Source organism: Rattus norvegicus, chromosome 12 (assembly GCF_036323735.1).
Source record: "Rattus norvegicus strain BN/NHsdMcwi chromosome 12, GRCr8, whole genome shotgun sequence".
NCBI lineage: Eukaryota > Metazoa > Chordata > Mammalia > Rodentia > Muridae > Rattus > Rattus norvegicus.
Genome location: NC_086030.1, coordinates 22,618,966 through 22,691,054, shown reverse-complemented (window position 1 = coordinate 22,691,054; position 72,089 = coordinate 22,618,966). Strand labels below are relative to the sequence as shown.

The following is a 72,089-nucleotide window of genomic DNA, read 5'->3' as shown; positions in this document are numbered from 1 at the left end:
CTAATAAATCAGTAGCCTTCCTCTACACAAAAGAGAAACAAGCCAAGAAAAAAATTAGGTAAACAACACCCTTCATAATAGTCCCAAATAATGTAAAATACCTCAGTGTGACTGTAACCAAGCAAATAAAAATCTGTATGATAAGAGCTTCAAGCCTCTGAAGAAAGAAATTGAAGAAGATCTCAAAAGATGGAAAGATCTCCCATGCTCATGGATTGGCAGGATTAATATAGTGAAAATGGCCATTTTACCAAAATCGATCCACAGTTTCAAAGCAATCTCCATCAAAATACCAATCAAATTCCTCAGACAGTTAGACAGAACAATTTTCAAATTCATCTGGAATAACAAACTCCATTACAAGATGGCACCGGCATCCGGCAGAACGCACCTAGTAAAAAGGGCAATACGCAGGCGCCTGGTAACGTCCCTACTCAAAGGGACACGTACGTTTTGGTACGTCATCTGGCATAATTGGCAGCGACCAGTCAGAGAGTGACACGTCCTAGGCGAGGATAGTTTCCTATATAAGGGACGGTTATTCCTCACTCTCCGTCTCCGCATTGTAAGCTTATGCTCTCCCTCTCAAGACGCATTAAAGCTTTTCTGTAGTAGGATCCTGTGTGTTCCGCGTCGTTCCTGCTGGCGAGACGAAGCGCGGGACATCTGGTGCCAAAAACCCGGGAAAGACCTCACCATCGTCAGCACCTTCGGAGATCCCTTGGCGACAAGGAGGATTCAGAACTGCAGGTAGATACGTTCGGAGAGGCAGCCCTCTCTTGGACTTTGGTCTGGGGTTGTCACCGCCTTGGGAAGGATTTGTTGAGGCTATAGTATTTGTCCTGGGAGCCACACTATTCTTTATGTTCTGTTTTCACCGTTTTCGCTGTTAAAAGGACGATCACAGCAGCTGAAGGCGCGTCTCAGTCTCTCGTATATAAGTGAGCTTCGCGCAGCTCCCTTTTACCTTCGATTTTGACTGTTGAGGAACAAGGACGCAATAAGGCCGACGTAGATAAGCGGCACCGTCCGGGGAGGCGCGTGTAAGACTCCCGTACATAAGAGAGCAGCGTGTCCGTCTCTACCCTTTCACCTCACGCCTTGTCAGACGGACGTAGATAAGCCGCCGGCGTTCCTGGCCCATCATGGGATCCTCACAGTCTGTGGTCACGGCCTTGGAAACAGTGTTAAAGCAGAGGAACATCAAAATTGGAGGAGGAACACTTAAAAACTTCGTGAAGGAGGTGGAGAGGGTGGCGCCTTGGTTTGCCTGTTCAGGCTCGTTTACGATTGCCTCATGGAACAAACTTGGAAAAGACCTTGACAGAAAATTGGCGGAAGATGATCTGCGCCTAGGGACCAAAGCTATATGGAAGCTGGTTAAGAATTGTTTAAAGGATGAAACGTGTAAGGCAGCAGTAGTAGAAGGACAGGCCACTCTCGAGGTAGTCTGGGAAAGTCTGTCAGAAACCGAACGTAGTGAGAGGTTGGGTGCGCGCAAGAAAAAAGACGTCCTAAGAAAGAAAAGGTGCCCTCCCGGTAAGTCCAAAGACAAGGGAGCGTTGAAATTTTCAGATTCCAGCACTTCCTCCTCTACACATAAACCAGGAGGGGGAGCCAGCCTATACCCTGTGAAAGAGCTAGAAGCGCTGAACCTCGACAGTTCTGAAAGCTCTGAAAATAAAACCTTAGACTCAGAGGAGGAGGCTGAGCTAGTGCTGTTAGTATAGCTGTGGCCCTGGCCTCTCCTTTAGAGGCCGCTAAAGCCTTTCATGGCAATTTCCATGTCACCTCAGAAACTTTACGCCACCGCTTCTCTATAACTAGAAAAGAGGCACGTGATATAGTCACCCAATGCCAACAGTGCTGCATTCAAATGGAAGGATGTATTAACAAATGAATGGAAAGGCCCGGATCCTGTTTTAATAAGATCCAGGGGAGCTGTCTGTGTTTTTCCACAGGACAATGAAAATCCCATATGGATCCCAGGACGACTTACTCAGAGCATCACAGCAAGTGATCAAGAAGGGACTGGGACTCCTGGACCTCCTCACTCTTCTTCCATGGATGCCAGCAACGGTGCAGGGCAAGCTACGATGGGGAATAATGTCAACCTTTCCACTCCCGATGCCGGTGATGTACCACTAACAGGGATTTAGGGTTGGCCTATTTACCTAAGGATCCACAGGTTGAACGACTAAAAGAAAATAGGACTATTCCCCTTAAGGGCAGCCTTTGTTTTGGCATATTCAACAAAACATCCTTTGATCTCCCTTGCATTATGTTATATAATCAATCTTCTGCTTGGTTAAGGGAGGCCACATGGGGAACTGGTGAGGAGGATGCCACAGTTCTCTATGGTGGTGGCCTTACATTGGGTTAATGGTAGCTGCACTGATCTTATGCCCATGGCGATGCTACTTGGAGGAAAGGGCGAAAAGGGACGGTTGTCATTTTCCTGGACGGGGAACATCAAACCTGCTGCCTCTGTCTGGACAGCTACTCATATAAAATATCGCAGTAGTTACCCGCATGCCTCGCTTTATCCCGATCCCTGTTGATGCCCCGGGGACCATGACCTTATTTAGAGGAAAAAGAGATTTTGGTACTTCTGCAATTATTGCTGGCATTATTGCTACGACAGCAGTCGCTCCCTCGGTTACTGCCTCGGCATTGGCCTTGTCAAATTCAGTACAGACAACCCAAACTATCAATGATTTATCAGCCACCATCTCTGTGGCTCGGGACAGACAGGCCTCAGCCAATACTCAGATATAGGGAGGCCTTATGCTTGTCAACCAACGTATAGATCTGGTCCGAGAGCAATTAGACATTCTATGGCAACTGGCCCAGCTTGGCTGTGAGCAAAAACTCCCAGGCCTTTGTGTCACCTCCATATAATATGACAAATTTACCCGAGCTGCTAATCTGTCTAAGAGTCTTTCACAGCATCTGTTACAGAATTGGACCTCGGAGTTTGAACAGACACTTCGGGAGCTGAGAGCGACCATCATTCAAATAAATTCTACCCGACTGGACCTGTCTTTGACGGAGGGATTGTCGTCCTGGATCACCTCAGCAGTCTCTTATTTCAAGGAATGGGTGGGAGTGGGATTTTTGGAGTGATCCTCTGCTGTGGATTAGTGTTACTCCTCTGGTTGCTTTGCAAATTGAGATCTCAAACAAGAAAGGACAAAGTAGTGATCGCCCAGGCGCTTGTAGCCCTTGAACAAGGAGTGTCAGCCGATATCTGGTTGACCATGCTCAAGCAACAGGTCGCCGGCTGGACAGCTCTTGCACTCCTAGAACCTCGGTTCATTGCACAGGATTAGAGTGTCCGGCTTGAGCAGCCCATGAGGGGTGACGAGCTTAGCATCGCACAGGGAAGTTCTACCAAATATGCTCCCTGGAAGGCATGTCATATTACATGAGGGTTTCTGCCCCAGTTTTCCCTCCCTCGAAAAATGGCAGTGCGACGGGTCGGGAGTGCCCTGGGTCCCAACAACAGCCTAAGGGTATCTCTCTTGTACAGGTTCGCCAACTTTGTACGAGGATATGACCTCTGTCTTCACCCTCCTATATCTGGGTGTCCTGTTTGCTTAAAAAAAACAGAAAAGGGGGAGATGTGAGGAGCTGTCCGAGGAGCTGTCCTCACAGAGATGTGAGGAGCTGTCCGAGGAGCTGTCCTCACATATGTGAGGAGCTGTCCTCACAAACTCCATTACAAGATGGCACCGGCATCCGGCAGAACGCACCTAGTAAAAAGGGCAATACGCAGGCGCCTGGTAACGTCCCTACTCAAAGGGACACGTACGTTTTGGTACGTCATCTGGCATAATTGGCAGCGACCAGTCAGAGAGTGACACGTCCTAGGCGAGGATAGTTTCCTATATAAGGGACGGTTATTCCTCACTCTCCGTCTCCGCATTGTAAGCTTATGCTCTCCCTCTCAAGACGCATTAAAGCTTTTCTGTAGTAGGATCCTGTGTGTGCCGCGTCGTTCCTGCTGGCGAGACGAAGCGCGGGACATTAGACAGAACAATTTTCAAATTCATCTGGAATAACAAAAAACCTAGAATAGCTAAAAATATCCTCAACAATAAAAAGAATTCTGGGGGAATCGCTATCCCTAAACTCAAGCAGTATTACAGAGCAATAGTTTAAAAAACTGCATGGTATTGGTATAAAGACAGGCAGATAGACCAGTGGAATAGAATTGCAGATCCAGAAATGAACCCAAACACCTATAGTCACTTGATTTTTGACAAAGGAGTCAAAACGATCCAATGGAAAAAAGATATCATTTTCAGCCAATGGTGCTGGTTCAACTGGAGGTCAGCATGTAGAAGAATACAGATGGATCTATGCTTATCACCCTGTACAAAGCTGAAGTCCAAGTGGATCTAGGACCTCCACATCAAATCAGATAACTCAACCTAACACAAGAAAAAGTTGGGAAGCATCTCAGGAAGATGGGCACTAGAGAATATTTTCTGACCAAAACACCAATGGTTTATGCTCTATGCTCAAGAATCAACAAATGGGATCTCATAAAACTGCGAAATTTCTGTAAGGCAAAGGACAATGTTGTTAGGACAAAACGACAATGGACAGATTAGGAACACATCTTTACGATTCCTACAACTGATAGAGGGCTTATATCCAAAATATACAAAGAACTCAAGAAGTTAAACTGCAGGGAGACATATAACCCTATTAAAAATTGGGGATAGGAGCTAAACAAAGAATTCACAGTGGAGGAATGCAGAACGGGTGAGAAACACCTCAAGAAATGTTCAGCATCTTTAGTCATAAGGAAAATGTGATACATCTACACAATGGAATATTACTCAGCTATCAAATCAATGACTTTATGAAATTCATAGGCAATGGACGGAACTGGAAAATATCATCCTGAGTGAGGTAACCCAATCACAGAAAAACACACATGGTATGCACTCATTGATAAGTGGATATTAGTCCAAATGCTCGAATTACCCTAGATGCACAGAACACATGAAGCTAAGGAAGGATAAACAAAATGTGAATACTTCACTCCTTTTTAAACTGGGAACTTGAATACTCTTGGGAGGGAATAGGAAGGCAAATTTTAGAACAGAGGCAGACAGAAAACCCACTCAGAGCCTGCCCCACATGTGGCCCATACATATACATCCACCCAATTAGACAAGAAGGATGAAGCAAAGAAGTGCAGGCTGGCAGGAACTGGATGTAGATATGTCCTGAGAGACACAGCCAGAATACAGCAAATACATAGGTGAATGCCATCATTAAACCACTGAACTGAGAATGGAACCGCCATTGAAGGAATCAGAAAAAGGACTGAGAGAGCTTGAAGGGGCTTGAGACCCCATATGAACAACAATGCCAACCAACCAGAGCTTTCATGGACAAAGCCACTACCCAAAGACTATACATGGATTGACCCTGGACTCCAACTGCACACGTATCAATGAATAGCTTAGTAAGGGCACCAGTGGAAGGAGAAACCCTTGGTTCTGCCAAATCTGAACCCCTAGTGAATGTAATTTTTTGGGGGGAGGGAGTAATTGGGTGAGGTTGGGGAGGGGAACACCCGTAGAAAATGGGAGGGGGAGGGGCTAGGGGGATGTTGGCCCAGAAACCGGGAAAGGGAATAACAATTGAAATGTAAATAAGAAATATTCAGGTTAATAAAGATGAAAAATGGGGTTCAGAGCTAAACAAAAATTCACAGCTCAGGAATGCCGACAGGCTGAGAAGCACCTAAAGAAATGTTCAACATCTTTAGTCATTAGGGGAATGCAAATCAAAACAACCCTGATATTCCACCTCACACCAGTCAGAATGGCTGAGATCAAAAACTCCGGTGACAGAAAATGCTTGTGAGGATGTGGAGAAAGAGGAACACTCCTCCATTGTTGGTGGGATTGTAGACTGGTACAACCATTCTGGAAATCTGTGTAGAGATTCTTCAGAAGTTTCAATGTAGAACTACATGAGGACCCAGCTATATGAATCATGGGCATATACCTAAGTGACGCTCCAACATACAACAAAGACACATGCTCCACTATGTTCATAGCAGCCTTATTTATAATAGCCAGAAGCTGGTAAGAACCTAGATGCCCTTCAACAGAGAAATGGATACAGAAAATGTGGTACATCTACACAATGGAATGCTATTCTGCTATCAAAAACAATGACTTTATGAAATGCATAGGCAAATGGATGGAACTGGAAAATATCATCCTGAGTGTGGTAACCCAATCACAAAAAAACAGACATTGTATGCACTCATTGATAAGTAGATATTAGACCAAATGCTCAAACTACCCTAGGTGCACAGAACACATGAAACTCAAGATGACCAAAATGGAAATGCTTCACTCCTTCTTTAAAAGGGAAACAAGAATACACTTGGGAGTGAATAGGGAGGCAAAGTTTAGAACAGAGGCTGAAGGAATGCCCATTCAGAGCCTGCCCCACATGTGGCCCATACATATACAGCCACCAAAGTACATAAGATGGATGAAGCAAAGAAGTGCAGGCTGACAGGAACTGGATGTAAATCTCTCCTCAGAGACACAGCTAGAATATGGCAAATTCATAGGCGAATGCCAACAGCAAACCAGTGAACTAAGAATGGGAACCCTGTTGAAGGAATCAGAGAAAGGACTGAAAGAGCTTGAAGGAGCCTGAGACGCCATATGAACAACAATGCCAACCAACCAGAGCTTCCAGGGACTAAGCCACTACCCAAAGACTATACATGGACTGACTCTGGGCTCCAACCTCATAGGTAGCAATGAATAGCCTAGTAAGAGCACCAGTGGAAGGGGAAGCCCTTGGTCCTGCCAAGACTGAACCCCCAGTGAACAGGATTGTTGGGGGGAGGATGGTAATGGTAGGAGCGGGATGTTGTCCTGGAAACCAGGAAAGGTATTAACAATTGAAATGTAAATAAGAAATACCCAATTTAATAAAGATGGAGAAAAAATGGGGTACACAGATAAACAAAGAATTTTCAACTGATGAATATCGAAGGTCTGAGAAGTACTTAAAGAAATTTTCAACATCTTTAGTCATAAGGGAAATGCAAATCAAAACAACCCTGAGATTCCACCTCAAACCAGTCAGAATGGCTAGGATCAAAAGCTCAGGTGACAGCAGATGCTGGCAAGGATATGAAGAAAGAGGAACAGTCCTCCTTTTTGTTGGGATCGCAAACTGTTACAAGCACTCTGGAAATCAGTGTAAAGATTCTTCAGAAGTTTCAATGTAGAACTACATGAGGACACAGCTATATGAATCATGGGCATATACCTAAGTGATGCTCCAACATACAACAAAGACACATGCTCCACTATGTTCATAGCAGGCTTATTTTTAATAGCCAGAAGCTGGAAAGAACCTAGATGCCCTTCAACAGAGGAATAGATACAGAAAGTATAGTACATCTACACAATGGAGTACTGATCATTTAATAAAATCAATTCCTTCTTTTTTCTTCCATTTTCATTAAATTGAATATTTCTTATTTACATTTTAAATATTATTACATTTCCCGGTTTCCAGGCCATCAGCCCCTAAGCCCTCCTCCTACTCTTCTATATGGGTGTCCCCTCCCAATCCACCCCCATTTACTGCCCCCTCACAGCAATCATGTACACTGGGGGTCCAGACTTTGCCAGACCAAGGAATTCCCCTTCCACTGGTTCCCCTACAAGGCAACTCATTGATATAAGAATTTGGAGCCCAGGGTGAGTCCATGTATAGTCTTTGGTTAATGGCTTAGTTCCAGGAACCTCTAGTTGGTTGGCATTGTCATTCTTATGGGGTCTCAAGCCCCTTCAGCTCTTTCAGTCCTTTCTCTGATTTCTCCAATGGGGCTCCTGTTCTTGGGTCAGTAATTTGCAGCTGGCGTTCGCATCTAAATTTGACATATTCTGGCTGTGTCTCTCAAGAGAGATCTGCATCAGTTTCCTGTCAGCCTGCATTTCTTAGCTTCATCCATCTTATTTAGTTTTGATAGCTGTATATGTATGGGCCACATGTGGGGCAGGCTCTGAATGGCCGTTCCTTCAGTTTCTGTTCTACACTTAGTCTGCATATCCCCTCCTATGTGTATTTTTTGATCACCTTTTAAAGAAGGAGTGGTGCATCCACATTTTGGTCATCCTTCTTGAGTTTCATGTAGTCTGTGCATCTTGGGTTATTTGAGCATTTGGACTAATATCCACTTATCAATGAGTGCACACCTTGTGTGTTTTTCTGTGATTGGGTTACCTCACTCAGGATATTTTCTAGCTCCATCCATTTACGTAAAAGTCATTGTTTTTGATAGCTGAGTAGTATTCCATTGTGTAGATGTACTACATTTTCTGTATCCATTCCTCTGTTGAAGGGCATCTAGGTTCTTTCCAGCTTCTGGCTACTATAAATAAGGTTGCTATGAACATAGTGGAGCATGTGTCTTTCTTGTATGTTGAAGCATCTTTTGGGTAAATGCCAAGGAAAGGTATAGCTGCGTCCTCAGGTAGTACAACCTCCCATTGTCAGAGGAACATCCAGATTGAGAAGAAAAATATTCATAGGAGGGGATATGGAGACAAAGTTTGGAGCAGAGATTTAAGGAATGGCCATTCAGAGCCTGTCCCACCTGGCGCAGCTATATATACAGCTACCAAAATTATACAATATGGATGAAGCCAAGAAGTGCATGCTGACAGGAGCTTGATATACCTGTCTCTTGAGAGGCTCAGGTAGAACATGATAAATACAGAGTCAAATGCTAGGAGCAAACCACTGAACTGAAAATGGGGTCCCCACTGGAGAAATTAGAGAAAGGATTAAAAGAGCTGAAAGGACTTGCAACCCCATAAGTACTGTAATGCCACCAAACAGGACCTCCCAGGGATTCAATCACTAGCCAAAGATTATACATGAACAGACACATGGCTTCAGCTTCATATGTAGCAGAGGATGGCCCTTTGGGGCATCAGTGGGAAGGGAAGCCCTTGCTCCTGCCAAGGCTAGACCCCAGTGTAGAAAAAAGTCAGGGCAGAGGGGCAGGAATGGGAGGTGTTTGGGGAGGGGGCACAATCTTATAGAAGAAGGGTAGAGGGATGGGCTAGGGGGCTTATGGACAGGTAACCAGGAAAGGGGATAACATTTGAAATGCAAATCAAAAGTATCCAATAAATCAAAAACCAAAAAACAAAGAAAAAAACCAAGGGGGATTACTCAAGGTGATAAATCATGGTCATAATATTTTCTAAATTTATTTGAAGGGAAGTATTTCAAATTACATATTATTGGAAAAACAATAGTATGTGTCAGTGAGATATCTCAGTGGGAAATGCAGCCTGCTGCCTAGCCCATGACCTGGGTGTAACTCCTGTGAACCCAAATGGATTACAGGGAAAACTGACTCTGGACAATGGTCCTCTGCCTCTCAGGGTCACCCACAGGCTCCTGGTGACACAGATTTGTTTCTTCCCAGCTAACAGACCACCAGGTGCCTGGTTATCTCACCAGGAAAGAGAGTTTATATCAGTGTAATGATTGGTGACCACACATCAGGATCTCAATTTACAAGCTCTGTAGTTCTGGGAATCACAACATGCATGGCTGCAGGATTGTTCTGTGAAACATCCCTGTTCTCTGGCAGGGATAGGAAGATAACGCCTCTTCTGCCATGTGGGCTCTGATGTCCAGTCCTCGGAACCCATGTCTTCCTGTGTGTCTCTGGTCCTGAGAGCCTGACTGTGTTGTTCCCTGTTTGGTCTTGGAGTTAATGATACTTTTTAATAAGTGTGGTAGAAAATGTTGTGCAACTCGGGGAGACATTTCAGGGCAAGGAGAAAACCGAATTATGTCCAAACCCTGAAAATAACATTCTGAGAACAGCAGAGTAGGAATGTTTTTTTTGCTCTGGTCAGCATGCTCAGGAGCAAGGAGACTGTATGACCCCACCACCACTAGCCTTGAAGTAGTCATAGCAAAATGGCCAAATTATGGGTCTAACTTCCTTTCTTCCCATTAGGACATGCCAAGCAAGCACCTAGAATTTCTCTTTATGCCAATGAAGTTTTACCAGAACCTCAGCACCAGCTAATACTGTATAGTCCCCTCTGTAACTAATAATCACTCAGGAAGGGTCATACAGCCCTGTAACACTGCCTCCTAACCCCTAGTGAAAGACAGCTGTTTCACTGAAAACATCTCAGAGAAGCCTATTTCTCCACAGGACTCAATCTAGAAGAGATCCTATGAACTCACCATATTATTCCTTCCATGAGCCATGGGCCCTGGAGTTGTGTCTCCTCTTAACATTCTTGAAGTGTTCACACACAGGATGTCATGATCATGGTCTTTCCAGTCATCTATAGGAGTCCATATTTTAGGTCCATGCCACAGGCATGTGCACACACCAACAAGGTACCTTAAAGAAGTTGCTCAAATGGTTTTATAGATTCCCAGGTTCTTTCCCATTGTTCAAATGGAAAAACACAGAAATACTCACAGTGAAGACTTACACAGAGTCAACATTCTTAAATCACATAGATACTTAAACCCCTGTTGAAGACACTTAAGGAGACTGGATCTGTGATCTGCCACAAGTGAACATTATGGTCTAACTGGGAAAAATCATTGGCTTCTGCACTGGCAAACAGTGTTTACAATGTGTGGTCCCTGGCCTGAGGTAGTCAGTAGAAAAAGGTACCAGAGGAAATTGGGCATCATAACATGCCCGTCATCCCAACTATTGACAAGTAGTGATGGGAAGATTATCAGTTGAGCACTGCTTCTCAACTTGTGTGTCACAACCTCTTACAGGGTAGAAGTGCCCTTTAACAGGAGTGGCATATCAGATATCCTGCATGAAAGATGTTTCTACTATGATCACAAAAGTAGATGGATGACAGTTATGTAATAACAATGAATTAATTTTATGATTGGAGTCAGTCAAATGGGGAAAAGTTGTCACTACATTGGGAAGGCTGAGAAGCACTGAATTGAAGGCTATTCTTAGCACCTCTTTGAGGCCAGCCTGGATTACATGAAACTGCATCATGAAACCAACAGCAAAGTAAACCAAATCTCTAAATCATCAAAAAGGTCATGGAGTATGGTCATCCGTTAGTTCCCTTTTGGTTGGAGGTGGAGACACCGAGGATCCTACCAGTTATCTCTCCAGATTTACAAAAAGAATGTTGGTGATAGTCAATATCTTAATTTTTCTTAGTTTTTTTTTGTTTTTTAATTTGTTTTGTTTTGTTTTGTTTGTGAGAATGGGGTCTCTAATGTGGCCCTGGAATTCAGAGAATCCCCGCTGCTGCATCTGACAGAATGGGATGAAGTCTTGACAGCCATGCCTGGTTATTAATATGCTTTGTTTTTTGTTCATTTCTTTCGTGTTAGTTTGGCTCTTTAAACTGCGTGCATAACAATGAGGAGGGAGGGGGAGTTTCTTTGTTTCTGTGACCACAAACTCAATGATTCATGTAAATGTCCTTGGCAATCAGCAGAAGTTGGGAGACCTCATTCCAGAGGAGACAGAGCTTGAAACATTTGCACTCACTGGGGTTTTAGCACACAGTGTAGAGTCCCTTCTTGGGGACTACCCTGGACAGAGGTACAGACAGGTACTAATGCTGAGGTGGGCAGCTTATGAGGAAGATGAAGATGATGATATCATCCTAGGGGAGAAACATGAAGTCAGATGGCAGCAGGGCAACTATGCAATTGTAAAGCTTCAACTTCATCCTGAGCCTCCTGTCTGCACCACCAGCTACCTCCTTCCACCAGCTTCTCTATCATCTCCACTACTTTCCCCATCCCCCAATCTGGGGGGCTTAATTTAGAGACCCACTTTGTGTCTATGTGTTGTCCCTGAGCAAGTGAGATCATTGATCATGTGGGTATGGAGGTGATGACAAGAATAGAAAATAGTTGGGGTGCTTAATGAGGATATCTGCTGAGTAGGGCCCACAGAGACTGCAGTATGTGGTATTTGAGGGATGTCTCTGGAATGGGAGGGTTCACAGACAAAAAGGAAGTGTTCAGCCACTTCTATCCCACTGCTACCATGGTACAACCAAGTTGGGTATAAAATCAGAGAGTGTGAATGCTGTGGACACTGGAGTCTGAACAATCACTGATCATGGACTGGGTGTGTCCGTAGTTATTCAGGATGGAATCTGGTAGACATTTGGTGGCATAAGAGCTGTGAAAGGGTCCTTGCATGATTCTTCTCAGCATGAAGATGCATGTATGTGCAAGAGTGTGTTCATGTATATGGAGGCCAGAGGGCAACCTCAGGCATTACTACTCAGGACACCATCCAACATGAATAGACATCTTGGTTTTTTGTTAGTAGCTTTTGTTGTTTGGTTGGGTTTTTCTGTCTGCTTGTTTTGATCTTTGATTTTGTGTTGGTGTTTGAGAAAAAGATCTCACTGTATAGCCCTTGCAGACCAAACTATCATCAAACTTACAAGGATCTACTATCCTTTGTCTTTGTCTCCCATATATGACCATTGAAGGCATGCATGAACATGCCTAGACCAATATAGGTTTAACTGTTTACATTTCATTTAATATTTATTCTGTACAGGGCAGGGCACCCATGTGTCTGGGTTCCCACACTCCAATTGGACATACCCCATGGTCACATGGTTCACAAAAACTCCCTGTATGCATGCAAAACCACAGGCTATGCTTCCACAGAAAGTGCCCTGCCCCTGAGAAAGCAACATGGCTACATGGCAGAGTCACTGCTATTGGTAAAACAGGATGGCAGTCCTGGAGACTGATTAAACCACACTGGGCAGAATCATATCCAAGAGCAGGGTCCCAAGAAGATTCTACTGAGTCCAGACACCAGGACAGAGACCATGACTTGGGACTAAGGAGCCAGCAGATAGCAGCAGTGTGGAAGGCCACAAGGGGCAGGTAGGATCCTGGTGAATTCACCAGAGCCTATTGTGTAAAAATGCTTAGATCCAGCATCTGACATATGACAATATTGTCAGTCTCAGCCCCTTCTTAGGTAGGTTAACAAGCAGGTGACCTTTACCTAGAGATGGCAGACAGTAAAGAAAATCTGGAGGAGAGCATCTTCATGGACATCACTGAGGCTAAAGATGTGGTTCCTGTTCTTGAATGCTCACTTGCCTGGCATTCAAAGAACTGAAGGGGATATGTAGGACTTTGAGGTCATTCTTGGATAGAAAATGGACATCCTCAATAGCAAGTGGAGGTGTGGACAAGAAGATGGAGCACAGAGAAGAGGGAGCATTCTTACAGCCTGCTGGGCTTGCCTTGGTACCATCTAGCATGGGATTGGAGCTTGGGTATCTCCTCTGGTTGAACTCGTTGATAGCAGGCCTCCCAGGACGCAGGCTGAGCTATGGCCTGGAGAGTAGAACATAGATCTGAGATTGCAGGTAGAGGTGTTTATTCAAAGATCAAGCCCAGATGGAATCAATGTCACTTTTTCTTTTTTTCATCATTGCCCTATGTTTTGATCAATGTAAGTATCGTTGAATTTATATTTGTGTTTTGGGTCATCCTTCTGGGTGAAAAATCTTTCCTTTACCCTATGTACCATGAGCATACAGTAAAATCTTCAGTGTTCCTACTGAGTCTGTTAGCCTTTCTGTGTCTCTGTGCTCCTACCAAGAAAATGCTGAGGGTCCTGGTATAAGCAAGGACAGTTGGGCCAAAGAGTCAGGCCAGAGCTTGCCAAGAACTCAATCAGTCAAACCCTGCTGGGAATTGGCATGTATGCATGGAAAATGATTCTACAATAGGTCATGTAGACATACGTGGTCTGCAATTCAGCCAAAGGCACATTCATAGGCCATACTGTCCTCCAGACATCAAGGGCCATATTTATGAGAGTTTATGGTGATGTCTGATTACTTACTGCCACGAAGTACCATGTCTGGGCTAAAGGACCTACTGGATCTTTGTTGATGGCCAAGGTGTGAATTCTCACCAGAGGATATTCAGGATCTTCTGGCCTAAGTTGTCACTTAAAGGTTTTCCAAGATATGTAAATCCTGCTGCCACCAGGGGACATACTGAGCAAAGTAGTCTGTGCTGCACCTGAAGCCATGTCTGTGGTTATATTCAAGCCAGTGTTTCCAAGGTCATTTCTTGGTCTATGATGTTATTTCAACCAGGTTGTGTGTTGTTCCCTTATGTCCCATCTTACTACTAATAACTCTGCAGATGTTCCTAAAGTATAATTCTGCCTGAAGATGCACCGAAATCAGTTCTACTACATTGTGCCATATTGATGTGGGCAGACTTCACTGCTATCTAAGACCATATTGATTTCCAGGGTTCTGGGTCTTGTCTGTGTCGGGGATCCTGCTGCAGCAGGTGTCATGGTCATGATCTCTACTCCCATGAGAATCCCTATGGAGATGCATGATTAGAGCTGTTGCTGGTTTTGAGTAACAAGGAGGATACTTTTGAAGTGATATTGATGAGACACAGATGAGTTTAAAGGAAGAAATATGGAAGACATCAGTCACGATCCCTACACCTCAAAGCGTCAGTCCAAGTAGAGAAACTGGGGTGATATCTAGTGACTTTATGAAGGCCTCAGATGGAATAGGATATTGGGAATCTTGTGGATGACTTTATCTTAGATTGTTACCAGCAAGAGATATAGAGACTGAACTGGGCACCTCCTGTAGTTAGGAAGGATTTTTAGAGGAGGGAGAAGAACATCAATCCATCACCCACAATTTATCCAAGGAGGCAGATACAGGAGCCCAAAATGAAAGAACAGGCAGAGTCTGGAGACTCTTTGCTAAGCTTGGGGCCTAGACATCAATACATCAGTGAGGCCAACAAAGTTCACCTAGTCAACTAGCCTGCGGGCATGGGTGCCCACTGTGCCTTGGCCACCTACTGGGAGGCATACAGTACTTGGACCTATACCTTCTATACACTTGTAGCAAATGTGAAGCTTGGCAGTCATGTGGGTCCCATAACAAATAGTGCATAGGCTGTCTCTGTCTCTCTTCTCTGACATTGGATCTCCTTCTCCCAACTTGAACTGCTTAAGTGGGGTTGAGTGTGAGTGAATGTGGCTACTTCTGGTGAGACCATATGGCATAAAATGGAGTGGCACCTCTGAGAACTAGAGAAGGGGAAATTGGGGACATTTGTGTACGTGTGGGACTGAGAAGTGAGGAAGGAAGAGGGGCTGTGATGATGATGTAAAGTGAATTTTAAAGTAAAATACATTAAATAAAACCTGTAAGATAAAGGAGGCAAGAATCTACAGAAGATAATTATTAAAACTGTGATGGTGATGGAACTAATGAGAAGTGGCTCTAATCAACTGATGTCTTCTGGTAGAGTTATGGAAGGGGAAGGACACAGTCCTATTTAAACAGTCAGGTCACTGAGTGTTTGATCATGCTCCAGTGAAGATAAGGATAACATCAGTGGACCTGCTGGTTTTTGGGAGGGTGAGTCACAAGGAAGAGAAAAAAATTGGAAGGACTGAAAAGATATGATGATCATGGAAAACTCAAAGAGAATCTATTAAAATGCTATGTGGGAAAAAATTGAATATTTGATTCTTAGCTCAGAGGACAATTTCAGAGGAAATTTCTATGGGCTATACAGGATCCACAGAAGAATCTTTAAAAATAACTTATTAGTATCAAAGTTAGGTAACATACTATGTCAGTCACTGTTTAGACAATAGCATACATCAGATGGAAAACAAATATTTGGACTACAAAATCCTTCCACAACAATTCCTAACCTAAAACACATTCTCAGGTATCGCAAAGTAATAAACAACTACACTGGTTCTAGCTTGCCTTAGTATTTAATCGAAAATGGTGACACTCTTGATTTTTGACAATGGAGCCAAAACCATCCAATGGAAAAAAGATAGCATTTTTAGCAAATGGTGCTGGTTCAACTGGAGGTCAACATGTAGAAGAATGCAGATCGATCCATGCTTATCATCCTGTACAAAGCTTAAGTCCAAGTGGATCAAGGACCTCCACATCAAACCAGATACACTCAAACTAATAGAAGAAAAACTAGGGAAGCATCTGGAACTCATGGGCACTGGAAAAAATTTCCTGAACAAAACACCAATGGCTTATGCTCTAAGATCAAGAATCAACAAATGGGATCTCATAAAACTGCAAAGCTTCTGTAAGGCAAAGGACACTGTGGTTAGGACAAAACGGCAACCAACAGATTGGGAAAAGATCTTTACCAATCCTACAACAGATAGAGGCCTTATATCCAAAATATACAAAGAACTCAAGAAGTTAGGCCACAGGGAGACAAATAACCCTATTACAAAATGGGATTCAGAGCTAAACAAAGAATTCACAGCTGAGGAATGCTGAATAGCTGAGAAACACCTAAAGAAATGTTCAACAGCTTTAGTCACAAGGGAAATGCAAATTAAAACAACCCTGAGATTTCACCTCACACCAGTGAGAATGGCTAGGATCAAAAACTCAGGTGACAGCAGATGCTGGAGAGGATGTGGAGAAAGAGGAACACTCCTCAATTGTAGGTGGGGTTGCAGACTGATACAACCATTCTGGAAATCAGTCTGGAGGTTCCTCAGAAAATTGGACATTGAACTACCTGAGGATCCAGCTATACCTCTCTTGGGCATATACCCAAAAGATGCCCCAACATATAACAAAGACATGTGCTCCACTATGCTCATAGCAGCCTTATTTATAATAGCCAGAAGCTGGAAAGAACCCAGATGCCCTTCAACAGAGGAATGGATACAGAAAATGTGGTACATCTACACAATGGAATATTACTCAGCTATCAAAAACAATGACTTTAGGAAATTCGTAGGCAAATGGTTGGAACTGGAAAATATCATCCTGAGTGAGCTAACCCAATCACAGAAAGACACACATGGTATGCACTCATTGATAAGTGGCTATTAGCCCAAATGCTTGAATTACCCTAAATGCCTAGAACAAATGAAACTCAAGACGTATGATCAAAATGTGAATGCTTCACTCCTTCTTTAAAAGGGGAACAAGAATACCCTTGGCAGGGAATAGAGAGGCAAAGATTAAAACAGAGACTGAAGGAACACCCATTCAGAGCCTGCCCCACATGTGGCCCATACATATACAGCCACCCAATTAGACAAGATGGATGAAGCAAAGAAGTGCAGGCCGACAGGAGCCGGATGTAGATCTCGCCTGAGAGACACAGCCAGAATACAGCAAATACAGAGGCGAATGCCAGCAGCAAACCACTGAACTGAGAATAGGACACCCATTGAAGGAATCAGAGAAAGAACTGGAAGAGCTTGAAGGGGCTCGAGACCCCATATGTACAACAATACCAAGCAACCAGAGCTTCCAGGGACTAAGCCACTACCTAAAGACTATACATGGACTGACCCTGGACTCTGACCTCATAGGTAGCAATGAATATCCTAGTAAGAGCACCAGTGGAAGGGGAAGCCCTGGGTCCTGCTAAGACTGAACCCCCGGTGAACTAGACTGTTGGGGGGAGGGCGGCAATGAGAGGAGGGTGGGGAGGGGAACACCCATAAGGAAGGGGGGGAAGGGGATGTTTGCCCGGAAACCGGGAAAGGGAATAACACTCAAAATGTATATAAGAAATACTCAAGTTAATAAAAAAAAAGAAAATGACACTATGTAGATGTACACACAAATGTAAATGTATATATAGCATATATGTATATGATGTATATATGCATATTCATCAGGCAATGAGGATCTTCCGATGTGAAATCTGTGTAGATACTGGGAATCCTGGTGAAAGCAGCATATCTCCACTAAACATTTTATACAAGACCCTCTTTCTCTGGAACAAAGAGTGGGGCACTGTTCCCTATTTATGGAGAGAGACCCTTCCCAGATGGATCCTTTCTTCACACATCTAACTTTGAATCTTCAGGTATATACTAATTTCCTTTTATCAAATAGTGTTCATGCCAATAGCTTACCGACAATCTTCCCCATTTGTATTGGATTCTTATTTTATCCTTGTGGTGACTTCTTTTTTATTTTTGGACTTGGATGGCATAAGAATACTACAGAATATTACCAGGGCATGAGATGAGTCTCAGCTACGTTTCTTCAACATGTGTTTGTCACTTTTCTAAATAATTTTTCAATTTTATTCCCTATCTTTATTAAATTGGGTATTTCTTATTTACATTTCAAATGTTATTAACTTTCCTGGTTTCCAGGCAAACATCACCCTAACCCATCCACCTCCCCTTCTATATTGGTGTTCCCCTCCCCATCCTTCCCCCATTACAGCCCTCCCCACAACAATCCAGCTCACTGGTGGATCAGTCTTGAGAGGAACAAGTGCTTCCCCTTCCACTGGTGCCCTTACTAGGCTATTCATTGCTACCTATGCAGTTGAAGCCCAGGGTCAGTCCTTGTATAATCTTTGGGTAGTGGCTTAGTCCTTGGAAGCGGTGCTTGGTTGGCATTGTTGTTCATATGGGGTCTCAAGCCCCTTCAGCTCTTTCAGTCCCTTCTCTGATTCCTTCAACGGGGGTCCCATTCACAGTTCACTGGTTTGCTGCTGGCATTCGCCTATGTATTTGCCATATTCTGGCTGTGTCTCTCAGGAGAGATCCACATCCAGTTCCTGTCAACCTGTACTTCTTTGCTTCATCCATCTTATCTAGTTTGGTGGCTGTATATGTATGGGCCACATGTGGGGCAGGCTCTGAATGGGTTATCCTTCAGCCTCTGTTCTAAACTTTGCCTCTCTATTCCCTCCCAAGCGAATCCTGGTTCCCCTTTTAAAGAAGGAATGAAGCACATGATTTTGGTCATCCTTTTTGAGTTTCATATTTTCTGTGTATCTAGAGTAATTTGAGCATTTGGGCTAATAGCCACTTATCAATGAGTGCATACCATGTCTGTTTACCTGTGATTGGATTACCTCACTCAGGATGATATTTTCCGGTTCCATCCATTTGCCTATGAATTTCATAAAGTCATTGTTTTTGATAGCTGAGTAATATTCCATTGTGTAGATGTACCATATTTTCTGTATCCATTCCTCTGTTCAAGGGTATCTGGGTTCTTTCCAGCTTCTGACTGTTATAAATATGGCTGCTATGAACATAGTGGGGCATGTGTCTTTGTTGTATATTGGAGCATCTTTTAGGTATATGTCCAAGAGAAGGATAGCTGGGCCCTCAGGTAGTGCAATGTCCAATTTTCTGATGAACCTCCAGACTGATTTCCAGAATTGTTGTACCAGTCTGCAGTCCCACCAACAATGGAGGAGATTCCTCTTTCTCCACATCCTCATCAGCATCTGCTGTTGCTGGAAATTTTGATCATAGCCATTCAGACTGGTGTGAGGTGGAATCTCAGGAATGTTTTGATTTGCATTTTCCTTATGACTAAAGATGTTGAACATTTCTTTGGGTGCTTCTCAGCCATTCGGCGTGCCTCAGCTGTGAATTCTTTGTTTAGCTCAGAACCCCATTTTTTACATATTTCTCTTTTCATCTTTATTAACTTGGGTATTTATTTACATTTCGCTTGTTACAGACTTTCCCAGTTTCCGGGCCAACATTCCCCTAGCCCCTCCCCTGCCCTAATCTATGGGTTTTCCCCTCCCCATTCTCCCCCCATTACCGTCCTCCCCCCAACAATCACATTCACTGGGGGTTCAGTCTTGGCAGGACCAAGGGCTTCCTCTTCTACTGGTCCTCTTACTAGGCTATTCATTGCTACCTATGAGGTTGGAGCTCATGGTCAGTCCATGTATATATAGTCTTTGGGTAGAGGCTTGGTCTCTGGAAGCTCTGGTTGGTTGGCATTTTTGTTTATATGGGGTCTCAAGCCCCTTCAAGCTCTTTCAGTCCTTTCTAAGATTCTTTCAACGGGGGTCCCGTTCTCATTTCAGTTGCTTAATGATGGCAATCGCCTATGTATTTCCTGTATTCTGGCCTTGTCTCTCAGGCAAGATCTACCTCCAGTTCCTGTCTGCCTGCACTTCTTTACTTCATCCATCTTATCTAGTTTGGTGGCTGTACATGTATGGGCCACATGTGGGGCAGGCTTTGAATGGGTGTTCCTTCTGCCTCTGTTCTATACTTTGCCTCCCTATTCCCTCCAAAGGGTATTCTTGTTCCCTTTTTAAAGAAGGAGTGAAGCATCCACATTTTGGTCGTCCTTCTTCAGTTACAGGTTTTCTGTGCATCTAGGGTAATTGAGCATTTGGGCTAATAGCCACTTATCAATGAGTGCATACCATGTATGTTTTCCTGTGATTGAGTTACCTGACTCAGGATGATATTTTCCAGTATCATCCATTTGCCTATGAATTTCGTAAAGTCATTGTTTTTGATAGCTGACAGAATTCCATTGTACAGATGTACCACATTTTCTGTATCCATTCCTTTGTTGAAGGGCATCTGGGTTCTTTCCAGCTTCTGTTTATTATAAAGAAGGCTGCTATGAACATAGCGGAGCATGTGTCTTTGTTATATGTTAAGGGAATCTTTTGGGTATATGCCCAAGAGAGGTATAGTTGGGTCCTCAGGTAGTTTAATGTCCAATTTTCTGAGGAACCTCCAGACTGATTTCTAGAATGGTTGTACCAGACTGCAGTCCCACCAACAATAGAGGAGTTTTCCTCTTTCACCACATCCTTGTCAACATTTCCTGATGCCTGAGTTTGGATCTTAACCATTCTCACTGTTTTGAGGTGAAATCTCATGGTTGTTTTGATTTGCATTTCCCTTATGACTAAAGATGTTGAACATTTATTTAGGTGTTTCTCAGCAATTCAGCATTCCTCAGCTGTGAATTCTTTGTTTAGCTCTGAACCCCATTTTTTAATGGAGTTATTTGTCTCCCTGCAGTCTAACTTCTTGAGTTCTTTGTATATTTTGGATATAAGCCCTCAATCAGTTGTAGGATTGGTAAAGATATTTTCCCAATCTGCTGGTTGCCATTCTGTCCTAACAACAGAGTCTTTTGCCTTACAGAAGCTTTGCAGTTTTATGAGATCCCACTTGTGGATTCTTGGTCTTAGAGCATAAGCCATTGGTGTTTTGTTCAGGAAATTTTCTCCAGTGCCCATGTGTTCGAGATTCTTTCCCACATTTTCTTCTACCAGGTTGAGTGTATCTGGTTTGATGTGGAGGTCCTTGATCCACTAGGACTTAAGGTTTGTACAGGGTGATAAGCATGGATATATCTGAATTCTTCTACATGCTGACCTCCAGTTGAACCAACACCATTTGCTGAAAATGCTACCTTTTGTCCATTAGATGATTTTGGCTCCTTTGTCCAAAATCAAGTGACCATAGACATGTGTCTGTTCATTTCTGGGTTTTCAACTCTATTCCACTGGTCTATATGTCTGTCTCTGTACCAATACCATGAAGGTTTTATCACTATTGCACTGTAATACTGCTTGAGTTCAGGGATAGTGATTCCCCCAGAAGTCACATTATTGCTGAGGATAGTTTTAGCTATCCTCGTTTCTTTTTATTCCAGAAGAATTTGTAAATTGTTCTGTCTAACTCTCTGAAGAATTAGATTGGTACTTTGATGGGGATTGCATTGAATCTGTAGATCACTTTTGGTAAAATGGCCATTTTTACTATATTAATCCTGCCAATCCATGACCATGGGAGACCTTTCCATCTTCTGAGGTCTTCTTCAATTTCTTTCTCCAGGGGCTTGAAGTTCTTATCATACAGATCTTTCACTTGCTTGGTTAAAGTTACAACGAGGTATTTTATATTATTTGGGACTATTTTGAAGGGTGTTGTTTCCCTAATTTCTCTCTTGGCTTGTTTCTCTTTTGTGTAGAGGAAGGCTACTGATTTATTTGAGTTAATTTTATACCCAGCCACTTTGCTGAAGGTGTTTGTCAGGTTTAGTAATTATCTGGTGGAACTTTGGGATCACTTAAATATACTATCATATCGTCTGAAAATAGTGATATTTTGACTACCCCTTCTCCAATTTGTATCCCTTTGATCTCCTTTTGTTGTCTGATTGCTCTGGCTAGAACTTCAAGAACTATATTGAATAAGTAGGGAGAGAGTGGGCAGCCTTGTGTAGTCTCTGGTTTTAGTGGGATTGCTTCAAGTTTCTCTGCATTTAGTTTAATGTTAGTTACTGGTTTGCTGTATATGGCTTTTAGTATGTTTAGGTATGGGCCTTGAATTTCTACTCTTTCCAGGACTTTTATGATGAAGGGGTGTTGAATTTTGTCAAATGCTTTCTCAGCATCTAATGAAATGATCATGTTGTTTTGTTCTTTCAGTTTGTTTATATAATGGATCATGTTGATGGTTTTCCGTATAATAAACCATCCCTGCATGCCTGCGATAAAGCCTACTTGATCATGATGGATGATTATTTTGATGTGCTCTTGGGTTCAGTTTGCAAGAATTTTATTGAGTATATTTGCGTCGATATTCATAAGGGAAATTGGTCTGAAGTTCTCTTTCTTTGTTGGTTCCCTGTGTGGTTTAGGTATAAGAATAATTGTGGTCTCATAGAAGGAGTTCCTTGCGCTCCATCTGTTTCAATTTTGTGGAATAGTTTGGATAGTATTTGTATGAGGTCTTCTATGAAGGTCTGATAGAATTCTGCACTGAACCTGTCTGGACCTGGGCTCTATTTGGTTGGGAGACCTTTAATGGCTGCTTCTATTTCTTTAGGAGTTATGAGGTTGTTTAAATGGCTTATCTATTCCTGATTTAACTTTGGTCCCTGGTATCCATCTAGGAAATTGTATATTTCACACAGATTTTCAAGTTTTGTTGAATATAGGCTTTTGTAGTAGGATCTGATGATTTTTTGAATTTTCTCTGATTCTGTAGTTATGTCTTCCTTTTCATTGCTGATTTTGTTAATTTGTACACACTCTCTTTGTCTTCTCATTAGTCTGGCTAAGGGTTTATCTGTCTTGTTGATTTTTTTTCAAAGTACCAACTTTTGTGTCTGTTGATTCTTTCTATACTCGTTTTTGTTTCTACTTGGTGGACTTCAGTTCTGAGTTTGATTATTTCCTGCCTTCTACTCCTCCTGGGTGTATTTGCTTCTTTTTTTCTAGAGATTTTAGGTGTGCTGTCAAGCTGCTGATATATGCTCTCTACTGTTTATTTCTGCAGGTACTCTGATCTATGAGTTTAGCTCTTAGCACACCTCTCATTGTGTCCCATAAGTTTGGTTATGTTGTACCTGTATTTTCATTAAATTCTAAGAAGTCTTTAATTTCTTTCTTTATTTCTTCCTTGACCAGGTTATCATTGAGTAGAGCATTGTTCAACATCCATGTATATGTGGGCGTTCTTCCCTTATTTTTGTTGAAGACCAGCATTAGCCCGTGGTGGTCTGATAGGACACATTGGATTATTTCTATCTTTCTGTATTTGTTGAGGCCTGTTTTATGACCAATTATATGGTCAGTTTAGGAGAAAGTACCATGAGGTGGTGAAAAGAAGGTATATCCTTTTGTTTTAGGATAGAATTTTCTATAAATATCTGTTAAGTCCATTTGGTTCATGACTTCTCTTACTCTGTCTATGTCTCTGTTTAATTTCTGTTTCCATAATTTGTTCATTGATGACAGTGGGGTGTTGAAATCTCCTACTATTTTTGTGTGAGTTGCAATGTGTACTTTGAGCTTTACTAAGGTTTCTTTTGTGTATGTAGTTGCCCTTGTTTTTGGAGCATAGATATTTATTATTGAGGGTTCATCTTGGTAGATTTTTCCTTTGATGAATATGAAGTGTCCTTCCTTATCTTTTTCCATGACTTTTGGTTGAAAGTTGATTTTATTCGATATTAGAATGCCTTCTACAGCTTGCTTCTTCAGACCATTGGCTTGGAAATTTGCTTTCTACCGTTTCACTCTGAAGTAGTGTCCGTCTTTGTCTCTGAGGTGTTTCCTGTAGGCAGCAGAATATAGGGTCCTCATTGCACATCCAGTTTGTTAATCTATGTCTATTTGTTGGAGAGTTGAGTCCATTGATGTTGAGAGATATTAAGGAATAGTGATTATTGCTTCCAGTTATATTCGTATTTGGATGTGAGGTTATGTTTGTGTGCTTTTCTTCTCTTTGTTTTGTTGCCAAGATGATTAGTTTCTTTTCTTTTTCTTTGTAGCTTGCCTCCTTGTGTTGGTCTTTACCATTTATTATCCTTTGTAGGGCTGGATCTGTAGAAAGATATTGTTTAAATTTGGTTTTGTCATGGAATATCTTGGTTTCTCCATCTATGTTAATTGAGAGTTTTGCTGGATACCGGAAACCTGGGCTGACATTTGTGTTCTCTTAGGGTCTGTATGACATCTGTCCAGGATCTTCTGGATATCATAGTCTCTGGTGAGAAGTCTGGTGTGATTCTGGTAGGTCAGCCTTTATATGATACTTGATTTTTTCCCTTACTGCTTTTAATATTCTTTCTTTGTTTTGTGCATTTTGTGTTTTGACTATTATGTGATGGGAGGAGTTCCTTTTCTGGTCCGATCTATTTAGAGTTCTGTAGGCTTCTTACATGTTTATGGGCATCTTTTCCTTTAGGTTAGGGAAGTTTTCTTCTATGATTTTGTTGAAGATATTTACTGGTCCTTTGAGCTGGGAGTCTTCACTCTCTTCTATACATATTATCCTTAGGTTTGATCTTCTCATGAGTCCTGGATTTCCTGTTTGTTTTGGACCATTAGCTTTTTCCATTTTACATTATCTTTGACAGTTGTGTCGATGATTTCTATGGAATCTTCTGCCCCTGAGATTCTCTCTTCTATCTCTTGTATTCTGTTGGTGATGCTTGTATCTACGCCTCCTTGTCTCATCCTGGTGTTTTCTACATCCAGGGTTGTCTCTCTTTGTGCTTCCTTTATTGCTTCTATTTCCATTTTTAATTCCTTTACCTGTTTGATTCTGTTTTCCTGGAATTCTTTCAGGGATTTTTGTGATTCCTCTCGACATGCTTCTACTTGTTTGTTTATGTTTTCCTGCATTTCTCTAGAGGGGTTCTTTATGTCTTTCTTGAAGTCCTCCTTCATCATGATCAAATGTGATTTAAAGTCTAGATCTTGCTTTTCTGGTGTGTTTGGATATTCAGTGTTTGCTTTGGTTGGAGAATTGGGCTCCGATGATGCGATGTAGTCTTGGTTTCTGTTGCTTGTGTTCCTGTGCTTGCCTCTCGCCATCAGGTTGTCTCTGGTGTTATCTTGTTCTGCTATTTCTGACAGTGGCTAGACCGTCCTATAGGCCTGTGTGTCAGGAGTGCTGTAGACCTGTTTTCCTGTTTCCTTTCAACCAGTTATGGGAACAGAGTGTTCTGCTTTCTGGCGTGGAGTCTTTCCTGTCAGCTTGTCTTCAGCTATTCCTGTGGGCGTGTGTCCTGAGTCCACCAAGCAGGTCGCTTGGAGCAGAAAAGTTGGTCTTACCTCTGGTCCCGCGGCACAAGTTGCTCCTGGGGGACTGCTTTTGAGCTCTCCATGAGGGCAGCAACCAGGAGGGCCTGTGCTGCCTATTTGGAGCCCCGTTCCAGAGGGTCCCAGATGGTGTTGTGCGTTTTCCTCTGGAGTCAGAAATGTGGGCAGAATATAGTCTCTTCTGGCTTCCCAGGTGTGTCTGCTCCTCCTGTAGGTTTAGCTCTCCCTCCCTCGGGATTTGGGTGCAGGGAGATGTTGACCAGGTCCCTTCAGGTCTGGGCGGTGTCTTGACTGCATGGGACTTGCATCTTGAGTGCCCCCAGAACCCTATTTTTAAATAGGGTTATTTGTCTCCCTACAGTCTAACTTCCTGTGTTCTTTGTATATTTTGGATTTAAGCACTCTCTCAGTTGTAGGATTGGTAAAGATGTTTTCCCAATCTGTTGATTCCTGTTTTGTCCTAAGAACAGTGTCCTTTGCCTTACAAAAGCTTTGTAGTTTTATGAGATCCCATTCGTTAATTCTTGATCTTAGAGCATAAGCCATTGGTGTTTTCCTCAGGAAATTTTCTCCAGTGCCCATGTGTTCGAGAGTCTTCCCCAATTTTCTTCTATTAGTTTGAGTGTATATGATTGGATGTGCAGGTCCTTGATCCACTTGGACTTAAACTTTATAGAGGGTGATAAAAATTGATCAATCAGCTCTCTGCTCCCAAATCCCGTGGGAGAGAGACCTCACCGCCTGGACAGGAGGGCACTCCTGAGACTGCAAGGCTGAAGAGACCACCAACACTGCCGACCCCTGCTCACATCCCTGGCCCAAGAGGAAATTGTATATGGCCTCTGGGTTCCCGTAGAGGAGGGCCCAGGAGCAGAGGGACCGCTGCGACTGAGAACCTGAAGGAACCAACCGGATAAACAGTTCTCTGCACCCAAATCCCATGGGAGGGAGAGCTAAACCTTCAGAGAGGCAGACACGCCTGGGAAACCAGAAGAGACTGCACTCTGCCCACATCTCTGACGCCAGAGAAAAACACCAAATGCCATCTGGAACCCTGGTGCACGGAAGCTCCCAGAAAGGGCAGCGCAGATCTTCCTGGTTGCTGCCACCATGGAGAGCTCATAGGCAACACCCCACGAGCAAACGTGAGCCTCGGGACCACAGGTAAGACCAAATTTTCTGCTGCAAGTGACCTGCCTGGTGAACTCAGGACATACAGAGGCAAAATTCCTCTATGACCAGGCACTTCTGGTATTTAGCAGGAGTCCCAAACCTGCAGATCCCTGCCCGCAGCAGCTCTCTGCTCTCAAACCCCGTGGGAGAGAGACCTCACCGCCTGGACAGGTGGGCACACCTGAGACTGCAGAGAGGAAGAGACCACCAACACTGCCCAACCCTGCTCACATCCCCGGCACAAGAGGAAACTGTATACCACCTCTGGGTTCCCGTAGAGGAGGGCCCAGGAGCAGCGGGTCCGCTGCGTCTGAGACACTGTTGGAACCTGTAGGGACCCACCAGATATACAGTTCTCTGAACCCAAATCCCGTGGGAGGGAGGGCTAAACCTTCAGAGAGGCAGACACGCCTGGGAAACCAGAAGAGACTGCACTCTGCCCACATCTTTAATGACAGAGAAAAACACCAAACGCCATCTGGAACCCTGGTGCACGGAAGCTCCTGGAAAGGGCGGCGCATATCTTCCTGGTTGCTGCCACCGCGGAGAGCTCATAGGCAACACCCCACAAGCAAACTTGAGCCTCGGGACCACAGGTAAGACCAACTTTTCTGCTGCAAGTGACCTGCCTGGTGAACTCAAGTCACAGGCCCACAGGAAGAGCTGAAGACCTGTATATAGGAAAAACTACATGCCCGAAAGCAGAACACTCTGTCCCCATAACTGGCTGAAAGAAAACAGGAAAACAGGTCTACAGCACTCCTGACACACAGGCTTATAGGACAGTCTAGCCACTGTCAGAAATAGAAGAACAAAGTAACACTAGAGATAATCTGATGGCGAGAGGCAAGCGCAGGAACCCAAGCAACAGAAACCAAGACTACATGGCATCATCGGAGCCCAATTCTCCCACCAAAGCAAACACAGAACATCCAAACACACAAGAAAAGCAAGACCTAGTTTCAAAATCATATTTGATCATGATGCTGGAGGACTTCAAGAAAGACGTGAAGAGCTCCCTTAGAGAACAAGTAGAAGCCTACAGAGAGGAATCGCAAAAGTCCCTGAAAGAATTCCAGGAAAACATAAAAAAACAAGTAGAATCCCATAGAGAGCAGTCACAAAAATCCCTGAAAGAATTCCAGGAAAACACAATCAAACAGTTGAAGGAATTAAAAATGGAAATAGAAGCAATCAAGAAAGTACACATGGAAACAACCCTGGATATAGAAAACCAAAAGAAGAGACAAGGAGCTGTAGATACGAGCTTCACCAACAGAATACAACAGATAGAAGAGAGAATCTCAGGAGCAGAAGATTCCATAGAAATCATCGACTCAACTGTCACAGATAATGTAAAGAGGAAAAAGCTACTGGTCCAAAACATACAGGAAATCCAGGACTCATGAGAACATCAAACCTAAGGATAATAGGTATAGAAGAGAGTGAAGACTCAGCTCAAAGGACCAGTAAATATCTTCAACAAAATCATAGAAGAAAACTTCCCTAACCTAAAGAAAGAGATACCCATGAGCATACAAGAAGCCTACAGAACTCCAAATAGATTGGACCAGAAAAGAAACTCCTCCCGTCACATAATAGTCAAAACACCAAACGCACAAAATAAAGAAAGAATATTAAAAGCAGTAAGGGAAAAAGGTCAAGTAACATATAAAGGCAGACCTATCAGAATCACACCAGACTTTTCGCCAGAAACTATGAAAGCCGGAAGATCGTGGACAGATGTCATACAGACCCTAAGAGAACACAAATGCCAGCCCAGGTTACTGTATCCTGCAAAACGCTCAATTAACACAGATGGAGAAACAAAGATATTGCATGACAAAACCAAATTTACAAAATATCTTTCTACAAATCCAGCACTACAAAGGATAATAAATGGTAAAGCCCAACATAAGGAGGCAAGCTATACCCTAGAAGAAGCAAGAAACTAATCGTCTTGGCAACAAAACAAACAGAAGAAAAGCACACAAACATAACCTCATATCCAAATATGAATATAACTGGAAGCAATAATCACTATTCCTTAATATCTCTCAACATCAATGGCCTCAATTCCCCAATAAAAAGACATAGATTAACAAACTGGATACGCAACGAGGACCCTGCATTCTGCTGCCTACAGGAAACACACCTCAGAGACAACGACAGACACTACTTCAGAGTGAAACAGTAGAAAGCAAATTTCCAAGCCAATGGTCTGAAGAAGCAAGCTGGAGAAGGCATTCTAATATCGAATAAAATCAATTTTCAACTAAAATTCATCAAAAAAGATGAGGAAGGACACTTCATATTCATCAAAGGAAAAATCCACGAAGATGAACTCTCAATCCTAAATATCTATGCCCCAAATAAAGGGCACCTACATACATAAAAGAAACCTTACTAAAGCTCGAAACACATATTGCACCTCACACAATAATAGTAGGAGATTTCAACACCCCACTCTCATCAATGGACAGATCATGGAAACAGAAATTAAACAGAGACGTAGACAGACTAAGAGAAGTCATGAGGCAAATGGACTTAACAGATATTTATAGAACATTCTATCCTAAAGCAAAAGGATATACATTCCTTTCAGCTCCTCATGGTACTTTCTCCAAAATTGACCATGTAATTGGTCAAAAAACAGGCCTCAACAGGTACAGAAAGATAAAAATGATCCCATGCTTGCTATCAGACCACTACGGCCTAAAGCTGGTCTTCAATAACAATAAGGGAAGAATGCCCACATATACGTGGAAATTGAACAATGCTCTACTCAATGATAACCTGGTCAAGGAAGAAATAAAGAAAGAAATTAAAGACTTTTTAGAATTTAATGAAAATACAGGTACAACATAACCAAACTTATGGGACACAATGAAAGCTGTGCTAAGACGAAAACTCATAGCGCTGAGTGCCTGCAGAAAGAAACAGGAAAGAGCATATGTCAGCAGCTTGACAGCACACCTAAAAGCTCTAGAACAAAAAGAAGCAAATACACCCAGGAGGAGTAGAAGGCAGGAAATAATCAAACTCAGAGCTGAAATCAACCAAGTAGAAACAAAAAGGACCATAGAAAGAATCAACAGAACCAAAAGTTGGTTCTTTGAGAAAATCAACAAGATAGATAAACCCTTAGCCAGACTAACGAGAGGACACAGAGAGTGCGTCCAAATTAACAAAATCAGAAATGAAAAGGGAGACATAACAACATATTCAGAGGAAATTCAAAAAATCATCAGATCTTACTACAAAAACCTATATTCAACAAAACTTGAAAATGTGGAGGAAATGGACAATTTCCTAGACAGATACCAGGTTAAATCAGGAACAGATAAACCAGTTAAACAACCCCATAACTCCTAAGGAAATAGAAGCAGTCATTAAAGGTCTCCCAACCAAAAAGAGCCCAGGTCCAAAGGGTTTAGTGCAGAATTCTATCAGACCTTCATAGAAGACCTCTTACCAATATTATCCAAACTATTCCACAAAATTGAAACAGATGGAGCACTACCGAATTCCTTCTATGAAGCCACAATTACTCTTATACCTAAACCACACAAAGACCCAACAAAGAAAGAGAACTTCAGAACAATTTCCCTTATGAATATCGACACAAAAATACTCAATAAAATTCTGGCAAACCAAATCCAAGAGCACATCAAAACAATCATCCACCATGATCAAGTAGGCTTCATCCCAGGCATGCAGGGATGGTTTAATATACGGAAAACCATCAACATGATCCATTATATAAAAAAACTGAAAGAACAAAACCACATGATCATTTCATTAGATGCTGAGAAAGCATTTGACAAAATTCAACACCCCTTCATATAAAAGTCCTGGAAAGAATAGGAATTCAAGGCCCATACCTAAACATAGTAAAACCCATATACAGCAAACCAGTTGCTAACATGAAACTAAGTGGAGAGAAACTTGAAGCAATCCCACTAAAATCAGGGACTAGGCAAGGCTGCCCACTCTCTCCCTACTTATTCAATATAGTTCTTGAAGTTCTAGCCAGAGCAATCAGACAACAAAAGGAGGGCAAGGGGATACAGATCAGAAAGAAGAAGTCAAAATATCACTATTTTCAGACGATATGATAGTATATTTAAGTGATCCCAAAAGTTCCACCAGAGAACTACTAAAGCTGATAAACAACTTCAGCAAAGTGGCTGGGTATAAAATTAACTCAAATAAATCAGTAACATTCCTCTACACAAAAGAGAAACAAGCCGAGAAAGAAATTAGGGAAACGACACCCTTCATAATAGACCCAAATACTATAAAGTACCTCGGTGTGACTTTAACCAAGCAAGTAAAAGATCTGTACAATAAGAACTCAAGACTATAAAGAAAGAAATTGAAGAAGACCTCAAAAGATGGAAAGGTCTCCCATGGTCATGGATTGGCAGGATTAATATAGTAAAAATGGCCATTTTACCAAAAGCGATCTACAGATTCAATGCAATCCCCATCAAAATACCAATCCATTTCTTCAAAGAGTTAGACAGAACAATTTGCAAATTCATCTGGAATAACAAAAAACCCAGGATAGCTAAAACTATCCTCAACAATAAAAGGACTTCAGGGGGAATCACTATCCCTGAACTCAAGCAGTATTACAGAGCAATAGGGATAAAAAAAACTGCATGGTATTGGTACAGAGACAGACAGATAGACCAATGGAACAGAATTGAAGACCCAGAAATGAACCCACACACCTATGGTCACTTGACTTTTGACAAAGGAGCCAAAACCATCAAATGGAAAAAAGATAGCATTTTCAGCAAATGGTGCTGGTTCAACTGGAGGCCAACATGTAGAAGAATGCAGATCGATCCATGCTTATCACCCAGTACAAAGCATAAGTCCAAGTGGATCAAGGACCTCCACATCAAACCAGATACACTCAAACTAATAGAAGAAAAACTAGGGAAGCATCTGGAACACATGGGCACTGGAAAAAAATTTCCTAAACAAAACACCAATGGCTTATGCTCTAAGATCAAGAATCGACAAATGGGATCTCATAAAACTGCAAAGCTTCTGTAAGGCAACGGACACTGTGGTTAGGACAAAAAGGCAACCAACACATTGGTAAAAGATCTTTACCAATCCTACAACAGATAGAGGGCTTATATTCAAAATGTACAAAGAACTCAAGAAGTTAGACCACAGGGAGACAAATAACCTTATTAAAAAATGGGGTTCAGAGCTAAACAAAGATTTCACCGCTGAGGAATGCCGAATGGCTGAGAAACACCTAAAGAAATGTTCAACATCTTTAGTCATAAGGGAAATGCAAATCAAAACAACCCTGAGATTTCACCTCTCACCAGTGAGAATGGCTAAGATCAAAAACCCATGTGACAGCAGATGCTAGTGAGGATGCAGAGAAAGAGGAACACTCCTCCATTGTTGGTGGGATTGCAGACTGGTACAACCATTCTGGAAATCAGTCTGGAGATTCCTAGAAAATTGGACATTGAACTGCCTGAAGCAGTTCTCCTGGGTATATACCCAAAAGATGCCCCAACATATAACAAAGACACGTGCTCCACTATGCTCATAGCAGCCTTATTTATAATAGCCAGAAGCTGGAAAGAACCCAGATGCCCTTCAACAGAGGAATGGATACAGAAAATGCCGTACATCTACACAATGGAATATTACTCAGCTATCAAAAACAATGACTTTAGGAAATTCGTAGGCAAATGGTTGGAACTGGAAAATATCATCCTGAGAGAGGTAACCCAATCACAGAAAAACACACATGGTATGCACTCATTGATAAGTGGCTATTAGCCCAAATGCTTGAATTACCCTAGATGCCTAGAACAAATGAAACTCAAGACGTATGATCAAAATGTGAATGCTTCACTCCTTCTTTAAAAGGGGAACAAGAATACCCTTGGCAGGGAATAGAGAGGCAAAGATTAAAACAGAGACTGAAGGGACACCCATTCAGAGCCTGCCCCACATGTGGCCCATACATATACAGCCATCCAACTAGACAAGATGGATGAAGCAAAGAAGTGCAGGCCGACAGGAGCCGGATGTAGATCTCGCCTGAGAGACACAGCCAGAATACAGCAAATACAGAGGCGAATGCCAGCAGCAAACCACTGAACTGAGAATAGGACCCCCATTGAAGGAATCAGAGAAAGAACTGGAAGAGCTTGAAGGTGCTCGAGACCCCAAAAGTACAACAATGCCAAGCAACCAGAGCTTCCAGGGACTAAGCCACTACCTAAAGACTATACATGGACTGACCCTGGACTCTGACCTCATAGGTAGCAATGAATATCCTAGTAAGAGCACCAGTGGAAGGGGAAGCCCTGGGTCCTGCTAAGACTGAACCCCCAGTGAACTAGATTGTTGGGGGGAGGGAGGCAATGGGGGGAGGATGGGGAGGGGAACACCCATACAGAAGGGGAGGGGGAGGGATTAGGGGGATGTTTGCCCGGGAACCGGGAAAGGGAATAACACTCGAAATGTAAATAAGAAATACTCAAGTTAATTAAAAAGAAAAAAAAATGAATTGGTCAATCTCCTTATGTTGGGCTTTACCATTTACTATCCTTTGTAGGGCTGGATTTGTAGAAAGACACTGTGTAAATTTGGTTTTGTCATGGAATATCTTGGTTTCTCCATCTATGTTAATTGATTGTTTTTGGATAATGTAACCTGGGCTGGCATTCATGTTCTCTTAGTGTCTGTATAACATCTGTCCGGGATCTTCTGGCTTTCATAGTCTCTGGTGAGAAGTCTGGTGTAATTCTGATAGGTCTGCCTTTGTATGCTACTTGATTTTTTTCCCTTATTGCTTTTAATATTCTTTCTTTCTTTCATGCATTTGGTGTTTTGACTAATATGTGACGGGAGGAGTTTCTTTTCTGGTCCAATCTATTTGGAGTTCTGTAGGCTTCTTGTATGTTGTGGGCATCTCTGTCTTTAGGTTAGGGAAGTTTTCTATGATTTTGTTGAAGATATTTACTCGTCCTTTCAGTTGGGAGTCTTCACTCTCTTCTATACATATTGTGCTTAAGTTTGATCTTCCTGGATTTCCTGTATGATTTGGGCCTGTAGGTTTTTCCATTTTACGTTACCTTTGACAGTTAAGTTGATGATTTCTATGGAATCTTCTGCTCCTGAGATTCTCTCTTCTATCTCTTGTATTCTGGTGGTGATGCTTGCATTTGCGGCTCCTTGTCTCTTTCTTTGGTTTTCTATATCCAGGGTTGTTTCCCTTTGTGCTTTCTTTATTCCTTCTATTTCCATTTTTATTCCTCACCAGTTTGATCGTGTTTTCCTGGAATTCTTTCAGGGATTTTTGTGATTCTTCTCTATAAGCTTCTACTTGTTTATTTGTGTTTTCCTGAATTTCTCTAAGGGAATTCTTTATATCTTTCTTGAAGTCCTCCATTATCATGATCAAATGTGATTTAAAATCTAGATCTTGCTTTTTTGGTGTGTTTGGATATTCAGTGTTTGCTTTGTTGGGAGAATTGGGCTCTGATGATGCCATGTATTCTTGGTTTCTGTTGCTTGTGTCTTGTGCTTGCCTCTCACCATCAGGTTGTCTCTGGTGTTACCTTTTTTTGCTATTTTTGAAAATCCTAGACCTTCCTATAGGCCTGTATTTCAGGTGTCCTGTAGATCTGTTTTCCAGTTTTCTTTCAGCCAGTTATGGGAACAGAGTGTTCTGCTTTCAGTCGTGTAGTCTTTCCTGTCTACTGGTCTTCAGTTGTTCCTGTGGGCGTGTGTCCTTAGTCCACCAGGCAGGTCACTTGGAGCAGAAACGTTGGTCCTACCTCTGGTCTTGGGGCTGAAGTCACTCCTCGGGGCCTGGGTTTCAGCTCTCCATGAGGGCAGCAAAAAGAAGGGCCTGCCCTGCAATCTCTCTGGTCCATGTATACAGGGGGCCCAGATGACGCTAGGCATTTTTCTCTAGAGTCAGAAATGTGAGCAGAGAGTAGTCTCTTCTGTCTTCCCAGGCGTGTCTGCCCATCTGAAGGTCTAGTTCTTCACCCCACAGGATTTGGGTGCAGGGGGCTCTTTGATCAGGTCCCTTCAGATCTGTGCGTAGTCTGGACTGCAGGACAACTGCAGCTTGAGGGCCTCTAACTTCCTGTCTCCAGAGGCCCTATACAGTTTTCTCTTGAGCCAGGGATGTGGGCAAGGGTGAGCATCACTGGTAGTCTCTCCTGCCCTGCAGTCTCAGGAGTGCCCACCTGATTGGGCGATGAGCTCTCTCTCCCATGGGGTTTGGGAGCAGGGAGTTGTGCGGCAGGATCAGCGAAGTTCGGGCTCCAGCTCTGTTTGTTACTTTTACAGAAGACCTCAGCTGTGAAGCCTTAAGGTACAAAGTGTTGAAATTTTCTCCAGGGTATTGGAAAAAGCTGTCTTGCAATGACTAGGTAGTTCAAAGGACTTCTGTATCTGTAGCTCTTATAAACCCACAGAAGGGCACACATATTCAGCTGCTGAAAGTGAGCACCTGGCTTCACAGCAGATTACGTTTGTGCTCAAAGAAACCCTGACAATGCCCACTTGGATTTTTTTCTTTTTTACCCTCATGCTTCCTATGCTCCTGTGCAAATTGCTCACCCATAAGTGTTTTGTTTCTTCCACAGACAGTGTATACCAGGATGGGGATTTGGTGATCAGTGCGTTCTTACCCCTTTATACCTATCAAACCTCCCAACACACTGAAGGGGCAGAGAGTATAGACGTCAGTTCACGGTAAGTGTCTCCTGCTTGATCTACCTAACCACATTCTCCAGTGTGCACCCTTACCCCATCTCATTTTTTACTCCCAACAGCATTTCTTCCATCACAATAAGTTTTTCTTTCCACCCATTATCTATTTTTATGGGTGTATTCTGAGAAGAAAATCACTCTCGAGCCAGGTCCAACACTGCTGTCACACAGGAGGACAAATGATGCAACTTAGAATCCTATCTTGTGGGATAGATGCAGTTCAGTTCTTAGGGTGACAAAACAATGTTCATTCTACAAAGACTTTCCATTGAACATTTCTTCTGTGCACTTCCTAATGTTGGTACAGTTGAGTGGGGCTGTGCTGACTGTGCCATATTTCTCAGGAGACTACGTATTCTATTTAGTTATTTCAAACTCTTTGAAGATAATTATTTCCTTCCAGCTGTCTTCAAACACTTTGGTGTTACAGGATAGATAGTCTAGGGGCTATGAGCAGACAGCAGAGATCTTTGTATTTTCTCTAGGATCTGAAGTATACCTGTACAGGAACATTCATTTGACACTTAGCAATGTCACAACAGCAATCAAAGAACTGTTTGCTAAAAGAATGAAACAGACTTGCACAGAATTTGAACAGGTGACTTCTGGTGCTGTGAGCAGAGGAGGTACCACAGAGAGCAATAATTGTTCCTCCTGTCAGACACAGATGTGTCAGATGTTGCCTTTCTAAATATCTAGAAAGAAATTCAACTACATGCTTAGAATTTCTGATATTCCCCTACAACTCCTAACTTTTTGCTGATGTATTTGCATTCTCTTTACTTTCTCTCATGTCTGCTTCGGCCAGGGGTATATGCTTGCTATTTTCATTGTGCTATTCTGCTTCACTGACTAAGAAACTGATTAAGTCATTCATTTTAGCCTTAAGTGAGCTTGTTTAATATTTTTACCCTCTCTCTCTCTCTCTCTCTCTCTCTCTCTCTCTCTCTCTCCCCCCTCTCTTTCTTTGTGTGTTGTGTGTTTGTGTGTGTGTATGAGAGACGAGAAACAGACAGAGACATGGAGAGAGTGAGATAAAGAGAAAGAGTTTAAGAGTTTGCTCTCTGTCTGTGTCAGTGAGGGCACATGTATGACACATCTCACATGAGGACAAACATATGATTCCCTGATTTCCACAATCTCTGAAACATTGTTTATTTGTCTATTCAGTGTTTCCTAGATAGATGAAAAATGAAATATGCCTGCATCCCCATCCCATCTGCCTGTAGAAATGATAGGTTACAAAAGCATGTTTAAATGATCACAATTTTGTTGGTTACTGGAATTAAAATTTCTATCCTTTCACTTTCACTGCAACCATTTACCTATTGAGCTATGTCAAGCTGATTGAACCCTGTATTAATTTTAATTCATATCCATTTCCCATTTACCCATACTACATATACGTTGAAATATATTTTATATATTTGTAAGGATATAAATTCAACTCATTAATTCTTTATGTGATTATATTTATATTTCCAATGCTGACCATGTGGTAATAATTACCTAATCAATTGGTATGCTGTCTCCTGCAGAAGAATATTTCTCTCACTCTCAATATTCTTTATTTGACTGTAGTTATTAGTCTTGTGTTCAGAGCTCATGAACTTTCCCCTGTCACCATTAGCATGTCTATTGGTGTCATCATACCTTAGTTAATGTTTAATCAGACAGGAGGTTTGTGTTTTGTTCTGAGGCTAGCACTATACAAACGGATCCATTTTCCAGTCCAAAATTTCTTTATCATATTGCTCACAAACATATTTTAGCTCCACAAAACATATATAATACTTCTTTATATTTAATTTGTGGAACACTATAAATTTTACAATGCACTGTGATCACTTTCATCCCCTCTAAACTCTCATCCTCCTTCCAGCCCCACCACTGCATCTTCAACATAGTTCCCCACTCATCACCCTTGTTCAGCCAGGTTCATCCCCTTTCATCCCCTATACTACTCCCACCTTTTTCATCTTCTAGAATGCTTCCCTGCATGTGCTCATGACAGTTCGATTAACCTGAATAAATTTTCTTAATCTTCTATTTTTAAATTCATTCAGTTCTGTTTGAAATTTGAGTTTTTTCCCTTAAAAACTCTGTGAAAAATCCATTGCAATATTTTTATAATTTTGCATTTCATTTCCATTAGATTATTGTATTTTTATTGTAAAAAAATTTACCAATAAAATCAAGGGAGGAAATTTCAATTATCTTTGCAAAATATTAAATGTTTGTTTTTTGTACAATCTTTAAATGCTGGTTTCATAAAATAAATTCCTTCATTCTATTCTTAGGAATTGTATTTTAATGTTTTTAAAGAACTTGATTCATTATTTTTCTTTTCTTAAAAAATTATTTCATCATTTTCAGTAATTTATTATTGCTCCTTTAAAATCTTTATGGGTGTCTGAGTGCATGTATGAATGTGTGTATGCAAATAATTGTGTTTGGGAATGTATTTAGGAGAATGTGTGTATATATGTGAATGTATAGTGTGATTACCTGTGTTTGTGGCATGTTACTGTGTGTGTGTGTGTGTGTGTGTGTGTGTGTGTGTGCCTATCCATGGGTGGTGTAATATCAGGCTGTATATAAAGCTCAGGAAATTTTTTGTATTTAAGTTGGGATTACTGTATAGCAATTTTGATGCAGGTTATCTGAGAAAGTAGTCAGTTCTCTTAATTGGCTCACCATACCTTTCTCTCTTTCTTTCTTTCTTCCTTTCTTCCTTCCTTCCTTTCTTTCTTTCTTGCTTTCTCTTTCATCCTTCCTTCCCTTCTTCCTTTTTTTCTTTTATTTTGGGTGGTTATTGTTTATTTACATTTCAAATGTTGTTCCCTTTTCAGGATTCCCATCCATAAACCCTCTATCACATCCACCTCCCCTGCTACTATAAGGTTGTTCTCCCTCCCCAACCAACCCCACTTCTCGCCTCTATGACATTCCCCTACACTGGGTGATCAAGTCTTGGCCTGACCAAGGGCTTCTCCTCCCATTGGTGCCCAAGAAGGCCATACTCTGCTACATATGCAGCTGGAGCCATGGGTATGTCCATGTTTATTCTTGGGGTAGTTGTTTACTCCTTATGAGCTGTGGTTGATTAGTATTGTTGTTCTCAAGGGGTTGCAAGCACCTTCAGTTCCTTCAATACTTTTTCTAACTCCTCCAAGGGGGACCCAGTTGTCAACACAATTGTGTTTCTTATTGTTGTTGTTGTTGTTGTTGTTTACATTCTAATTAAATGATTTTTTTATATTTCATATGTTATCTTCTTTCCTGGTTTCCCCACCGCAAAACCCCCTATATCCCATCCAGCCCTCCCCCTGTTTCTTTTTTTTAATCTTTATTAACTTGAGTATTTCTTATTTACATTTCGATTGTTATTCCCCTTCCCAGTTTCTGGACCAACATTCCTCTAACCCTTCCCCTTCCCCTTCCCCTTCTATTTGGGCTTCTCCTCCCCATCCTCTCCCCATTACCACCCTCCCCCCAGCAATCACGTTCAGTCTTGGCAGGACCAAGAGATTCCTCTTCCACTGGTGCTCTTACTAGGCTATTCATTGCTACCTACAAGGTTGGAGCCCAGGGTCAGTCCATGTATAGTCTTTGGGTAGTGGCTTAGTCCCTGGAAGCTCTGGTTGGTTGGCATTGTTGTTCATATGGGGTCTCGAGCCCCTTCAAGCTCTTCCAGTCCTTTCTCTGATTCCTTCAACTGGGGTTCCATTCTCAGTTCAGTGGTTTGCTGCTGGCAATCGCCTATGTATTTCGTCAGCACAATTGTTAGCTGCCAGCATTCGCCTCTGTATTTGTCACGCTCTGGCTGTGCCTCTCAGGAGACAGCTATTTCAGGCTCCTGTCAGCATGCACTTTTGGCTTCATCAATGTTGTTTAGTTTTGTTCAGTGTATATCTATGGGCTGGATTCCCAGGTGGGCAGGCTTTAAATGGCCATTCCTTCAGTCTCTGCTCCAAGCTTTGTCTCCATATCCTTTCCTGTGAATATTTTGTTCCCCCCTTTAAGAATGACTGAAGCATCCACACTTTGGTCATCCTTCTTCTTGAGTTTCATGTGGTGTGTTCCCACACAATTTCTGCAACTACAATATGAACTTTTTATTTTCTAGCATTTCAAATGTTCGTTTCCCCTGTAAGATATGATAGAGGAAAAGAGTATGCATTCTATCACTAGATGTTAACAATATTCATATTTATTTCATTGCTCCAATATGTGGACCTCTGAAACTGTGAAGTGTGCTATAGACACAGACCTGTTGGGAAAGGCCAGGATCATTGGGAATACTGCATTCAGAATTTCTATATCAGTAGAGCCTGTCTCCTACCATCACTGGTACCTACCTATTTGTCAAATTAAAAAAATCAATCAAGTTAATCATTAAAAGAACAGGATGATTTCTTTTCTCACACACTTTATTGGCAGTGGTTATTAATTGTCCAGAGAAATTTGTTTAATCCTGATAATATATACACAGTACACTTGATGAACTTCAATTTCAAAGGATTCAATGAGTCCATATGCCACAGCCATATTCCAGAAATATTACATCTCTCAATTGTTAAAAGTAAGTGCTCATAAATCCTTAGAAAGATTTATTTTATTATTTTAAATTATTTTATAAATTTAATAAAGAAAATTCTGCAAGAGATAAACAAGTGAATGAATTCAAGTAAAAACCAGGACATAAATCAGTATAAAGGTCCAACAGTGTTCTAACAACTAGTGATTTGTAACTTGATTATAAAGAGTTTCAAACACTTGTGGGTTCATATATGTACTGAGAAAGAAAGCTATGAAAATATTGAACCTGACATCCTCAAATTGGAAAGGGATTCACAAGGCAACGCAGTTAGTCTGTGGAGGAAATGATAAACCAACTTTTTCTTTCCTAATTATGGAATTTAGTCCAGCAAAGGAATTCATTCTTCAAAGACAATGAGAACATAATTCCATTCCGAATCAGTGGATAATACATAGCACAGAGAATCACAGTTATTATGTTACATATGATTAAAAAATTACCTTATCATGAAAGACACTTTCATTTTATTCCTGCATCCAATTACATATCAGGTGATATATATAATAAACCAGGAATTCAATATTTTCTTTTTATTGCTCTTTTAGGTGAGAAATTTTTATATAACATTGAATGTATACTCATACAAAATATTAATGATGTAATTAAACAGATACTAGTAAAAATCATAAATATATTTTAAAGAAAATTTTAGTATACATATAATTTAACCATGTATTAAAATAAGTTTTGAATACTAATGAAGCTGGAGTGCTTAGCTTCATATACAACATATGTACAATGCACAAGATACTGAATGAGCAAACAGAACATTTTCTCATGGAGTCACAAAACTTTGTCAGGACTGTTTAGATAGAAAAAGATTTAAAACTCTATAGGCTCTTACATATTAACATTTTCACATCCAACCATTTGATATTGGAAGCCCAACCAATACTCCACTTCCTGGGGTAGACTATGCCTCCTGCACTCAGAATTTCTCTCTCACCTTGCTATATTTTATCTTCCTAAGGTGTCATGGTATTTACCTGTAGATGATAGCATGTCTGTTTCTTATCCTGTCCTGAATAGTGCATACAACTAACACTGTACAACTCTGTAGATTAAATGTTTTACATTTATGCATGCAGGTATACATAGATAGAGAAAAAGATAAATGAGAATACATAGTAGGTAGCAGAGAAATGCATGTAGATGAAAGAATATGTAGAGTTTGGAATATATAAAATTTCATAATTATAAACCAAATGGCCAACTTACTAAAAAAGCAAAGCACAAACCTAACCATTTAGTTCTTAAAGGTTATACAATTGTATGATCTGAATACAGAAACTTTGAGGTAGACAAGAAGTATAAGGGGTAGAAAATATCATCAAACACCTCAAATTTCAATAATTCATATTACTGTCTCCAGCCCTCAACAGGCCTTGACAAGTGTAACCTTGGACAAGGGCATAGAACTATTTTTTTTCATTTCAGCTTTCATCAGGAACTCTTAGTATGTATTGGTTCAGTCTGGCCTTCCACGAGATACACACTGCCAATCCCTCAAAACGCATAAAATATATTTTTTAGTCTTATAACAGGTAGACATCCCATGTTAAAGATGAACACGTAGTTGCTGGTTGTTTCCTGAAAGGAATATAGACTTATTCATCTATATTCAAATATTTACAAAGGCATTAGTCCCCATAGGAGCTGCTAAACATGACAACAGCCTGTGCTAATGACACATGAGCAATCTTGGGAAAGAAGATGCAGTCTGAACATTGAAGCTTTGAGGAGGTGTGTTCATTCAATGCATAATAGTGAATATACTCAGTTGAACGCCCCAATGGTGATTTGAGATTATGCTCTAATGATCCCTATGTCTTCTACACAGGATCACGCCATACAACTACCAATATGCGATGGCCTTAATTTTTGCCATAGAGGAGATAAACAGAAACCCCATTCTTTTACCTAACGTGACGCTTGGATATAATATTCACAATGCTGGGTCCATTGAAAGTGAGACAGTATTAAGTTTCCTCAAATGGCTCACAGGGCAGGACATATTCATCCCGAACTATACATGCAAAACCAAGGAAAAATCAGTGGCTGCAATCACAGGAAAAACATGGGAAATTTCTTCCCTAATTGCCCTATTTTTGGGTCTTTATAAATATCCACAGGTGAGATTACATGCATGAGAAAAAGCAAAATATTCTCATTTGATTGCATAATTTGTGTACTATGAAAAATCATTAGGGAATGATTCATTTTTCATGATTCAAAATAATGATATTGGGCTGGAATACAGCACAAAAGTCAAGAATGGTTTAAGTGCAATCAGGAGGATTAAAGTTCGGAGGTCAGCTTCACACTTATCCTCATGACAGCAAACCAGATACAAGAAAATACTTGTGTCCATCTTATCTTCTCCCCACAGCAAAAGACATGAAGTCCAGGGATGAAGAGAGACCCTACCTCAGAAGAATGTGTGGAGAAAAGTAGAGAACACCTGATGCCTTCTTTTAGCCTTCACATGCATACATATGCTGTATGAACTGTAGAAACCTGTGTACACACAATTTTATGCACATGAACATACACACACACACACACAGAGAGAGACAGAGAGAGAGAGAGAGAGAGAGAGAGAGAGAGAGAGAGAGTCAATGAACCAACTGTCCAAACATTCCTTTAAAATACATAGCTTTAAAGCTACATACTTTGAGATACTAGACTATATTCACATTTCTTCTGCTTGAAATGTACATACAGGCCTTAAGGTATACACGTGTCTACAATAAATGTGAGTATTTCAACTCATTTTCCAGAATCATATCTCAGTACTAGACTTGACTTTAAATAAAAATTTGGATCTCTAAACGTTAAGTCACTGTTTCATATGCAATGTTTCTGTGATTTCCAGAACCTCCTCATTAATGTCTATCCCTGCTTTCATTTTTACAGCTGAGCATTGGACCTTTTGAACCAAGTATGAACAACTCTGAGAAGTTTCCCTTTTTGTATCAGATGGCTGCCAAAGAATCTTCTTTGGCCTTAGGCATGGTCTCATTGTTTGTCCATTTCAGATGGAATTGGGTGGGGCTGGTCATCTCAGAGGATGAGAATGGTGTTAACTTTGTCACAGACTTGATTCCACAAATGGAAAGAAACACAGTCTGTGTAGCCTTCATGGAATTTATCCCAGTTACTCACATGATGGACCTGGATAACGCTTATGAATACCATATTCGGATTATGAGATACCCAGCCAAAGTTGTTATCGTTTACGCTAACACTGACTCTTCCTTAGGTGTGTTGTTTAGAAGATGGGAATATATACTTCCATGGAGAATCTGGGTGACCACTTCACAGTGGGAAGTCATCACTTCTATGAGACATTTAATTCTTGACTCATTCCATGGGACTCTCATCTTTTCACAACGCCAGGGTGATATTTCTACTTTTAAAGAGTTTGTAAAGACAGTGAGACCTTCTAAATACCCAGATGACATTTTTCTTGCCAGACTGTGGGAGATTTACTTTGATTGTGCAATATCTAATGCTACCTGTAAATCATTAAAAAATTGTTCATCTAGAGGTAACTTGGGATTGTTACCTTGGTACCACTTTGACATAGCTGTAAGTACTAGCAGTTACCATGTATACAATGCTGTATATGCTGTGGCCCACACCATGCACAAGATGCTTACACAAAAAGGAGACCTACAAGGAATGAAAAACGGAGGCAGCATGGATTTTCCCCCCTTGAAGGTAATGCTTTTACTTTTGATTCTCTAGACTGTCACCAATGTAACTTTTTGAAATTGACCCATACATACTCTAAACAAATACAATGGGGATCTTTCTAGAAGACAAGTTTCCTAGACTATTTAACTGACTGGAAGAAAAATCTATACCTGGGTGAAATTGAGAGTCAACTTCCCAATCATACAGAAATAAAAACCAAGATAAAAAAATGTTTCTGTTAAAGGTGCTGTCAGTCTCATACACTTCTAAGGTTCTCAACAGTAAAATCAGAATCTTTTCCCACCTTGTTCTTATATTTGAAAAGGAGTGGCATCATATTTAAGGTCCTAAAATTTGTACAGTACCAGCAAGTGAAATATTCTTAAAATATCTCATTAAATTGTATCAACTAATCAACTATAGATTATTTCTTAAATTTGTTACATTTGCTCTCATAAAATATGTGGACAAAGGTCATATATGAAAAAAGGTTTCTTTTACTTCAACTAAGACATTATAGACCAGCATCAGGATGGACTCAATTTGACAGTATTTTAATGAAGCTTGCCACATAAACTTCCATAATGAAGAGCAATAAGCTATGAGTATGCTATTACACAGCTGGCTCCCTTCAGTATATTCAGTTCAGGAACAGATTATGAAATGAACCTGCTTTAATTAAGGATGGGTATTCACACCTCACTTAACCCAAATGACAAAAACTCACATAGACATAATCAGAGTACAAAATATCCCAGACAATTTTACACTGATAACACAAAACCAGATGCCTGTAGACTATCAGTCATATATGCAAAATATCCATGCTCACCAGTGCTGAAAACCATTAGGATGTATTAGCAACAGTAGATTTATCTAACTATCCTGTTAAAATACTATTACGGTATTTATGATGTCAATTAAATATAAATGTACACATTACCCAATCATATATGCCTAATGTTATTTCATTGTTAATTGGGATCAATGAATATGTGAATGTGACATAATTCAGACTCTTATAAAATTACCATTATGAATCATAAATCTTTTGTAGCTGAGCTCCCTGCTGAAGAACATTAAATTCATGAATCCTGGTGGAGATCCAATATCTTTGAATCCTTCAGAGAAATTGCACATAGATTATGACATTCTGAACTTCTGGGATTTTCCACAAGGTCTTACATATAAAGTGAAAATAGGAACATTTTCTCCATATTTTCCACCTGGTCAACAATTGTCGATTTCTGAGGACAGGATAGAGTGGAGTATAGGATTGGAGCAACAGGTGGGTGGAATCTTATACTATTCTGTTGAGAACACAGGTAAAAATCATGAAAAATGCCTTGGTGAGACTGATGCCTCCTCATAAATTAAAAGATGAATCTAATGATAAAGTTACACACTTACTTTCCATGTTCAAGTGTTTCTTAATGTGTTTACCTTTGCCAAGAATTAACACATGCTTACCAGTGTTATGCATGATTCTAATTATACATATATATATGTATGTATATATATATCTTTATTCTGTTGATAATTATATATATATATATTATATAGATAATGTGTATTTTAGTAACATAAATTAACATAAATAACTAGAATGAGCATGCACAATATTAAATTCATTATTACCCAATCCTGTAATATACCCAATCCTGTAATTGCCAGGCTAATTCTTTATGTCCTCATTTCTCTAATATCCTCAGAGTCCTGTCTCTGTATGCAGTGAAAGTTGTGTTCCTGGATTCAGAAAATCTCTTCAGGAAGGGAAAGCCGCTTGCTGTTTTGATTGTGTCCCATGTCCAGAAAATGAAATTTCCAATGGAACAGGCAAGTGTGTGCATTAACGATGAGGTTCTCACCACTGTTTTTAACCCACATACTGAAGGTAAAATCATGCACAAGAGATGTACACAGATTACATCCTTAAGATATTGTCCTCATAATTAATAGTTATATTGAACAATATAGCTCCTTGTTGTAGTCTACATTTAGGGATTTATAGGATTACAAGCCATATTTAATTCAGTTAATACTTGTTGAGAATGTGAAAGGATGCTAAGAATAAATATTTTCCAGAGAATTTAACAAGTGGATTTTAGATATAAATAATTATGTCTAGTTTTGTCCAGTCTTTTTGACCGATATTAGCACCATATTAAAACCATAAAAAACCATTAATCTGTCACAAGGTCAACTTTAAAATTCCCAGAACAAATCCTGAAATAGATATGATATTAATAGACAGTATATTTGTCTTAATTAATTCCGGCATTCGAGAGATGGCTTAGTAGTTAATAGAAGCATCTTCCCTTTTAGTGGAAATGGGTGTGAACTCCACTAGTTATATGTTGGCTTGAAACTCTTTGTAATTCCAGGCCCAAGGATCTGATACCACATTTTGACCAATCTTGATAGCATACTCATTTCTGTCACAGACCTACATATATTAAAAATAATCCAAACACCATGGGTACTAATAGATTCTTATGTCTCATGTATAACAATATATAGCATAAAATCCTGCCAATGTAAAATCCTGTTTCCTGATATCTGTAGTTCAAATAAGTAGGTAATAAAATCTGTGGAGATGCACAATTAGGGTTATGTGCAAATTCCTGCAGAAAGAAGTAAGTGATGCTACACACATGTGAGAATTCATCATGACTTTTTAAAAATGTTTGAACCAGGATATAAGATGACTAAAGGACATCATAAATGTTTCTTAGTATTGTCAGGTATGACTGAGTATGAAAAATATATCATGTAATAATCAGTAAATATTGAATTAGTTGAATAAAACCTACACGCCAAAAATTAATAGGTCAATCTTCTTGAATATCATTGTACTGACTGGTTTTGTGGGTCAACTTGACACAAGTTGCAGTTAACACAGAGAAAGGAGCCTCGGTTGGAGAAATGCCTCCATAGATCCAGCTGTAACGTATTTTCTTAATTAGTGATCAAGGAAGGAGGGCCCCTTGTGGGTGATAGCATCCCTGGACTGGAAGTCTTGGGTTCTACAAGAAAGCAAACTGAGGAATCCAGGTTAAGCAAGCCAGTAAGAAACATCCCTCCATGGCCTCTGCATCAACTCCTACTTCCTGACTTTCTTGAGTTTTAGTCCTGACATCCTTCGGTGATGAACAACGTGGAAGTGTAAGCCCAATAAACCCTTTCCTCCCCAACTTGATTCTCTTTGCTGCTGTTTGTGCAGGAATAGAAACCATGTCTAATTCAATCATGTATATTATATATATACATTATAGTTATTATATATACATTATAAATCACACATGCAATGTATGCAGGCAATTATGCACATAATAAAATGGTGCATTATATGCAATGGACGTGTGATGACAATCATGTAATGTTGGCTCCATCCTTGAAATGTAGGTATTTATAAACATAATAAATGCAAATAAATCCTACTGCTAACATGATATTCACAGAAAAGAGACTGTAACTAGTTCTACTAAATCAGGCACAGGAAAATATTAACCAATATCTACTTTTGATCTAAATTTTTTGAAATCTTATCTTGAGAAGTAGGGCAATGAAATATACAAAGGAGGTGCAGAATAGAAAAGAGAAACTCAAAGTATCTGTACTTAAACAGACAGGATATATGCCTAGTAGACCCAAAAACTTTACCAGAAATATCCTACAGCTGATGCACACATTCTGCAGAGTAACAAGACATAATATTAACTCAGAAAAATGCTTCTTAAATAAAAACAAACTCCTCAGGAAGTAAATAATGGGAACTAAATATACTTTATAATAATTAAAACTATGGAGTGGAAACATCAGTACACTGAAAGATTTAAACACTGAAGAAAGTAATTGGGAAACGTCCCGGAAGGTAAATTAACTCCCTTCCACATTTTGTAAATGAATAGTGTCTTTGTTGGGGCTGCATTGCTCTGACAAAACGTAAAAATTTTAGTTAAGGGAAGAAATCCTTTGTTTCATGTTTTACCCTGAGCTTAAATTCCACTACTTAAGGAATCAGGCTAAAAATAGAAAGCAGAAAGTTGGGGACAGAAAATTACAAAGAACCCAGGGGATAATGGAACTTACTTGCTTGCTTTGCATGTTTGGCTAGGATGCTTTCTGAAGAAATTTTATATCAATTGTCCAGTAGTAGCCACACCCGCACTGAGCTGTCCCATCCCACATCAATCAATTAAGAAAATGCACCAAAACGTTGTCCACAGGTCAACCTTATGGTTGCTTTTCCTTTTGCAAGACTATTTTTTCCAGATGTTTATACATTGTGTCAGGGTGTCAGAAACCAACAAGCACATGTATCATCTCCAAAAGCCACCCAATAGGAATAATCTATTGTCTACTATGTACACATGCTCATCCAGGATCATAGCTCTTTTACTTACAAGAATCAAGTCAATGAAATAGCCTCAAAATTCATCAACTAATGAATGAATAATTAAACTATATACATATACACATAAAAGAATAATTTATCTATGAATATGAAAATGCTACACTCCCAGGAAAATGAATATTAATGCAAATAAAATTTAGTGAGGTAATGCAGACAAAGAAATAACACTGCCACCAACAATCATATATATGTGTGTATGTATCTACATATCTATATTTATATATGTATATATACCCTTTAAAACTTAAGACATGGTTTTAAATTGAGTATGTATAGAAGTCAGGAAACTACAAGTGGTTCATAATGCTGAGAACATATGATTTAAAAATATAATAATGAAAATCAAGGACTTGGAGATTGTGATCCGTAATTGATTAGAAGAAGAGGAAGAATGAGGGAACATAACTAATACTAAAATCTTTTCACAATGTCATAAATCAACCCACACCTGCAGAAGCTTCAAAGCCTGTACTTTACAGACACAGAATTTCACTGGAGTAATCCTATATGGAGAGACAGTACAAGGCAGATTCACCACTGGCTATCAAGTAAAAAGACACAAGCCACATGTATGCTACAATCTTTCAATGGGTTAGTCAATGAAGTAATAGAGACAACCCCAAATCCTTGGTAATTCTTCACTACTTAATCTTAAGTTCCTATTGCTGTTGTAGAAATCACATATCTGAGACATAAAGAATGAGAAAGCATGCAGAAACTGACCTAGAGGTTTTCTTCCTGATGAATAGTGGACAGAAGATTAGAAGGTGTCTAAGCACAACACTTTGGATAATATGTATGAAGAATCTTATTGTGGTATAGAGGGAATTTCAGAGAGAAAACATCTAATATGGAGGGAAGGTCATTAAGATACAGGAAGCTCTAAAGCAGCTTAAGTAACAAATGTCACAGTGAATATCCTTAATCTCAGTACGTAACATTTTTATCGCCTTCAGAGACTCTGTGAAAATGTCCAGATACATTAGAACACTCACTCCCAACATGAATAGAAGCAGGAAGGGTTAAAGTTAGAATATTTTTAAATAAAAGCTCACTGAAGAAAAAGAGATAAGCCCAGATCCCTGAGACAACAAGAAACATGTGAGGTTCCTGGAGACACTATGCACCCTGTGAGGTTGTCGGGAAGCTGTGCTATGAACTCCAAGTTTCTAGGTTTCTTTATCACCTCTTTGAGGTGAGCTTGTGATATTTGAGGGTTTTGAATTATGTCTCAAATACTTGTCTAGTAGTGTGACAAAAAATGATTTCCAAGACAGCATATAAAAGAAATTAATTAGGAGCTCATTGTTTCATAGCATAGTAGATTCCCTTCAATAAATCATGGTGAGCAAGGAAGTATATTGTAAACTACAATGTTCTAGCTGTCACTAAAAATTACTTCTGATCCAGAGGCATCACAGGAAAGATGAAGAAAAAGGAAGAGAGAGAGAGAGAGAGAGAGAGAGAGAGAGAGAGAGAGAGAGGTGGAGAAGGTAGAAACAGAGGCATACAGAGACACATAGCGAGACACCAAGAGCATAAATGAAGTCAATGGTATGGTTAAGATATAGAGCCCCCATTATCTGAGAAGCTATTAGTATTTTCAACTAACTATTAAAAGCATAGTCAATTTTTAATGGTATGACCTGTAGTCTAAGTAGCACATTCTACATATTGCTCCATGGTCCATGATCGAGTCAAAGACCACCTAATCAATACCCCAATATTAGGTCACAAAAGCCTTCTTTTGATTAGTTGCTGAAGGCTATCCAAAAGTCTACCAAAGTATATAGCCTCTTCTGTTGACCTGGGTTCTGGCCAAGAGGTGCAAGGTAAGCTCCTATTGCTGAATATACATAGCACTTCATGAACAGGTCCAGAGTCTCCTGAGCTAGGACTGACATAAATGACTTCTCCTGAGTAGTAGCTTTCAAAACAGAAGGCATCATGCAAACTTCTGAAGAAGAGAAGCAACAACCACACCTACCCACCTATGATACCTATAAACCATTGTAACAACTAGCATGCCAAGATGATCCTATCGGTTCTGTGTCACTACACATACCTTGATAGAGTTCATCATTTCTATATCGGGACATAACATGGGCTTGTGAAGATAGATAGTATATCTTTATTTGAAACTGAGTTATAGTCATACCCACAGCTAAGTTTAGTCTCCACCTATCATCAAGAAGATCACTTTCAAACCAATAGAGTTCATTACAGAATACCACCACCACTCAAAATTTAGAGTTGTAGACACAGTCCCAATAGTAGCGATATCTAAAAAACACACGAAATCATACATCCAAGGTTTCTAAAACATTGTGAAAGAGGGGAAAGAAATATTTTAACAGCCATAGTGCCAACAAGTTTAGTACAAGATATATCTGCCTGAAATATCAAAAACTGTACATAAAGGCTAATCAATATGTGTACCCAAAGGTAAACTGAAACACTTTACATGTAAAATAGATATTTTAAAGTGGACAGAAGACACCACATTGGTCTCAGTACTACACAAAATACTGTTGATAACTTACCAACTTATAAAATGGGAATGGGGAAGCTGGAATAATGAACACACTCCATCAATAATTTCTATGAATTAAAAATAAATTAACATTATGTGGTAGGAATTAAAAATAATATAAAGGAATGTCACACTCCCCATTTTATCATAGTGTATTTTCCTTTCATTTCCTAGGTAGTCTGCAAACCGTCTTCCTAGGGGTACTTAGAAGACTACCTGGTACCTCATTTAAACCAACAGGGTCTAGGTTTTAGGAATCTAACTTAGTGCAAGAAAATGTGCTTTGTACTGTTCCAATATTCACATTTGGTTATGTCTTTCACCAAATTAACTTCAAAAATAAAGAATTTACTTCACTTCCAGCTCACAGTTATCATGAAGGGAAGTTATGGAATAAAGTTAAGGCAGGAATCTGGATGCAGAAACTAAAGGAGAGACCATGGAGCTGCTTACTGCCTTGCTCCCCATAGCCCATTTAATGTATTTGTTAAAATAACTGAGGATGAATCTCCAAAGTTGGCAAAGGCCACAAATGGGGAGAACCACCAACTACAATTAAAATGACAGTACCTCACAGACTTGCCTATGACCAACCAGATGGAGGCATTTTCTCATTTGATATTCCCATTTCAAACGTGCCTTCATTTTGTTCTGTGTTAGGAAAACTATAACCAGCACCAAAGATGAGATTTTGGAAATATAAGCTTCAATGGTTGCTAGCTGATGATGGATTCATACTAATTAATGGGATTCCCAAAGACCTCAGCATGTTTCTCTGACATGAGACCAAAAGAGTAATAGTGTCCAACAAGTGTTTTCATGCTGCAGAGAACATAAGTTCAATTTTCTAGATGTAACAGTAAATGACATTTCCCTTCATGGATTCCTCAGTAGAAATTACCATAGCATTCCGTATATATTATAAGAATTAATATAGTTCTTTAATTTGGAGACAAGAAAAAAGTGCCATGAATACACATTAGAAATGAAAAAGAAAGCACATTTGCTTTTTTACATGATTTTTTATTAACTGAATATAATCTTGAAAGAAGAAATATGTTACCACTTTCCGACTGCACAAAAATACTGGGCTTACATTTCAGACTGAGCAACATTCAGGCATGGTAGTGTACAAATAGGAAAGATGTCGAGGTTGTAGTATCATGTCACATTGCATTTCTTGCCAGATATTGATCAGTGTGTGAAATGTACAGAGGACCAGTATGCCAACACAGATCGGACTGTCTGCATCCAAAAAGCTGTGACATTTCTGGCTTTGGAAAGCCCCTTGGGGATGACACTCGCCAGCATGGCCCTATGCTTTTCTATCCTCTCCTCATTTGTCCTGGGGATTTTTGTAAAGCACCAAAACACTCCTGTGGTGAAGGCAAATAACAGTACTCTCAGCTACATCTTGCTCATCTCCCTCACCTTCTGCTTTCTTTGCTCATTTCTATTCATTGGTCAGCCCAACGCAGTCACCTGCATCCTGCAGCAGACCACATTTGGAGTTGTTTTCACAGTGGCTGTTTCTACTGTCTTGGCAAAAACCATTACAGTCATCCTGGCCTTCAAGAGCACAGCTCCAGGAAGAAGGTTGAGGAGGCTGCTTATATCAGGAGCACCGAAATTCATCATTCCCATCTGTACACTAATACAAACTGTCCTCTGTGGAATCTGGCTGGGAATATCTCCTCCATTTGTGGACACAAATGCACACTCTGAACATGGTCATATCATTATTATGTGCAACAAGGGCTCAGTAATAGCCTTCTACTGTGTTCTGGGATACCTTGGAGTTCTGTCCCTAGTGAGCTTCACAGTAGCTTTTATGGCCAGGAACCTGCCTGACACCTTCAATGAAGCCAAGTTCTTGACGTTTAGCATGCTGGTGTTCCTCAGTGTTTGGATCACATTTCTCCCTGTCTACCACAGTACTAAAGGGAAGATCATGGTGGCTGTGGAAGTCTTCTCCATCTTGGCCTCCAGCACAGGTCTTCTAGGTTGTATCTTTATCCCCAAATGTTATATTATTCTTGCAAGACCTGACATGAACTCATCGAAATGCCAACGAAATAGAGTTCAGTGGAAATAAGCTGGTTTTAGAATACCTCAGGTTAGTTTTAGAGTTTTGAGTACTTTAAATAAAGTTTGTCAGCTTAAAGACTTGGATCTCTTGGACACTTGCCAGAAGATTGAGTGAGTGATTAGCTATTCAGTGGTTTTATGTCAAGTACTAAATTATCCTGAGCTGTTTTAGACATTTAATCAGACAGCTATAACTCAATATAATTTTAAACAGTTTTTTTGTATATAAATGCATTCTGTTACTATAAAGGGACAGGAGAATGGTACCATTATATCTGAACACAGTATTTGAGGTAACTTATATTCTCAGGTTATGGTCACTGGTATTTGTTGCTAGTATAAAATTTTTCTTACAATATTTGAGTTAAAATTTCTTTGTATGTTTGATTACTTGTAACTTCAGTAACTTTGCAATGCTAAGTACATTTTCCATTCTGGTAATATGAATTACAACATCAGAAGTTATGACTACATCATTTTGTTAATTTTGCTAGAACGTAACATCACAATAAAATCACATTTCTGGTATGTGTATGATAGTATTGATAGAGAATACTAACCTAATAGGAAGGATCCATCTCAATGCTTGGAACTACATCCCATGGACAAGATTTCAGTGGTGACCATAAAGAGAAAATAACTTAAGCACCAACATTCAGGAAACTCTTTTCTAAATTAGATATAACTTAACCATCTTCTTCAGATTCTTGGAGACATGAACTTTCCATTGTGACATATAGTCCCCTATTTTGAAATTTGGAATTACCTGACTAATAAAATTATGTGTGTAATGTTAAATGATATAGTATAATAGTTTATAGTATAAGTGGCCATTTTGTCAAAAGCAATCTACAGCGTCGGTGCAATCCCCATCAAAATTTCAACTCAGTTCTCCGTAGATTTTGGAAGAGAAACTTGCAAATTTATTTCAAATAACAAAAAAAACCCAGGATTGCAAAAACTATCTTCAACAACAAAAGAACTTCTGGGGGAATCACCATTCCTGACTTCAAGCAGTATTACATAGCAAAAGTGATAAAAACTGCATGGTACTGGTACAGGGACAGGCAGGTACAACAATGGAATAAAATGAAGACCGAGAAATGAACCCACACACCTGTCAGCACCTGATCTTTAACAAAGGAGTTAAAACCATCCAGTGAAAACTGGGTAGCATTTTTTTTAAATGTTGCTGGTTCAACTGGAGGTCAGCATATAGAAGAATGCAAATTGGCCCATTATTATCGCCCTGTCCAAGTGGATCAAGGACCTCCACATTAAACCAGTAGAAAGAAAAGTGGGGAACAGCCTCAAAGAAAAGGCCACTAGAAAAATTATCTTGAACAAAACACCAATGGCTTATACTCTAAGATCAAGAGGAACACTCCTCCACTTTTGGTGGTATTTCAAACTGGTACAACCACTCTGGAAATCAGTCTGTAGATTCTTCAGAAATTTGGATATAGCACTACCTGAGGACCCCGCTATACCAATCCTGGGCATATACCTAAGTGATGCTCCAACATACAACAAAGACACATGCTCCACTATGTTCATTGCAGCCTTATTTATAATAGGCAGAAGCTGGAAAGAACCTAGATACACTTCAACAAAGGAATGGACACAGAAAATGTGGTACATCTATACAATGGACTATTACTCAGCTAATAAAATCAATGTCTTCTTAAAACTTATAGGCAAGTAGATGGAACTAGAAAACATGATCCTGATTGAGGTAATCCAATCACAAAAAACACACATGGTATGGTCTCACTGATAAGTAGATATTAGGCCAAAAGCTCAGAATACCCAATTTGCAATCCACAGACCATGTGACGCTCAAGAAGACAGAAGACCAAATTGAAGATGTGTTACTCCTTCTTAAAAGTGTTAACAAAAGTATTCATAGGAGGGCATATGGAGACAAAGTTTGGAGCAAAGACTGAAGGAATAGCCATTCAGAGCCTGCCACACCTGGGGATCCAGCCCAAATATATACAGGTACCAAAATTAGACAATATTGATGAAGCCAAGAAGTGCATGCTGACAGGAGGCTGATATAGTTGTCTCTTGAGAGGCTCAGCAAGAACATGACAAATATAGAGGCAAATGCTCACAGGAAACAATTGAACTGAGAATGGGGTCCACACTAGAGAAATTAGAGAAAGGATTGAAAGAGCTGAAGAGATTGAAACCCCATAAGAACTGTAATAGCAACCAACCAGAGTTCCCAGGGACTCAACCACTACCCAAAGATTACACATGAACCGACACGTGGCTCCAGCTGCATAAGTAGCAGAGGCTGGCCCTTTGGGGCATCAATGGGAGGGGAAGCCCTTGTTCCTGCCAAAGCTAGACCCCCAGTGTAGGAAAAATGTCAGAGCAGAGAGGCAGGAATGGGAGGTGGTTGGAGAGGGGGGAACAATCTTACAAAAGAAGAGTAAGGGCATGGGCAAACAAGCAAACAAAAAACCAAGGGGGATTTTTCAAGGTGATAAATCATGGTCATAACATTTTCCAAATTTATTTGAAGGGAATTATTTCAAATTATGTATTATTGGAAAAACAATAGTATATGTCAGTGAGATATCTCAGTGGTAAAGACAGCCTGCTACCTAGCCCTGGGTGTGATTCCTGGGTACCCAAATGGATTACAGGAAAAACTGACTCTGGACAATTGTCCTCTGCCTCTCAGGGTCACCCACAGGCTCCTGGAGATACAGACTTTGTTTCTTCCCAGCTAACAGACCATCAGGTGCCTGGTACTCTCACCAGGAAAGAGGGTTTATATCAGTGTAGTTATTGGTGACCACACATCAGTATTTCAATTTGCAAATGTTTCTGTTATTTTGAGAATCACAGAATCCATGCATGGCTGCAGGATTGTTCTGTGAAACATCCCTGTTCTCTGGCAGGGATAGGAAGATAACACCACTTCTGCCATATGGGCTCTGATGTCCTCAGGGACCCATATCCTCCTATGTGTCTCTGGTCCTGAGAGGCTGACTTACTGTTCCCTGTTTCATCATGGAGTTAATACTTTTTAATAAGTGTGGGAGAGAATGTTGTGCAACTTGGGGAGACATTTCAGGGCAAGGAGAGAATCAAATTGTGTTCAAACCCTGAAGATAACATTCTGAGACCAACAGAGTTAGGAATGTTTTTTTCTTGCTGTGGGTCAGCATGCTCAGGAGCAAGGAGACTGTATGACCCCATCAACACTAGCCTTAAAGTAGTCACAACAAAATGGCCAAATTATAGGTCTAACTTCCTTTCTTCCCCTTAGGACATGCCAAGCAAGCGCCTGGAATTTCTCTTTTTGCAAATGAAGTTTTACCAGAACCTCAGCACCAGCCAATACTGTATACTCCCCTCTGTAACTAATAATCACTCAGGAGGGTTCATACAGCCCTGTAACACTGCCTCCTAACTCCCAGTGAAAGACAGCTGTTTCCCTGAAAACATCTCAGAGAAGCCTACTTCTTCACCAGACTCAATCTAGAAGAGATCCTGTGAACTCACCATATTATTCCATCCCTGAGCTCAATTTACCTGCATACCTTGAAGCAGAAGAAGACCCAGGCCAGCAAATAAATATATTACTGCCAGCAATCTATTTCAGAGTTCTTCATGACCCTTCCATATGAGACCTGTAAAAGAGTTTCAGATAATGTCCAGGATACAAGTCAGCAGGAGAGGGGTAAGGCCTATGAGAACCACAGCATGAGATTAGGGGTTTTCCTGGACCTTACTCCCTGGACACTGCTTTCTCATTCAGAACCCTGACCCCTCTCTCCATGCTTCACATCCAGTGACAGACCATGGCTTGCTTAATCCCATCTTGGGCTTCTGTTCCCCACAAGCCCAACTATATGCACTCAATTTCTCATTTCCTGCCATGTTGACAATCTGAACTCTGGGTTCTCTTTTAGGATGGGAGACTATTGTTGTAAGTCCAGTCTGTCTTACCTTTTCATAATCGGCAGGTCAGCTTCTAACAAAAAGCCTGGAGATGGGGCTGGGGTGACAGGAAACCATGCAGATTGACCGAGTAAGAGTGAAATCAGGTTTCTATTATAGCTCAAGAGATTCATGCCCTTAATTGATAGAGACCTACCAATTACAGTGTATCACAGATAGAGCTCCAGTGCACCAATCACAAGCCTCAAATGAATAGCATTCATGGGACTTTACTGAAGCATTGAGAAAACTATCTCTAGTCCCATGAGTCAAAATGGGGATGTTTGTTGTGCAGTGGTCACTAAGGCTTTTTTTGTGACTAAAGCGAACTGTCCCAGAGCAGCTGTGAGGTGTCTGCAGTGGTGACGACTGCATTCAAGCCTCCTAGCACAATGATCTTGGGACTTTGGGTATTGCTTACTCTGAGCATCCCTAAAGTGATCACAGAGCAGGATGCCACAATGGCGGCCTCTCCAGTTATCTAAATGAGTCCATTTGTCAGGTCCATAACAGAAGCAGCTGCACAAAAAGAAGAGGCCTGAATACAGTTTCTCAAAAGGGGAGAAGCATATTTGGCCCACAGCAAAAACTCACAAAGAGCCTATGTTTTCTACATCACATAAGTGCTTAAACATGGTTGGACAGAATTAAGAGACTGTCACTAATCTACTAATAGGGAACATTATGATCCAAGTGTAGAGCAGACACTGGCTTCTGCCCTGGCAACTAGTGTTTGGAATTTGTGTTCTGTAGACAGAACTGGTCAATAAGAAAAAATGCCAGAAGAAATCGGGCATCATAACATGCCTGTCAACCCAACTATTGACAGGTAGTGATGGGAAGATTGTCAATTGGAGCACTGGTTCTCAACCTGTGGATCACCACCTCTTTGAAGTTAGAAGGACTTTTTCACAGAAGTAACATTTCAAATATTCTGAATATCAGATGTTTATACTATGATCATAACTGAAGCAAAATTAGAGTCATGAAATATGAACAAAATACTTTTATGTTTGCAGTTACCTCAACGTGAGGAAATGTCACAACATTAGGAAGCTTGAGAACCACTGAAATGGAGGGTATTCTTGGTATATCTTGAGTGTAGGCCAGCCTGGGTTACATGAGACTCTGTCTTTAAATCGACAGCAAAGCCTAACAAAACTGAAAACAGTAAAGAAGGGTTCTGGAAAAAGGTCCTCTGTTAGGTCCCTTTTGGTTGGAGATGAAAAACTTGAATATGATACTAAGCTTCTCTCCAGATTTACATAAAAAATTATGCCTGCCTATACTTTAGTTTTTGTATACTTGTTTTTTGCTTTCTTATTTTTATTTTTGAGGCAGTGATTTCTCTGTTATATATGTCTGATTATCCTGGGTTTGAACACCAAGGTTGGCCTCAAAGTCAGAGATGCTCCTGTCCCTACATTCTACAAAATGCAACATCAAGCCAGGGCTATTAACATTTTTTGGATTTTTGTTCATTTATTTTTTTTAAGCTAAACACTAACTCTGAGGTGAGAGGTGGGAGTTTCTCTATTTCTGTGAGCAGAAACTTGATGACATATGTATGAATGTCTCTGTCCTTGGCTATCAGCAGATGTTGGAGACCAAGCTTCTCCCCCAGTCCCACTCACTGGGCCTGTAGGGAATAGTATAGAGTCTCTTCCTGGAGATCCCCCTGGACAGGGGTATGAGCAGGAACTCATGCTGAGGCTGGGCATCAGATGAGGAAGAGGAAGATGATGATGTCATCCTAATGGAGAAACACAAGGTCAGATAGCACCAGGCAACTGTGCTATTCTAAAACTTCAGCTGCTGCCTGAGCATCCTGTCTACACCACAAGCTGCCAATATCTCTAGCTTGTCCACTATGATCAGGCCTCAGTCTGCATATATTACTTTGTTAACATACTCTGGGTCTCTGTGCTGTCACTAGGGAAGAGAGATCAATGAACGTGTGTGTAAAGAAGTGGTGACAACATTTTGTTTGTTTCTGTTTACTTCTTCAGATAGAAATTGGACATATTGGATAGAAAATGACACATATTTAGCCTTCACATTAAAACAAAGGTGTCCCAGAGCTTCATGTTGACTACACTGTTGCAAACTGCATGAGAAAAATTGATCAAATTAGAAATAAATATACTACAAATTCATAAGGCAAGGAAACTCCCTGTGCTACATAAAGTTATGTTTGCACATCCTTTGCTTATACTTAACATTTAAGTCAACATAACTTTGTATCTCTTTTTTTTTCAACAACAGATTGGTAGTTGTGCAAGAAAAAGAGAGTACTGAGTGTAAATTTGGCCATGCTATTAGTACCGAAGTCGATTGTGTGTGTTTAACATATTAGACGACTTAGGTTAATTGTAGTTTTATGAGCCAAGTCTTTGGTTGAGCACCATCTGTATTGGCTACCTATGCTTTTTTCCTACTCTAGAGTGGTACATTCCTGTGATAAGACATACATATCAATATGTATTTATACTGTTAACATTCACTTTATGAGTAATCCTGTTTAGGAGTGTTCCTTAGTGATTTGTGCCATCTGATGGGTTATGGAAGAGGGGACACTGCATGTTTTAGGGATCACTTCTGTCTGAGGCCCTGTCAGTTACATTCAGCTGAAATGAAAAGCAGCAGGATTCATCACTAACCTGCTTAGAGAAGAGCAGTTGCAATGGTCCCTTGTATCCTCTGGTTCATCTGTTCCATGTCTGTTTATGTATGCGTGTTCCAATAATATCCTATATGCAATTATTGCAATTTTGTTACTTAATATGAATATATGTGCACATATAACAATATATAAGATAAATTTTATGACAGGCATCTATTTTTTATTAAGAATGGATTCTTCTCTTATACAATACACCCCAACCACTGTTTCTCCTCCTGACAGTTCTCCTTATAACCTCATAATTCTCTTAAATAATTATATGGGATGTTCTTTAAACTTCTTACTAATTATTCTAGTAACATATTCATGTACTTTTAAAAACATATCAAGATGTAAAGGTGTTCTTATACTTACTGATTTTTGTCATATATAAAAGTTTATATGTAGTGAGCATGCCTATATATTCAACTATTGAGACGATGGCATGAAAAACTTCACATTTAAATTTAATGTAATCTAATTTTTCTGCATCATAGACTTGTAAATTTGTATCAACACAAAAATGAAAAGGACATTTTTCTTCTGTATTATTAACAAGAACTATTTCATCACAAAATATAGCAACTGTATTTCCAAATGACTGTTTGCTACCTTACTTTTATACTTTATGTACAACCTCATATTTATATTAAAATTTTCTCTGTTAAAAAAAAAGAAGTGGTGACAATAATGGAGAAGAGAAGGGCAGTTTTCATCTATGAGGGTATTTGCTGGGCCCACAGACCCTGCAGTATGTGTTATCTGAGGGATGTCTCTGGAATTGGATCATCCACAAAGAAACAGGAAGGGTTGAGCCTGTTTTCTCCCTCTGCTGTCACGGGCTAAGTTAATTGGGTATCAAAGATTCTGAATGCTGTAAACACTGATAAGAACTGGAGTCTCCAGAGTCAGAGAACCTGGTCTTAAAAAGGCCTTGTTTGGTCAGGATAAATACTGGGTTAATATGTTGTAGCAGATAAGCTGTGAAAGGATCCTTCCATGATATGTGGCTGAGATCCAGTGCATGTGTTTGCAAGTCAGTTTGGGCTCATGTATGGAAGTGCAGAGGATAACCTCAGATATGATAATTAGCAACACCATCCAAATTCACCATCAACTTTGTGTTTTTGATTAGTTGGTATTTTGTTTGATACATAGGCATTTTTAGGTTTGGCTGGGATTCCTTTTTTTTTTCATGTTTTTCGAGTTTTTTGTTAGTTTGTCTGTTTTTTGATACAAGTTTTCATGATGCAGCCCTTGCCTTCAAAAAACTAGATATATAGACCAGGCCATCTTCAAACTCAAAAAGATCCATATGCATCTGCCTTCCTTGTCTCAAAGACTAGACTTGAAGCATGTATGTCCATATTCAACCTGGCTTATAATTTTGAAATAACACTTACTTATTCATTCTGGAATGTATGGGGGTGGGTTGGGCAAAAAAAATTGCTATTGGCTAAGTACTACCCAGATCCCAATCCTGCAGGCTGACACTCCCCAAGATCCTGTGATATACAAAAGGCCTGTGTGCACACCAAAACCACAAGCTTCCTGTCCCCAAAACAGAGATCATGACTTGGGATTAAGGAATCAGCAGGTGGCAGCAGTGCAGCTGAGAACAAGTAGGAGCTGGCTTCCTTTATAACCCACAAAAGTCTGTAGTATAAAAATCCTGTGAGCTAACAGCTGACTTTTGGCTTATGTCAGATTCAGTCCCTGATTGGGTCATTAATTATCAGGTGACTTTCTATCCAAAGACCACAGGGTAAGGCAGTGTCCCGCGCTTCGTCTCGCCAGCAGGAACGACGCGGCACACACAGGATCCTACTACAGAAAAGCTTTAATGCGTCTTGAGAGGGAGAGCATAAGCTTACAATGCGGAGACGGAGAGTGAGGAATAACCGTCCCTTATATAGGAAACTATCCTCGCCTAGGACGTGTCACTCTCTGACTGGTCGCTGCCAATTATGCCAGATGACGTACCAAAACGTACGTGTCCCTTTGAGTAGGGACGTTACCAGGCGCCTGCGTATTGCCCTTTTTACTAGGTGCGTTCTGCCGGATGCCGGTGCCATCTTGTAATGGAGTTTGTGAGGACAGCTCCTCACATATGTGAGGACAGCTCCTCGGACAGCTCCTCACATCTCTGTGAGGACAGCTCCTCGGACAGCTCCTCACATCTCCCCCTTTTCTGTTTTTTTTAAGCAAACAGGACACCCAGATATAGGAGGGTGAAGACAGAGGTCATATCCTCGTACAAAGTTGGCGAACCTGTACAAGAGAGATACCCTTAGGCTGTTGTTGGGACCCAGGGCACTCCCGACCCGTCGCACTGCCATTTTTCGAGGGAGGGAAAACTGGGGCAGAAACCCTCATGTAATATGACATGCCTTCCAGGGAGCATATTTGGTAGAACTTCCCTGTGCGATGCTAAGCTCGTCACCCCTCATGGGCTGCTCAAGCCGGACACTCTAATCCTGTGCAATGAACCGAGGTTCTAGGAGTGCAAGAGCTGTCCAGCCGGCGACCTGTTGCTTGAGCATGGTCAACCAGATATCGGCTGACGCTCCTTGTTCAAGGGCTACAAGCGCCTGGGCGATCACTACTTTGTCCTTTCTTGTTTGAGATCTCAATTTGCAAAGCGACCAGAGGAGTAACACTAATCCACAGCAGAGGATCACTCCAAAAGGTCCCACTCCCACCCATTCCTTGAAATAAGAGACTGCTGAGGTGATCCAGGACGACAATCCCTCCGTCAAAGACAGGTCCAGTCGGGTAGAATTTACTTGAATGATGGTCGCTCTCAGCTCCCGAAGTGTCTGTTCAAACTCCGAGGTCCAATTCTGTAACAGATGCTGTGAAAGACTCTTAGACAGATTAGCAGCTCGGGTAAATTTGTCATATTATATGGAGGTGACACAAAGGCCTGGGAGTTTTTGCTCACAGCCAAGCTGGGCCAGTTGCCATAGAATGTCTAATTGCTCTCGGACCAGATCTATACGTTGGTTGACAAGCATAAGGCCTCCCTATATCTGAGTATTGGCTGAGGCCTGTCTGTCCCGAGCCACAGAGATGGTGGCCGATAAATCATTGATAGTTTGGGTTGTCTGTACTGAATTTGACAAGGCCAATGCCGAGGCAGTAACCGAGGCAGCGACTGCTGTCGTAGCAATAATGCCAGCAATAATTGCAGAAGTACCAAAATCTCTTTTTCCTCTAAATAAGGTCATGGTCCCTGGGGCATCAACAGGGATCGGGATAAAGCGAGGCATGCGGGTAACTACTGCGATATTTTATATGAGTAGCTGTCCAGACAGAGGCAGCAGGTTTGATGTTCCCCGTCCAGGAAAATGACAACCGTCCCTTTTCGCCCTTTCCTCCAAGTAGCATCGCCATGGGCGTAAGATCAGTGCAGCTACCATTAACCCAATGTAAGGCCACCACCATAGAGAACTGTGGCGTTAGCCACAATGTCCTCCTCACCAGTTCCCCATGTGGCCTCCCTTAACCAAGCAGAAGATTGATTATATAACATAATGCAAGGGAGATCAAAAGATGTTTTGTTGAATATGCCAAAACAAAGGCTGCCCTTAAGGGGAATAGTCCTATTTTCTTTTAGTCGTTCAACCTGTGGATCCTTAGGTAAATAGGCCAACCCTAAATCCCTGTTAGTGGTACATCACCGGCATCGAGAGTGGAAAGGTTGACATTATTCCCCATCGTAGCTCGCCCTGCACCGTTTCTGGCATCCATGGAAGAAGAGTGAGGAGGTGCAGGAGTCCCAGTCCCTTCTTGATCACTTGCTGTGATGCTCCGAGTAAGTCGTCCTGGGATCCATATGGGATTTTCATTGTCCTGTGGAAAAACACAGACAGCTCCCCTGGATCTTATTAAAACAGGATCCGGGCCTTTCCATTCATTTGTTAATACATCCTTCCATTTGACTAATTCTTTTGTCCTCTTGGGCTCTGAGCAATGTCGCTCAGCCGCTGTTTGTCCAGCTTCATCAAGATTTAAAAAATTTAAGGTAAAAAGGGCCAGAGCAGTGGCCACTCGGGGTGTTGGGGGGAGTTCTATCATAATTCCCCTTCTTTGTTTTATTAAATATGATTTGAGCGTCCGATGACCACGCTCTATGATTCCCTGTCCTTGAGGGTTGTAGGGCAGGCCCGTCAGGTGGGTAACCTGCATCTGAGCACAAAACTGACCGAATTTTTGAGATGTGTAGGCGGGGCCATTGTCAGTTTTTACACATTTTGGCTTTCCCCAAGCACTCCATGCTTCAAGGCAGTGCTGAATGACATGTGTTGTTTTTTCTCCTGTAAGTGGGGTGGCATGTAGAATGCCAGAACATGTGTCTATAGATACATGCACATACTGTAATTTTCCAAAAGTAGAATTATGAGTAACATCCATTTGCCAGATTTGCAATGGCTGTATTCCTCTCGGGTTGACCCCGATGTGAGGAACTGGGAGGAACTGGCAGCACTGTTGGCATTGGGTGACTATATCACGTGCCTCTTTTCTAGTTATAGAGAAGAGGCGGCGTAAAGTTTCTGAGGTGACATGGAAATTGCCATGAAAGGCTTTAGCGGCCTCTAAAGGAGAGGCCAGGGCCACAGCTATCATTTTTGTGGCTTTGTCAGCCAAATCATTCTCTGAACTCATTGGGCCAGGGAATCCAGAATGGGCCCGTATATGAGTAATGTATACAGGGAATCTTCTATTTAATAGGATAATTTGGATTTTTCGGAAAATATCTGCCACCTTACTAGTGGTTTTAATTATACCGGCGGTTTCAAGAATACTAACAGCATTAACCACATAGGAGGAATCTGAAACAATATTTAGAGGAACCTGGAATTTTTCAATGACCTCCAAGACCACTAGGCATTCTACCACTTGGGGTGAGGTTTCAAAATATTGTCGTGAGAATACTTGGGAGTTTACCACATATGCTCCCACCCCTGTTTTTGACCCATCCGTATACACCGTTATCCCCTCCTTTAATGGTTTGTGGGATGTGATGCGAGGGAAAACAATAGGTTGTGATCTTGCGAAACACAATAGGGGGTGTTTAGGATAATGATTATCTATCTTCCCTGTAAAGGATGTGAGCAGCACTGCCCAATCATCAGAGGTAGCGGCTAGAGTTTGGACCTGGTAGGGTGTATATGGGATAATCAAGGATTGGGGTGGAGTCCCAAAATGACAGATGGCAGCTTTTAGGCCCTTAATAGCCAGATGTGCTACTGCGGCTGGATACCAATCAATAATCTTCACAGGGGAAGCATGTGGATGGATCCATAACAGTGGACCTTGTTGCCATAAAACGGCAGAGGGTAAATCCTTGGTATCTAGTACACAGAGTGAAAAAGGTAGAGACCAATCAATGCGTTGCAATTGGGCCTGTTTTATGGCATCTTCTACTTTTAGTAAGGCCTTGGTTGCAGCGGGAGTTAGCACACGAGGGGAGGTGATGTGGCCGTCCCCTTCCAATATTTCGAACAAAGGTTTTAATTCCGCGGAAGGGATTTTCAAAAATGGTCTCAACCAGTTGATATCTCCCAAGAGCTTCTGAAAGTCATTAAGAGTATGGAGGTGGTCTCTACGGATTTCCAGTTTCTGGGGTATAATCTTATCAGGGAAAATAATGGATCCTAGAAAATGACCTGTGTCAGCAATTTGGACCTTTTCTGTAGCAATATGTAAGTCCCATTGTTTAAGGGTTTTTTGTAATAAGGAATAGGCTTGTTTGAGTAATTCTAAGTCTTTATGACACATCAATATATCATCCATGTAATGGATTAACAGTAAATTTGGATAGGTCTCCCTGACTGGTTTGAAGGCTTCCTGAACATATAACTGACACATCGTAGGGCTGTTGGCCATGCCCTGAGGTAGGACCTTCCACTGGTATCTTTTATCAGGTTCAATATGATTAATTGATGGCCTATCTGGGGGGTAAAGAGGAATAGAGAAAAAACAGTCCTTGATATCTATTATTACCAAATTCCAATCTTTTTGTAGGGCCGAGAGTATAGGAAGGCCCCGCTGAATGGGTCCAAGGGATTCCATCTGATCGTTAATGGCCCTCAAGTCATGGAGTAGTCGCCATTTTCCTGATTTTTTCCTTATTACAAAAATTGGGGTGTTCCAAGGAGAGGTAGAGGGCTCCAAATGTCCCAATCTTAATTGTTCATCCACCAGTCCTTCAGCTGCCTGTAATTTCTCAGAGGTTAATGGCCATTGGGGAACCCACACTGTGTCCTCCGTCCTCCATGGTATGGGTCGTGCTGCCCCAATGGCGCCTAGGAAAAACCCAGGCCTTGTTTATGGGGGTTGGCGATCGGTTCAGTGGGCGTGAGACAACCCTGTTCTAATCGCCCAAGGCCTTTCCCTTCCTTATAGCCCATCCTTGACATCATGTGGGCCACTTGTGGGGGGTATTCATTAGATAAGGTCAGTCCCATGGTCTGCATAACATCCCTCCCCCAAAGATTAACAGGCAGGGGAAGTACATAAGGAATAAATTGTCCCTGTCGGCCATCGGCAGTTGTTCAAGTTAGAGTGGCAGAGCTGATCATAGGGCATGACTGGTAGCCTAATCCTTGTAGTGAGTGAGAAGATTTTGTGGTAGGCCATGATTGAGGCCACCATTTTGAGGAAATTATACTTTTATCAGCCCCAGTATCCAGTATGCCTTCGAATTTCTTTCCATTAATTTCTAAGCTCAATTTTGGGCGGTTGTTAAGGTGAACCACCAAATATGCCGAATCATGACCAGTGGACCCCATGGGTCCCTTAGTATCCTGTATCGTGGCCTGGAAGCACGGAAGGAGTAATAACTGTGCTATTCTATCTCCTTTACTTATGGAAAAAACCCCATCGGGACTTGAACAAAGAATCTGAATATCAAGAGAGCGCTGAGCTTCAACAAGGCCTGGATGGACTATCAGTCCTTGTAGGGTGAGAGATCCTCTCCCAAGGACAAGGCCTATGGTTCCCGGGGGTAGAGGCCCCACAGTCTGAGCAGGAATTGGCTGAATGCCCATCTGGGGCATTAGAAAGAAGTCTGAGGCGGCACGCAGGTCCAATCTTGTGTCGCCTCTTGGGGGACCTCCTCTGCCGGGGTCGTGGCCCTGTGAAAGCGGTTCCCATATCTTTGAGGTCCCTGGGACCGGGGGCCCACCAGCCCGTTTTTTGACATCTCATTAAGTCGAGTCTCCAAAGGAGGGAGTAGTTTGCCTTTAATGTCTCTCACTGATCGGCACTGGTCAGCCCTATGGTAGCCTTTGCCACATCGGACACAGAGGGTTGCAGACCCCCTGTCTCTTTTTGTCATCCTGCAGTCTCTTTTTAGATGGCCTGTTTTCCCACATTGAAAGCATGATCTTTTATCCGTCCCTTTAACGGGGCGTCGCTGGAACTGGAGAATGGCAGCCGCCAGGCCTGAGTTAGTAAGGGGCCCTCCAAGTTCCCTGCAAACTCTAAGCCAATCCTGTAGCCCTTTATTTCTTCGGGGGGCTATGGCTGTTCGGCACTCCTGGGTGGCTTGCTCGAAAACGAGCTGTTCTATTAGTGGTGCTGCTTGTTCAGGATCGCCAAAGATTCGTCCTGCAGCCTCTGTCATTCTAGCTACAAAATCTGAGAAATTTTCCTGGGGTCCCTGAACGATTTTTGTAAGTTGATTATCAATCCCTCCTCTCCTGGACAGTGCCTTCCAGGCTCTAATAGCTGTGCTGGAGACCTGAGCATAGGCGCCCCAGTGGTAAGCAGACTGATCAGCTGCAAAGCGGCCCTGTCCTGTTAAGAATTTGAAAGTCCATTCCTGTTGCTCAGGTATTAAGGCCGTAGCATTTGCTCTGGCCTGTGTTTGGGCTCCCTCATACCAGAGCGCTTTCCATTCCATGTATTGGCCCATGCTGGCAAGGGCTGCCTTAGCAATCATCTGCCAATCAGCTGGTGTCAATGCTGTCATGGCCAACCTGTCGAGTTGTGTTAGAGTAAAGTTGGCCGTGACTCCATACTTTCTAACTGATTCCGCTAATTCCTTAATCTGATTATATTCAACAGGGGCATGGACCCGTCCTCCCTCCGGAGTCTCAAAGATAGGAAATGTCATACTCAGCTTTCTTCTCACCCTCTCGGGGACTAGTGAGAAGGCGCGTGAGCGTGTCTCATATGGAGGAGGCGCCGTTGGTGGCGGCCGCGCTAGAAGGCTTCTATTACTTCCCCTACATTCATCGGGGTAATATCTTTCCTCCTCATATTTAGCTGCTTCCTCATCTAGCTCAGCCTCCTCCTCTGAGTCTAAGGTTTTATTTTCAGAGCTTTCAGAACTGTCGAGGTTCAGCGCTTCTAGCTCTTTCACAGGGTATAGGCTGGCTCCCCCTCCTGGTTTATGTGTAGAGGAGGAAGTGCTGGAATCTGAAAATTTCAACGCTCCCTTGTCTGTGGACTTACCGGGAGGGCACTTTTTCTTTCTTAGGACGTCTTTTTTCTTGCGCGCGCCCAACCTCTCACTACGTTCGGTTTCTGACAGACTTTCCCGGACTACCTCGAGAGTGGCCTGTCCTTCTACTACTGCTGCCTTACACGTTTCATCCTTTAAACAATTCTTAACCAGCTTCCATATAGCTTTGGTCCCTAGGCGCAGATCCTCTTCCGCCAATTTTCTGTCAAGGTCTTTTCCAAGTTTATTCCATGAGGCAATCGTAAACAAGCCTGAACAGGCAAACCAAGGCGCCACCCTCTCCACCTCCTTCACAAAGTTTTTAAGTGTTCCTCCTCCAATTTTGATGTTCCTCTGCTTTAACACTGTTTCCAAGGCCGTGACCACAGACTGTGAGGATCCCATGATGGGCCAGGAACGCCGGCGGCTTATCTACGTCCGTCTGACAAGGCGTGAGGTGAAAGGGTAGAGACAGACACGCTGCTCTCTTATGTACGGGAGTCTTACACGCGCCTCCCCGGATGGTGCCGCTTATCTACGTCGGCCTTATCTCGTCCTTGTTCCTCAACAGTCAAAATCGAAGGTAAAAGGGAGCTGCGCGAAGCTCACTTATATACGAGAGACTGAGACGCGCCTTCAGCTGCTGTGATCGTCCTTTTAACAACGAAAACGGTGAGAACAGAACATAAAGAGTAGGGTGGCTCCCAGGACAAATACTATAGCCTCAACAAATCCTTCCCAAGGCGGTGACAACCCCAGACCAAAGTCCAAGAGAGGGCTGCCTCTCCGAACGTATCTACCTGCAGTTCTGAATCCTCCTTGTCGCCAAGGGATCTCCGAAGGTGCTGACGATGGCGAGGTCTTTCCCGGGTTTTCGGCACCAGATGTCCCGTGCTTCGTCTCGCCAGCAGGAACAACGCGGCACACACAGGATCCTACTACAGAAAAGCTTTAATGCGTCTTGAGAGGGAGAGCATAAGCTTACAATGCGGAGACGGAGAGTGAGGAATAACCGTCCCTTATATAGGAAACTATCCTCGCCTAGGACGTGTCACTCTCTGACTGGTCGCTGCCAATTATGCCAGATGACGTACCAAAACGTACGTGTCCCTTTGAGTAGGGACGTTACCAGGCGCCTGCGTATTGCCCTTTTTATTAGGTGCGTTCTGCCGGATGCCGGTGCCATCTTGTAATGGAGTTTGTGAGGACAGCTCCTCACATGTGTGAGGACAGCTCCTCGGACAGCTCCTCACATCTCTGTGAGGACAGCTCCTCGGACAGCTCCTCACAAGGCAGATGAATCTGGAGGTAAGTTCTCATGGCCAGGAGGACATTTTTACAGACATCACTGGGCCAAAGATGTTCATCTGCTAGGGTGATTTCTTCCCTGTCCTGGAGAGAAAATGAGGTGCTTTGTCCACATGGGACAAAGGAGCAGAATGGTACACACCTGTACTCATCGATGATGGGAGGCACAGATGGGAGGATCTGTAGGAGTTCAAGATCATCCTTGGATACATAACAAATTTAAGGACAAGCTTGTTGAAACCACAGCCTCCCTGTCAGATAAGCACCTGTCAACCCAAAAGGCAGGTTGGGGACCCTTTGGGGAAATTTATTATGAGAGGCATGCGAGGGAGCAAGAGAGATAAGTCAGCCAGAGAAATGTTCATGGGTAGTAGGGCCTGAGAGTGATCTTGAGCAGCCACATTATACGTCATGGATTTGGCAGGAATTTGTAATCCCAGCCCTGCATGAAGAAGAAACATGGAGAGGCATGGGGTTGACTGTGTACATAGTGTAGCCTAATTGGTGAGTTCCAAACCCATGAGAGGTCACAATAAAAAAGGCTATGTGGATTTGTAAAGATGATCAATCATGATCATAACGTTTTATACATTTATTAAAAGAAGTATTTTAAAGTTAGATATGAATGAACAACAAAACAGTGTATGGCAGTGAGATAGCTCAGTGGAAAAAGAGCCTGCTGCCTAGCATAGTGACCTGGGTGTGATTCCTGGAGACACAAATGGTGCATGGAGAACACTGACTGTGGACAATTGTCCTCTGTCCATCAGGATCACCCACAGGTTCCTGGTGAGTCATCATCTGTTATTCCCAGTCTAACAGATCTCCTAGTGCCAGAATCACTCACCAGAGAGGTGAGTTACTTCAAGTAGTAATAGAAGGCATACACCCTGCTTACCACAAACCTTCCTGCCTTCTGTATGAGAATCAGAGTACATGGATGCCGGATTGTGTGTGACACATCCTAAGAAACCATGTTGGCTCTGATGTCCTCTCTTTTTTTTTCCTTTTTTTTTTATTAACTTGAGTCTTTCTTATATACATTTCGAGTGTTATTCCCTTTCCCAGTTTCCGGGCAAACATCCCCCTCCCCCCTCACCTTTCTTATCGGTGTTCCCCTCCCCACCCTCCCTCCATTATCCCCCTCCCCCCAACAGTCTAGTTCACTGGGGGTTCAGTCTTAGCAGGACCCAGGGCTTCCCCTTCCACTGGTGCTCTTACTAGGATATTCATTGCTACCTATGAGGTCAGAGTCCAGGGTCAGTCCATGTATAGTCTTTAGGTAGTGGCTTAGTCCCTGGAAGCTCTGTTTGCTTGGCATTGTTGTACATATGGGGTCTCGAGCCCCTTCAAGCTCTTCCAGTTCTTTCTCTGATTCCTTCAACGGGGGTCCTATTCTCAGTTCAGTGGTTTGCTGCTGGTATTCGCCTCTGTATTTGATGTATTCTGGCTGTGTCTCTCAGGAGCGATCTACATCCGGCTCCTGTCGGTCTGCACTTCTTTGCTTCATCCATCTTGTCTAATTGGATGGCTGTATATGCATGGGCCACATGTGGGGCAGACTCTGAATGGGTGTTCCTTCAGTCTCTGTTTTAATCTTGCCTCTCTCTTCCCTGCCAAGGGTATTCTTGTTCCCCTTTTAAAGAAGGAGTGAACCATTCACATTTTGATCATCTGTCTTGAGTTTCATTTGTTCTAGGCATTTAGGGTAATTCAAGCATTTGGGCTAATAGCCACTTATCAGTGAGTACATACCATGTATGTCTTTCTGTGTTTGGGTTAGCTCACTCAGGATGATATTTTCCAGTTCCAGCCATTTGCCTACGAATTTCATAAAGTCGTTGTTTTTGATAGCTGAGTAATATTCCATTGTGTAGATGTACCACATTTTCTGTATCCATTCCTCTGTTGAAGGGCATCTGGGTTCTTTCCAGCTTCTGGCTATTATAAATAAGGCTGCAATGAACATAGTGGAGCACGTGTCTTTTTTATATGTTGGGGCATCTTTTGGGTATATGCCCAAGAGAGGTATAGCTGGATCCTCAGGCAGTTCAATGTCCAATTTTCTGAGGATCCTCCAGACTGATTTCCAGAATGGTTGTACCAGTTTGCAATCCCACCAACAATGGAGGAGTGTTCCTCTTTCTCCACATCCTCGCCAGCATCTGTTGTCCCCTGAGTTTTTGATCTTAGCCATTCTCACTGGTGTGAGGTGAAATCTCAGGGTTGTTTTGATTTGCATTTCCCTTATGACTGAAGATGTTGAACATTTCTTTAGGTGTTTCTCCGCCATTCAGCATTCCTCAGCTGTGAATTCTTTGTTTAGCTCTGAGCCCCATTTTTTAATAGGGTTATTTGTTTCCTGTGGTCTAACTTCTAGAGTTCTTTGTATATTTTGGATATAAGGCCTCTATCTGTTGTAGGATTGCTAAAGATCTTTTCCCAATCTGTTGGTTGCCGTTTTGTCCTAACCACAGTGTCCTTTGCCTTACAGAAGCTTTGCAGTTTTATGAGATCCCATTTGTCGATTCTTAATCTTAGTGCGTAAGCCATTGGTGTTTTGTTCAGGAAATTTTTTCCAGTGCCCATGTGTTCCAGATGCTTCCCTAGTTTATCTTCTATTAGTTTGAGTGTGTCTGCTTTGATGTGGAGGTCCTTGATCCACATGGACTTAAGCTTTGTACAGGGTGATAAGGATGGATCGATCTGCATTCTTCTACATGTTGACCTCCAGTTGAACCAGCACCATTTGCTGAAAATGCTATCTTTTTTCCATTGGATGGTTTTGGCTCCTTTGTCAAAAATCAAGTGACCATATGTGTGTGGGTTCATTTCTGGGTCTTCAATTCTATTCCATTGGTCTATCTGTCTGTCTCTGTACCAGTACCATGCAGTTTTTATCACTATTGCTCTGTAATACTGCTTGAGTTCAGGGATAGTGATTCCCCCTGAAGT

At 41.4% G+C, this 72,089-nt stretch overlaps 2 protein-coding genes across 2 annotated transcripts; one reads left to right on the top strand and one right to left on the bottom strand.

The window, feature by feature from the left end:
- The first annotated feature begins 35,191 nt into the window (after positions 1-35,191).
- Vom2r62 (vomeronasal 2 receptor, 62) lies at positions 35,192-52,756 on the top strand. Its single transcript, NM_001099509.1, has 6 exons — positions 35,192-35,391; positions 41,853-42,144; positions 42,929-43,735; positions 44,769-44,999; positions 45,424-45,553; positions 51,849-52,756. The coding sequence occupies exons 1-6, from the start codon at positions 35,192-35,194 to the stop codon at positions 52,754-52,756; spliced, it is 2,568 nt and encodes an 855-aa protein (NP_001092979.1).
- Positions 52,757-66,524: 13,768 nt separating this feature from the next.
- On the bottom strand, positions 66,525-68,318 carry LOC134481162 (igE-binding protein-like; the record flags this gene model as incomplete). Its single annotated transcript, XM_063271740.1, has 1 exon — positions 66,525-68,318. A coding segment is annotated over exon 1 (1,707 nt), but the record flags the coding sequence as incomplete, so codon positions are not given.
- Between the last annotated feature and the right edge of the window lie 3,771 nt (positions 68,319-72,089).

Bases quoted from the DNA above. Each gene is read 5' to 3' on its own strand.
- Vom2r62 (NM_001099509.1), top strand. From the start codon at position 35,192: ATGCCCACTTGGATTTTTTTCTTTTTTACCCTCATGCTTCCTATGCTC. The intron at 43,736-44,768 runs GTAATGCTTTTA...AATCTTTTGTAG, and splicing joins TGGATTTTCCCCCCTTGAAG to CTGAGCTCCCTGCTGAAGAA. The intron at 45,000-45,423 runs GTGGGTGGAATC...TAATATCCTCAG, and splicing joins GTATAGGATTGGAGCAACAG to AGTCCTGTCTCTGTATGCAG.